Raw genomic sequence first — 70,632 nt, forward strand, 5'->3', positions numbered from 1 at the left:
CTGTTGGTGACACTTCGGTGACTTCCGCCACTGGACCGGGAATCCAAAGGGTGGGCGTACATGGCACCGCGTTCGCTCTTTCCCATAGACGATCGTGTGGGCGAGTCGCTCCCTTGTCAGAGTCTCGCTATCCTTTGGATGGCAACGCCAGGCCTCAATCAACCCAGGACTTCTTAAGCTGCAATGCCACACGTCCGCGGCGGGCAGAATTGGATTCCTGGGCTGTGTGAAAGTGCAGCTTTCTGAATGCATCTTGACTTTGTCTAAAACCTAAATGAACCTTTACCTTGCGTTCAAAGATTTCACCAAATATCGACTGGATGTGATGGCCATGGACTTTCCCCGACAGGCAAACGGGACCAGGACACAAAAATGGGAAAGGATGCTGGAGTCAACCCATTTCTCCAGTTGTACCAGGTCGAGGGAATACGTTCCAAGTCAAGGACTCTCCCAGAGCAGGATGGAAGCATCTGAGCAAGACTTTCCTTGACGGAAGGGATGTGGGGGAGGACAAGCACGTCAGTCAGGATGTGTCCCTGTTCCTTGACTTCCAGAAGACCCTGCAAGGAAGGAGTCTGTCTGTGGCATCATTCCATTTGGGCGTCCCTTTGCATAGTGCGGAAAAAGGTCCACATCCGGAAAAGGCGTGCTGGATGCCAAGCCTATTTCTGACGTCCCGAGGAGGAAACCATTTCCAGATGGCAAGGCTGTCAGAAGCCTTCCATCTTCACAAGAGAAAGGGAGGTTCCCACTTCTGCGGACTGAATCTTGACACATGCCCAAGTGGCACTTGACCTTATCTCTCAGCTGCACTTCCCAATGCTGTTTGCCTGAGGTGAGGGTCTGGTTGCCCCCAATTCAGCCAGAACACAGTCCAATCGATCTTTGTGGTCAGGCAGGCCCTGAGGGACACTTCCGTACTGGACGCTCTTGACATCTGCAGGCAGGATGAGGTGAGCATTGACTGATTCAGGATCAAGAGTTCTATCCCTGTCCAGTCCCCTGCGCTCTTCTTTCTGGCCTGTGATGGGGACGGGGGCCCAGGCAGGGGAAGCCAGCTCTGAGCTCTGGAAGCACTGAGACCTCTCTCCTCTTCAAAGTAGGCGCCATGGCCTGGAGTGTTGGCAAGGGCACCTTGTCCAAATTCTCCTCGACTTCTCCTTTCCTACCATGCTCCAAGACGATTTCCCTCCAGCCACTGCATCCAATTCACGGGAATTCCTCAGTTGACGTCCACACGCGACTCCCTTGGCATTTCTGTCAAAGGATTCCCAGCTCTGCACGCGGGATCAAAGGAAGGCCACAGAAGGGAAATGGCAGGAAAATAGCAGCACGGATTCGTTTCACGAAACCACCTTCCTGAAAACGTCCGCATTCTCTTCCTGCATCTGCAAGGTGTATTCAGTCAGTCCAGGCTTTGGCATTGTGGACTTCTCTAGCACTAGGGTCCTCCACAGAAGTGCCTCACTCAGCAGCATGAAGCAGGACTTCCCTTCAGCAAGAGGACAGAAATTGGGGAGGACCAAACTTGCCACCTGAAACACGTTAGCAGAATTTTTCTTTCGTTAATAGCTTCAAAAGGCTCCCTTTTCTCACCAGGATGGAAGATTAGGAATGCGCTGCATTTGCCATGGAAAGTCAATTCTTCACCTGGGAGGGGAAAATCGTTGAGATTCCGCTACGGGCTGAAGGAAAGTTTCGGGAAAGGAGAAGAGCTTCTGGCAGGGTCAGGCGAAAAGGGATTGTCTCCTGATCCCAGTGGGCGCCAGCGCCGTTAGAGGCAAAGGACCTCGGACTTCTTGGAGCTATTTCTTTCTTTACCCAGTTGTTTGTGTATTTCTTTGTTTATTTGATCTTTGATTAAAATATTTTTTAAATATTTAATTTATTTTTATTTGAGATGATTTACCTTATTATTTTTTTTTTTTGGTAATTTAGTCGATCAAAATGTATTTCTGTCTTCCTTTCCCCTGTAGCCCCCAATTCTCCAGAGGCCAGAATTGCACCTGAGGGCCGAACATCCACACATGCTTTCTTCTTCTCCATTGCCCTCCCAAGGTAATTGATAAGACTCGATGTCAGGGGCAGCGGCAGCAGCCTAGAGGCTGAGGTGTATGGGCAGAGCCCCCAAAGCCTTGGTCCCAGGGAAGTGGCTTGAGTGATCCTCAGTGTGAATCGAAGTCCTGGGAGCCGTCATACTCCAAGTCTTGGAGCGCATCCGAGGAATATCGGTTCCATTTCCTCGGTCTCATGCCACTTCTTTCCTCATCAGGAAAACTACCATATTCGCCATCACACCCCCTGCTGCTCTCTGTGTCCCTGCTTCCTTCTTCCTGCTCAGGGGAGTCGTCACGCCAGCGATTTTCACTGTTTTCATCTTCCTCATCATCCTGATCTTCTTCCATTTCCTGTGCTGGATCATCTGCTTCCGCCTCGCACTTCTCACTCTAGGGCTGTCCCGAGAGTTGGCCTTGAGTCGATCTGGGAACAGCCATGTCCACGTCCTTCAGGGCCTAAACATAGTCTTCTTCTTCATTGTCTAGGTGCTCTGCTACTTTTCCATCCTGGCAGATGGCCTGTGGCTCACGGCTCACCCTTAGTGATTTAGAGATGATCCCCTGTGGTTGAGAATCCTCGGGGCAGGGAGAAGGAATGGGCAGGGTGTGTTTCTGAGCAACCTGGTCCTGCCTGATATCACAGAGTTGGAATTGTTGCGCAGATGATGACGTGCCTCCTGTCTGTGACGTTCGTGTGGCAGCCTGAGAGTCTGGCTCGTCTGTATGAGGCCTGGCGGCAGCGGCCACAGCTGGCAGGGCTGCTTCTCCTTGCGCACAGGCGGCCCGGCGTTTGGAGAGCAGGCCACGGCGGTCCTCGTGCCGTGTCAGCAGCTTTGCCGTGAGGAGGTCGTCACGGATGCTGTGATGGCTTTCCAGAGAAGGAGTCAGGGCTCTGGTGGCCTTCTCTCTGCTCGTGCCTTTTCTGACATGCTTCCGAACAGGCTCATCCCGGGAGCGTCCCGTGGCTGCCAGCTTCAAGACGTTGTGCTGCAGGGAGCCCGTCGCCGCCCCCTGCGCCCCTCCTGGAACGCCGCGATTCCTGTACCTTTCCACGCCCGCATCAGCTCCTCGTCAGTATCCGCGCCACCATTCCATCTCAGCCAAGGCACCTTGGGCGCCACGCCCGCCTTCCTGCTCTTGGCACTCTTCTCTTCCACTTCCAAAGCCATTGGTGGCCCATCATGTGTCTCCTGGGGCAGCTTGGCCTTGCTCTCCTTCAGCCTGACACGATTGGCTCTGGATTCCTCCTTCAGTCTTTGCCAAGAGAGCTGTTCTTCATCCTTTGGGATCTGGAGCATTTCCCCCCATTCAGAAAGAGTGGAGTGCATCCCGGTGTCCTCATCCTCCTGAAGGAGGCTCTCTCTTTCTCTCACTTGGCCCAAAGCCCTTTCCAACTCCTCTCCTTTGGTCGCTAAGGCAGTGCGAGCCTCCTGGAGCTTGGCCTTGCCCTTGCCAGGGGCTGTTTCCAAGGGAAGCACTTGGTGATCCTTGTGTTCTGGGCGTGATAAAGAGGAATCAGTGAGGACCCTCTGGTGTTCCTCACACAACTTCTCTTTCGCCCGTCTTCCCCACAGCTAGTGAGACTCACCATGCTGTGGCGCAAATGACGTCTGAGCACTGGACTGGTGAGGGCGAGATTTGGCAGGTTCCCGTTGGGCCCCAAATCGCAGACTTGGCGAAGCCCTCGGCAGTGCGGACAAGTCACGCTTTCATAGGCCCCCTCCCTGCCCTGGACAAGACACACTGCCCAAAAGCTGTGGACACATTGGACAGTCACTGGGTCAGGGCAGTAGCCCAGGCACATCGAGCAAGTGAGCTCTGCCTTCAGGTTTTCAAGTAGGGCTCTTGAGTCCATCTTCCTAGGATTCTGATTCCTTCCTTCCCAGAGCTCCCACTCAGCACAGAACAGAGAAGGCTAGCCCTTCTGCCAGAGCTCTGCCACCAACTGATACTGCCCCAGAGCTGGGGAGTTCTTGGGAGGAGGCCTGCCCTGCTTAGCCCCGCCCCTGACTCCACCCACCATCGCAGCAGAAGCTCTGCGTGGCCAGGGCCAACCTGGCTCCTCCCTACATCTCATCTCTCCACCCTAACAGGTCATTTGGACTCCTCTCACTGCCTCCTTCCCCTTTCCCCAATACCACAGTCCTTGGAGTTGACTTACTCTCCTTTTGCTCAGCAAAGGCCCCTTCTTGCCGGGTGTCCATCGTTATTGGTCGGGGAAGATGTCAAGCAGATGTACTTTTGGTCACACTTCGGTGACTTCCGCCACTGGACCGGGAATCCAAAGGGTGGGCGTACATGGCACCGCGTTCGCTCTTTCCCATAGACGATCGTGTGGGCGAGTCGCTCCCTTGTCAGAGTCTCGCTATCCTTTGGATGGCAACGCCAGGCCTCAATCAACCCAGGACTTCTTAAGCTGCAATGCCACACGTCCGCGGCGGGCAGAATTGGATTCCTGGGCTGTGTGAAAGTGCAGCTTTCTGAATGCATCTTGACTTTGTCTAAAACCTAAATGAACCTTTACCTTGCGTTCAAAGATTTCACCAAATATCGACTGGATGTGATGACCATGGACTTTCCCCGACAGGCAAACGGGACCAGGACACAAAAATGGGAAAGGATGCTGGAGTCAACCCATTTCTCCAGTTGTACCAGGTCGAGGGAATACGTTCCAAGTCAAGGACTCTCCCAGAGCAGGATGGAAGCATCTGAGCAAGACTTTCCTTGACGGAAGGGATGTGGGGGAGGACAAGCACGTCAGTCAGGATGTGTCCCTGTTCCTTGACTTCCAGAAGACCCTGCAAGGAAGGAGTCTGTCTGTGGCATCATTCCATTTGGGCGTCCCTTTGCATAGTGCGGAAAAAGGTCCACATCCGGAAAAGGCGTGCTGGATGCCAAGCCTATTTCTGACGTCCCGAGGAGGAAACCATTTCCAGATGGCAAGGCTGTCAGAAGCCTTCCATCTTCACAAGAGAAAGGGAGGTTCCCACTTCTGCGGACTGAATCTTGACACATGCCCAAGTGGCACTTGACCTTATCTCTCAGCTGCACTTCCCAATGCTGTTTGCCTGAGGTGAGGGTCTGGTTGCCCCCAATTCAGCCAGAACACAGTCCAATCGATCTTTGTGGTCAGGCAGGCCCTGAGGGACACTTCCGTACTGGACGCTCTTGACATCTGCAGGCAGGATGAGGTGAGCATTGACTGATTCAGGATCAAGAGTTCTATCCCTGTCCAGTCCCCTGCGCTCTTCTTTCTGGCCTGTGATGGGGACGGGGGCCCAGGCAGGGGAAGCCAGCTCTGAACTCTGGAAGCACTAAGACCTCTCTCCTCTTCAAAGTAGGCGCCATGGCCTGGAGTGTTGGCAAGGGCACCTTGTCCAAATTCTCCTCGACTTCTCCTTTCTTTCCGTGTTCCAAGACGATTTCCCTCCAGCCACTGCATCCAATTCACGGGAATTCCTCAGTTGACGTCCACACGCGACTCCCTTGGCATTTCTGTCAAAGGATTCCCAGCTCTGCACGCGGGATCAAAGGAAGGCCACAGAAGGGAAATGGCAGGAGAATAGCAGCACGGATTCGTTGCACGAAACCACCTTCCTGAAAACGTCCGCATTCTCTTCCTGCGTCTACAAGGTGTATTCAGTCAGTCCAGGCTTTGGCATTGTGGACTTCTGTAGCACTAGGGTCCTCCACAGAAGTGCCTCACTCAGCAGCATGAAGCAGGACTTCCCTTCAGCAAGAGGACAGAAATTGGGGAGGACCAAACTTGCCACCTGAAGCACATTAGCAGAATTTTTCTTTCGTTAATAGCTTCAAAAGGCTCCCTTTTCTCACCAGGATGGAAGATTAGGAATGCGCTGCATTTGCCATGGAAAGTCAATTCTTCACCTGGGAGGGGAAAATCGTTGACATTCCACTACGGGCTGAAGGAAAGTTTCGGGAAAGGAGAAGAGCTTCTGGCAGGGTCAGGGGAAAAGGGATTGTCTCCTGATACCAGTGGGCGCCAGCGCCGTTAGAGGCAAAGGACCTCGGACTTCTTGGAGCGATTTCTTTCTTTACCCAGTTGTTCGTGTATTTCTTTGTTTATTTGATCTTTGATTAAAATATTTTTTAAATATTTAATTTATTTTTATTTGTGATGATTTACCTTAATATTTTTTTTTTTTTGGTAATTTAGTCGATCGAAATGTATTTATGTCTTCCTTTCCCCTGTAGCCCCCAATTCTCCAGAGGCCAGAATTGCACCTGAGGGCCGAACATCCACACATGCTTTCTTCTTCTCCATTCCCCTCCCAAGGTAATTGATAAGACTCGATGTCAGGGGCAGCGGCAGCAGCCTAGAGGCTGAGGTGTATGGGCAGAGCCCCCAAAGCCTTGGTCCCAGGGAAGTGGCTTGAGTGATCCTCAGTGTGAATCGAAGTCCTGGGAGCCGTCATACTCCAAGTCTTGGAGCGCATCCGAGGAATATCGGTTCCATTTCCTCGGTCTCATGCCACTTCTTTCCTCATCAGGAAAACTACCATATTCGCCATCACACCCCCTGCTGCTCTCTGTGTCCCTGATTCCTTCTTCCTGCTCAGGGGAGTCGTCACGCCTGCGATTTTCACTGTTTTCATCTTCCTCATCATCCTGATCTTATTCCATTTCGTGTGCTGGATCATCTGCTTCCGCCTCGCACTTCTGACTCTAGGGCTGTCCCGAGAGTTGGCCTTGAGTCGATCTGGGAACAGCCATGTCCAGGTCCTTCAGGGCCTAAACATAGGCTTCTTCTTCATTGTCTAGGTGCTCTGCTACTTTTCCATCCTGGCAGATGGCCTGTGGCTCACGGCTCACCCTTAGTGATTTAGAGATGATCCCCTGTGGTTGAGAATCCTCGGGGCAGGGAGAAGGAATGGGCAGGGTGTGTTTCTGAGCAACCTGGTCCTGCCTGATATCACAGAGTTGGAATTGTTGCGCAGATGATGACGTGCCTCCTGTCTGTGACGTTCGTGTGGCAGCCTGAGAGTCTGGCTCGTGTGTATGAGGCCTGGCGGCAGCGGCCACAGCTGGCAGGGCTGCTTCTCCTTGCGCACAGGCGGCCCGGTGTTTGGAGAGCAGGCCACGGCGGTCCTCGTGCCGTGTCAGCAGCTTTGCCGTGAGGAGGTCGTCACGGATGCTGTGATGGCTTTCCAGAGAAGGAGTCAGGGCTCTGGTGGCCTTCTCTCTGCTCGTGCCTTTTCTGACATGCTTCCGAACAGGCTCATCCCGGGAGCGTCCCGTGGCTGCCAGCTTCAAGACGTTGTGCTGCAGGGAGCCCGTCGCCGCCCCCTGCGCCCCTCCTGGAACGCCCCGATTCCTGTACCTTTCCACGCCCGCATCAGCTCCTCGTCAGTATCCGCGCCACCATTCCATCTCAGCCAAGGCACCTTGGGCGCCACGCCCGCCTTCCTGCTCTTGGCACTCTTCTGTTCCACTTCCAAAGCCATTGGTGGCCCATCATGTGTCTCCTGGGGCAGCTTGGCCTTGCTCTCCTTCAGCCTGATACGATTGGCTCTGGATTCCTCCTTCAGTCTTTGCCAAGAGAGCTGTTCTTCATCCTTTGGGATCTGGAGCATTTCCCCCCATTCAGAAAGAGTGGAGTGCATCCCGGTGTCCTCATCCTCCTGAAGGAGGCTCTCTCTTTCTCTCACTTGGCCCAAAGCCCTTTCCAACTCCTCTCCTTTGGTCGCTAAGGCAGTGCGAGCCTCCTGGAGCTTGGCCTTGCCCTTGCCAGGGGCTGTTTCCAAGGGAAGCACTTGGTGATCCTTGTGTTCTGGGCGTGATAAAGAGGAATCAGTGAGGACCCTCTGGTGTTCCTCACACAACTTCTGTTTCGCCCGTCTTCCCCACAGCTAGTGAGACTCACCATGCTGTGGCGCAAATGACGTCTGAGCACTGGACTGGTGAGGGCGAGATTTGGCAGGTTCCCGTTGGGCCCCAAATCGCAGACTTGGCGAAGCCCTCGGCAGTGCGGACAAGTCACGCTTTCATAGGCCCCCTCCCTGCCCTGGAGAAGACACACTGCCCAAAAGCTGTGGCCACATTGGACAGTCACTGGGTCAGGGCAGTAGCCCAGGCACATCGAGCAAGTGAGCTCTGCCTTCAGGTTTTCAAGTAGGGCTCTTGAGTCCATCTTCCTAGGATTCGGATTCCTTCCTTCCCAGAGCTCCCACTCAGGACAGAACAGAGAAGGCTAGCCCTTCTGCCAGAGCTCTGCCACCAACTGATACTGCCCCAGAGCTGGGGAGTTCTTGGGAGGAGGCCTGCCCTGCTTAGCCCCGCCCCTGACTCCACCCACCATCGCAGCAGAAGCTCTGCGTGGCCAGGGCCAACCTGGCTCCTCCCTACATCTCATCTCTCCACCCTAACAGGTCATTTGGACTCCTCTCACTGCCTCCTTCCCCTTTCCCCAATACCACAGTCCTTGGAGTTGACTTACTCTCCTTTTGCTCAGCAAAGGCCCCTTCTTGCCGGGTGTCCATCGTTATTGGTCGGGTAAGATGTCAAGCAGATGTACTGTTGGTGACACTTCGGTGACTTCCGCCACTGGACCGGGAATCCAAAGGGTGGGCGTACATGGCACCGCGTTCGCTCTTTCCCATAGACGATCGTGTGGGCGAGTCGCTCCCTTGTCAGAGTCTCGCTATCCTTTGGATGGCAACGCCAGGCCTCAATCAACCCAGGACTTCTTAAGCTGCAATGCCACACGTCCGCGGCGGCCAGAATTGGATTCCTGGGCTGTGTGAAAGTGCAGCTTTCTGAATGCATCTTGACTTTGTCTAAAACCTAAATGAACCTTTACCTTGCGTTCAAAGATTTCACCAAATATCGACTGGATGTGATGGCCATGGACTTTCCCCGACAGGCAAACGGGACCAGGACACAAAAATGGGAAAGGATGCTGGAGTCAACCCATTTCTCCAGTTGTACCAGGTCGAGGGAATACGTTCCAAGTCAAGGACTCTCCCAGAGCAGGATGGAAGCATCTGAGCAAGACTTTCCTTGACGGAAGGGATGTGGGGGAGGACAAGCACGTCAGTCAGGATGTGTCCCTGTTCCTTGACTTCCAGAAGACCCTGCAAGGAAGGAGTTTGTCTGTGGCATCATTCCATTTGGGCGTCCCTTTGCATAGTGCGGAAAAAGGTCCACATCCGGAAAAGGCGTGCTGGATGCCAAGCCTATTTCTGACGTCCCGAGGAGGAAACCATTTCCAGATGGCAAGGCTGTCAGAAGCCTTCCATCTTCACAAGAGAAAGGGAGGTTCCCACTTCTGCGGACTGAATCTTGACACATGCCCAAGTGGCACTTGACCTTATCTCTCAGCTGCACTTCCCAATGCTGTTTGCCTGAGGTGAGGGTCTGGTTGCCCCCAATTCAGCCAGAACACAGTCCAATCGATCTTTGTGGTCAGGCAGGCCCTGAGGGACACTTCCGTACTGGACGCTCTTGACATCTGCAGGCAGGATGAGGTGAGCATTGACTGATTCAGGATCAAGAGTTCTATCCCTGTCCAGTCCCCTGCGCTCTTCTTTCTGGCCTGTGATGGGGACGGGGGCCCAGGCAGGGGAAGCCAGCTCTGAGCTCTGGAAGCACTGAGACCTCTCTCCTCTTCAAAGTAGGCGCCATGGCCTGGAGTGTTGGCAAGGGCACCTTGTCCAAATTCTCCTCGACTTCTCCTTTCCTACCATGCTCCAAGACGATTTCCCTCCAGCCACTGCATCCAATTCACGGGAATTCCTCAGTTGACGTCCACACGCGACTCCCTTGGCATTTCTGTCAAAGGATTCCCAGCTCTGCACGCGGGATCAAAGGAAGGCCACAGAAGGGAAATGGCAGGAGAATAGCAGCACGGATTCGTTGCACGAAACCACCTTCCTGAAAACGTCCGCATTCTCTTCCTGCATCTGCAAGGTGTATTCAGTCAGTCCAGGCTTTGGCATTGTGGACTTCTCTAGCACTAGGGTCCTCCACAGAAGTGCCTCACTCAGCAGCATGAAGCAGGACTTCCCTTCAGCAAGAGGACAGAAATTGGGGAGGACCAAACTTGCCACCTGAAACACGTTAGCAGAATTTTTCTTTCGTTAATAGCTTCAAAAGGCTCCCTTTTCTCACCAGGATGGAAGATTAGGAATGCGCTGCATTTGCCATGGAAAGTCAATTCTTCACCTGGGAGGGGAAAATCGTTGAGATTCCGCTACGGGCTGAAGGAAAGTTTCGGGAAAGGAGAAGAGCTTCTGGCAGGGTCAGGCGAAAAGGGATTGTCTCCTGATCCCAGTGGGCGCCAGCGCCGTTAGAGGCAAAGGACCTCGGACTTCTTGGAGCTATTTCTTTCTTTACCCAGTTGTTTGTGTATTTCTTTGTTTATTTGATCTTTGATTAAAATATTTTTTAAATATTTAATTTATTTTTATTTGAGATGATTTACCTTATTATTTTTTTTTTTTTGGTAATTTAGTCGATCAAAATGTATTTCTGTCTTCCTTTCCCCTGTAGCCCCCAATTCTCCAGAGGCCAGAATTGCACCTGAGGGCCGAACATCCACACATGCTTTCTTCTTCTCCATTGCCCTCCCAAGGTAATTGATAAGACTCGATGTCAGGGGCAGCGGCAGCAGCCTAGAGGCTGAGGTGTATGGGCAGAGCCCCCAAAGCCTTGGTCCCAGGGAAGTGGCTTGAGTGATCCTCAGTGTGAATCGAAGTCCTGGGAGCCGTCATACTCCAAGTCTTGGAGCGCATCCGAGGAATATCGGTTCCATTTCCTCGGTCTCATGCCACTTCTTTCCTCATCAGCAAAACTACCATATTCGCCATCACACCCCCTGCTGCTCTCTGTGTCCCTGCTTCCTTCTTCCTGCTCAGGGGAGTCGTCACGCCAGCGATTTTCACTGTTTTCATCTTCCTCATCATCCTGATCTTCTTCCATTTCCTGTGCTGGATCATCTGCTTCCGCCTCGCACTTCTCACTCTAGGGCTGTCCCGAGAGTTGGCCTTGAGTCGATCTGGGAACAGCCATGTCCAGGTCCTTCAGGGCCTAAACATAGTCTTCTTCTTCATTGTCTAGGTGCTCTGCTACTTTTCCATCCTGGCAGATGGCCTGTGGCTCACGGCTCACCCTTAGTGATTTAGAGATGATCCCCTGTGGTTGAGAATCCTCGGGGCAGGGAGAAGGAATGGGCAGGGTGTGTTTCTGAGCAACCTGGTCCTGCCTGATATCACAGAGTTGGAATTGTTGCGCAGATGATGACGTGCCTCCTGTCTGTGACGTTCGTGTGGCAGCCTGAGAGTCTGGCTCGTGTGTATGAGGCCTGGCGGCAGCGGCCACAGCTGGCAGGGCTGCTTCTCCTTGCGCACAGGCGGCCCGGCGTTTGGAGAGCAGGCCACGGCGGTCCTCGTGCCGTGTCAGCAGCTTTGCCGTGAGGAGGTCGTCACGGATGCTGTGATGGCTTTCCAGAGAAGGAGTCAGGGCTCTGGTGGCCTTCTCTCTGCTCGTGCCTTTTCTGACATGCTTCCGAACAGGCTCATCCCGGGAGCGTCCCGTGGCTGCCAGCTTCAAGACGTTGTGCTGCAGGGAGCCCGTCGCCGCCCCCTGCGCCCCTCCTGGAACGCCCCGATTCCTGTACCTTTCCACGCCCGCATCAGCTCCTCGTCAGTATCCGCGCCACCATTTCATCTCAGCCAAGGCACCTTGGGCGCCACGCCCGCCTTCCTGCTCTTGGCACTCTTCTCTTCCACTTCCAAAGCCATTGGTGGCCCATCATGTGTCTCCTGGGGCAGCTTGGCCTTGCTCTCCTTCAGCCTGACACGATTGGCTCTGGATTCCTCCTTCAGTCTTTGCCAAGAGAGCTGTTCTTCATCCTTTGGGATCTGGAGCATTTCCCCCCATTCAGAAAGAGTGGAGTGCATCCCGGTGTCCTCATCCTCCTGAAGGAGGCTCTCTCTTTCTCTCACTTGGCCCAAAGCCCTTTCCAACTCCTCTCCTTTGGTCGCTAAGGCAGTGCGAGCCTCCTGGAGCTTGGCCTTGCCCTTGCCAGGGGCTGTTTCCAAGGGAAGCACTTGGTGATCCTTGTGTTCTGGGCGTGATAAAGAGGAATCAGTGAGGACCCTCTGGTGTTCCTCACACAACTTCTCTTTCGCCCGTCTTCCCCACAGCTAGTGAGACTCACCATGCTGTGGCGCAAATGACGTCTGAGCACTGGACTGGTGAGGGCGAGATTTGGCAGGTTCCCGTTGGGCCCCAAATCGCAGACTTGGCGAAGCCCTCGGCAGTGCGGACAAGTCACGCTTTCATAGGCCCCCTCCCTGCCCTGGACAAGACACACTGCCCAAAAGCTGTGGCCACATTGGACAGTCACTGGGTCAGGGCAGTAGCCCAGGCACATCGAGCAAGTGAGCTCTGCCTTCAGGTTTTCAAGTAGGGCTCTTGAGTCCATCTTCCTAGGATTCTGATTCCTTCCTTCCCAGAGCTCCCACTCAGCACAGAACAGAGAAGGCTAGCCCTTCTGCCAGAGCTCTGCCACCAACTGATACTGCCCCAGAGCTGGGGAGTTCTTGGGAGGAGGCCTGCCCTGCTTAGCCCCGCCCCTGACTCCACCCACCATCGCAGCAGAAGCTCTGCGTGGCCAGGGCCAACCTGGCTCCTCCCTACATCTCATCTCTCCACCCTAACAGGTCATTTGGACTCCTCTCACTGCCTCCTTCCCCTTTCCCCAATACCACAGTCCTTGGAGTTGACTTACTCTCCTTTTGCTCAGCAAAGGCCCCTTCTTGCCGGGTGTTCATCGTTATTGGTCGGGGAAGATGTCAAGCAGATGTACTTTTGGTCACACTTCGGTGACTTCCGCCACTGGACCGGGAATCCAAAGGGTGGGCGTACATGGCACCGCGTTCGCTCTTTCCCATAGACGATCGTGTGGGCGAGTCGCTCCCTTGTCAGAGTCTCGCTATCCTTTGGATGGCAACGCCAGGCCTCAATCAACCCAGGACTTCTTAAGCTGCAATGCCACACGTCCGCGGCGGGCAGAATTGGATTCCTGGGCTGTGTGAAAGTGCAGCTTTCTGAATGCATCTTGACTTTGTCTAAAACCTAAATGAACCTTTACCTTGCGTTCAAAGATTTCACCAAATATCGACTGGATGTGATGGCCATGGACTTTCCCCGACAGGCAAACGGGACCAGGACACAAAAATGGGAAAGGATGCTGGAGTCAACCCATTTCTCCAGTTGTACCAGGTCGAGGGAATACGTTCCAAGTCAAGGACTCTCCCAGAGCAGGATGGAAGCATCTGAGCAAGACTTTCCTTGACGGAAGGGATGTGGGGGAGGACAAGCACGTCAGTCAGGATGTGTCCCTGTTCCTTGACTTCCAGAAGACCCTGCAAGGAAGGAGTCTGTCTGTGGCATCATTCCATTTGGGCGTCCCTTTGCATAGTGCGGAAAAAGGTCCACATCCGGAAAAGGCGTGCTGGATGCCAAGCCTATTTCTGACGTCCCGAGGAGGAAACCATTTCCAGATGGCAAGGCTGTCAGAAGCCTTCCATCTTCACAAGAGAAAGGGAGGTTCCCACTTCTGCTGACTGAATCTTGACACATGCCCAAGTGGCACTTGACCTTATCTCTCAGCTGCACTTCCCAATGCTGTTTGCCTGGGGTGAGGGTCTGGTTGCCCCCAATTCAGCCAGAACACAGTCCAATCGATCTTTGTGGTCAGGCAGGCCCTGAGGGACACTTCCGTACTGGACGCTCTTGACATCTGCAGGCAGGATGAGGTGAGCATTGACTGATTCAGGATCAAGAGTTCTATCCCTGTCCAGTCCCCTGCGCTCTTCTTTCTGGCCTGTGATGGGGACGGGGGCCCAGGCAGGGGAAGCCAGCTCTGAACTCTGGAAGCACTGAGACCTCTCTCCTCTTCAAAGTAGGCGCCATGGCCTGGAGTGTTGGCAAGGGCACCTTGTCCAAATTCTCCTCGACTTCTCCTTTCTTTCCGTGTTCCAAGACGATTTCCCTCCAGCCACTGCATCCAATTCACGGGAATTCCTCAGTTGACGTCCACACGCGACTCCCTTGGCATTTCTGTCAAAGGATTCCCAGCTCTGCACGCGGGATCAAAGGAAGGCCACAGAAGGGAAATGGCAGGAGAATAGCAGCACGGATTCGTTGCACGAAACCACCTTCCTGAAAACGTCCGCATTCTCTTCCTGCGTCTACAAGGTGTATTCAGTCAGTCCAGGCTTTGGCATTGTGGACTTCTGTAGCACTAGGGTCCTCCACAGAAGTGCCTCACTCAGCAGCATGAAGCAGGACTTCCCTTCAGCAAGAGGACAGAAATTGGGGAGGACCCAACTTGCCACCTGAAGCACATTAGCAGAATTTTTCTTTCGTTAATAGCTTCAAAAGGCTCCCTTTTCTCACCAGGATGGAAGATTAGGAATGCGCTGCATTTGCCATGGAAAGTCAATTCTTCACCTGGGAGGGGAAAATCGTTGACATTCCACTACGGGCTGAAGGAAAGTTTCGGGAAAGGAGAAGAGCTTCTGGCAGGGTCAGGGGAAAAGGGATTGTCTCCTGATCCCAGTGGGCGCCAGCGCCGTTAGAGGCAAAGGACCTCGGACTTCTTGGAGCGATTTCTTTCTTTACCCAGTTGTTCGTGTATTTCTTTGTTTATTTGATCTTTGATTAAAATATTTTTTAAATATTTAATTTATTTTTATTTGTGATGATTTACCTTATTATTTTTTTTTTTTTTTGGTAATTTAGTCGATCGAAATGTATTTATGTCTTCCTTTCCCCTGTAGCCCCCAATTCTCCAGAGGCCAGAATTGCACCTGAGGGCCGAACATCCACACATGCTTTCTTCTTCTCCATTCCCCTCCCAAGGTAATTGATAAGACTCGATGTCAGGGGCAGCGGCAGCAGCCTAGAGGCTGAGGTGTATGGGCAGAGCCCCCAAAGCCTTGGTCCCAGGGAAGTGGCTTGAGTGATCCTCAGTGTGAATCGAAGTCCTGGGAGCCGTCATACTCCAAGTCTTGGAGCGCATCCGAGGAATATCGGTTCCATTTCCTCGGTCTCATGCCACTTCTTTCCTCATCAGGAAAACTACCATATTCGCCATCACACCCCCTGCTGCTCTCTGTGTCCCTGATTCCTTCTTCCTGCTCAGGGGAGTCGTCACGCCTGCGATTTTCACTGTTTTCATCTTCCTCATCATCCTGATCTTATTCCATTTCGTGTGCTGGATCATCTGCTTCCGCCTCGCACTTCTGACTCTAGGGCTGTCCCGAGAGTTGGCCTTGAGTCGATCTGGGAACAGCCATGTCCAGGTCCTTCAGGGCCTAAACATAGGCTTCTTCTTCATTGTCTAGGTGCTCTGCTACTTTTCCATCCTGGCAGATGGCCTGTGGCTCACGGCTCACCCTTAGTGATTTAGAGATGATCCCCTGTGGTTGAGAATCCTCGGGGCAGGGAGAAGGAATGGGCAGGGTGTGTTTCTGAGCAACCTGGTCCTGCCTGATATCACAGAGTTGGAATTGTTGCGCAGATGATGACGTGCCTCCTGTCTGTGACGTTCGTGTGGCAGCCTGAGAGTCTGGCTCGTGTGTATGAGGCCTGGCGGCAGCGGCCACAGCTGGCAGGGCTGCTTCTCCTTGCGCACAGGCGGCCCGGTGTTTGGAGAGCAGGCCACGGCGGTCCTCGTGCCGTGTCAGCAGCTTTGCCGTGAGGAGGTCGTCACGGATGCTGTGATGGCTTTCCAGAGAAGGAGTCAGGGCTCTGGTGGCCTTCTCTCTGCTCGTGCCTTTTCTGACATGCTTCCGAACAGGCTCATCCCGGGAGCGTCCCGTGGCTGCCAGCTTCAAGACGTTGTGCTGCAGGGAGCCCGTCGCCGCCCCCTGCGCCCCTCCTGGTACGCCCCGATTCCTGTACCTTTCCACGCCCGCATCAGCTCCTCGTCAGTATCCGCGCCACCATTCCATCTCAGCCAAGGCACCTTGGGCGCCACGCCCGCCTTCCTGCTCTTGGCACTCTTCTGTTCCACTTCCAAAGCCATTGGTGGCCCATCATGTGTCTCCTGGGGCAGCTTGGCCTTGCTCTCCTTCAGCCTGACACGATTGGCTCTGGATTCCTCCTTCAGTCTTTGCCAAGAGAGCTGTTCTTCATCCTTTGGGATCTGGAGCATTTCCCCCCATTCAGAAAGAGTGGAGTGCATCCCGGTGTCCTCATCCTCCTGAAGGAGGCTCTCTCTTTCTCTCACTTGGCCCAAAGCCCTTTCCAACTCCTCTGCTTTGGTCGCTAAGGCAGTGCGAGCCTCCTGGAGCTTGGCCTTGCCCTTGCCAGGGGCTGTTTCCAAGGGAAGCTCTTGGTGATCCTTGTGTTCTGGGCGTGATAAAGAGGAATCAGTGAGGACCCTCTGGTGTTCCTCACACAACTTCTCTTTCGCCCGTCTTCCCCACAGCTAGTGAGACTCACCATGCTGTGGCGCAAATGACGTCTGAGCACTGGACTGGTGAGGGCGAGATTTGGCAGGTTCCCGTTGGGCCCCAAATCGCAGACTTGGCGAAGCCCTCGGCAGTGCGGACAAGTCACGCTTTCATAGGCCCCCTCCCTGCCCTGGACAAGACACACTGCCTAAAAGCTGTGGCCACATTGGACAGTCACTGGGTCAGGGCAGTAGCCCAGGCACATCGAGCAAATGAGCTCTGCCTTCAGGTTTTCAAGTAGGGCTCTTGAGTCCATCTTCCTAGGATTCGGATTCCTTCCTTCCCAGAGCTCCCACTCAGGACAGAACAGAGAAGGCTAGCCCTTCTGCCAGAGCTCTGCCACCAACTGATACTGCCCCAGAGCTGGGGAGTTCTTGGGAGGAGGCCTGCCCTGCTTAGCCCCGCCCCTGACTCCACCCACCATCGCAGCAGAAGCTCTGCGTGGCCAGGGCCAACCTGGCTCCTCCCTACATCTCATCTCTCCACCCTAACAGGTCATTTGGACTCCTCTCACTGCCTCCTTCCCCTTTCCCCAATACCACAGTCCTTGGAGTTGACTTACTCTCCTTTTGCTCAGCAAAGGCCCCTTCTTGCCGGGTATCCATCGTTATTGCTCGAGGAAGATGTCAAGCAGATGTACTGTTGGTCACACTTCGGTGACTTCCGCCACTGGACCGGGAATCCAAAGGGTGGGCGTACATGGCACCGCGTTCGCTCTTTCCCATAGACGATCGTGTGGGCGAGTCGCTCCCTTGTCAGAGCCTCGCTATCCTTTGGATGGCAACGCCAGGCCTCAATCAACCCAGGACTTCTTAAGCTGCAATGCCACACGTCCGCGGCGGCCAGAATTGGATTCCTGGGCTGTGTGAAAGTGCAGCTTTCTGAATGCATCTTGACTTTGTCTAAAACCTCAATGAACCTTTGCCTTACCTTCAAAGATTTCACAAAATATGGACTGGATGTGATGGCCATGGACTTTCCCCGACAGGCAAACGGGACCAGGACACAAAAATGGGAAAGGATGCTGGAGTCAACCCATTTCTCCAGTTGTACCAGGTCGAGGGAATACGTTCCAAGTCAAGGACTCTCCCAGAGCAGGATGGAAGCATCTGAGCAAGACTTTCCTTGACGGAAGGGATGTGGGGGAGGACAAGCACGTCAGTCAGGATGTGTCCCTGTTCCTTGACTTCCAGAAGACCCTGCAGGGAAGGAGTCTGTCTGTGGTATCATTCCATTTGGGCGTCCCTTTGCATAGTGCGGAAAAAGGTCCACATCCGGAAAAGGCGTGCTGGATGCCAAGCCTATTTCTGACGTCCCGAGGAGGAAACCATTTCCAGATGGCAAGGCTGTCAGAAGCCTTCCATCTTCACAAGAGAAAGGGAGGTTCCCACTTCTGCGGACTCAATCTTGACACATGCCCAAGTGGCACTTGACCTTATCTCTCAGCTGCACTTCCCAATGCTGTTTGCCTGAGGTGAGGGTCTGGTTGCCCCCAATTCAACCAGAACACAGTCCAATCGATCTTTGTGGTCAGGCAGGCCCTGAGGGACACTTCCATACTGGACGCTCTTGACATCTGCAGGCAGGATGAGGTGAGCATTGACTGATTCAGGATCAAGAGTTCTATCCCTGGGCAGTCCCCTGCGCTCTTCTTTCTGGCCTGTGATGGGGACGGGGGCCCAGGCAGGGGAAGCCAGCTCTGGGCTCTGGAAGCACTGAGTCCTCTCTCCTCTTCAAAGTAGGCGCCATGGCCTGGAGTGTTGGCAAGGGCACCTTGTCCAAATTCTCCTCGACTTCTCCTTTCTTTCCGTGTTCCAAGACGATTTCCCTCCAGCCACTGCATCCAATTCACGGGAATTCCTCAGTTGACGTCCACACGCGACTCCCTTGGCATTTCTGTCAAAGGATTCCCAGCTCTGCACGCGGGATCAAAGGAAGGCCACAGAAGGGAAATGGCAGGAGAATAGCAGCACGGATTCGTTGCACGAAACCACCTTCCTGAAAACGTCCGCATTCTCTTCCTGCATCTGCAAGGTGTATTCAGTCAGTCCAGGCTTTGGCATTGTGGACTTCTCTAGCACTCGGGTCCTCCACAGAAGTGCCTCACTCAGCAGCATGAAGCAGGACTTCCCTTCAGCAAGAGGACAGAAATTGGGGAGGACCAAACTTGCCACCTGAAACACGTTAGCAGAATTTTTCTTTCGTTAATAGCTTCAAAAGGCTCCCTTTTCTCACCAGGATGGAAGATTAGGAATGCGCTGCATTTGCCATGGAAAGTCAATTCTTCACCTGGGAGGGGAAAATCGTTGAGATTCCGCTACGGGCTGAAGGAAAGTTTCGGGAAAGGAGAAGAGCTTCTGGCAGGGTCAGGGGAAAAGGGATTGTCTCCTGATCCCAGTGGGCGCCAGCGCCGTTAGAGGCAAAGGACCTCGGACTTCTTGGAGCTATTTCTTTCTTTACCCAGTTGTTTGTGTATTTCTTTGTTTATTTGATCTTTGATTAAAATATTTTTTAAATATTTAATTTATTTTTATTTGAGATGATTTACCTTATTATTTTTTTTTTTTGGTAATTTAGTCGATCAAAATGTATTTCTGTCTTCCTTTCCCCTGTAGCCCCCAATTCTCCAGAGGCCAGAATTGCACCTGAGGGCCGAACATCCACACATGCTTTCTTCTTCTCCATTCCCCTCCCAAGGTAATTGATAAGACTCGATGTCAGGGGCAGCGGCAGCAGCCTAGAGGCTGAGGTGTATGGGCAGAGCCCCCAAAGCCTTGGTCCCAGGGAAGTGGCTTGAGTGATCCTCAGTGTGAATCGAAGTCCTGGGAGCCGTCATACTCCAAGTCTTGGAGCGCATCCGAGGAATATCGGTTCCATTTCCTCGGTCTCATGCCACTTCTTTCCTCATCAGGAAAACTACCATATTCGCCATCACACCCCCTGCTGCTCTCTGTGTCCCTGCTTCCTTCTTCCTGCTCAGGGGAGTCGTCACGCCAGCGATTTTCACTGTTTTCATCTTCCTCATCATCCTGATCTTCTTCCATTTCCTGTGCTGGATCATCTGCTTCCGCCTCGCACTTCTCACTCTAGGGCTGTCCCGAGAGTTGGCCTTGAGTCGATCTGGGAACAGCCATGTCCACGTCCTTCAGGGCCTAAACATAGTCTTCTTCTTCATTGTCTAGGTGCTCTGCTACTTTTCCATCCTGGCAGATGGCCTGTGGCTCACGGCTCACCCTTAGTGATTTAGAGATGATCCCCTGTGGTTGAGAATCCTCGGGGCAGGGAGAAGGAATGGGCAGGGTGTGTTTCTGAGCAACCTGGTCCTACCTGATATCACAGAGTTGGAATTGTTGCGCAGATGATGACGTGCCTCCTGTCTGTGATGTTCGTGTGGCAGCCTGAGAGTCTGGCTCGTCTGTATGAGGCCTGGCGGCAGCGGCCACAGCTGGCAGGGCTGCTTCTCCTTGCGCACAGGCGGCCCGGCGTTTGGAGAGCAGGCCACGGCGGTCCTCGTGCCGTGTCAGCAGCTTTGCCGTGAGGAGGTCGTCACGGATGCTGTGATGGCTTTCCAGAGAAGGAGTCAGGGCTCTGGTGGCCTTCTCTTTGCTCGTGCCTTTTCTGACATGCTTCCGAACAGGCTCATCCCGGGAGCGTCCCGTGGCTGCCAGCTTCAAGACGTTGTGCTGCAGGGAGCCCGTCGCCGCCCCCTGCGCCCCTCCTGGAACGCCCCGATTCCTGTACCTTTCCACGCCCGCATCAGCTCCTCGTCAGTATGCGCGCCACCATTCCATCTCAGCCAAGGCACCTTTGGCGCCACGCCCGCCTTCCTGCTCTTGGCACTCTTCTCTTCCACTTCCAAAGCCATTGGTGGCCCATCATGTGTCTCCTGGGGCAGCTTGGCCTTGCTCTCCTTCAGCCTGACACGATTGGCTCTGGATTCCTCCTTCAGTCTTTGCCAAGAGAGCTGTTCTTCATCCTTTGGGATCTGGAGCATTTCCCCCCATTCAGAAAGAGTGGAGTGCATCCCGGTGTCCTCATCCTCCTGAAGGAGGCTCTCTCTTTCTCTCACTTGGCCCAAAGCCCTTTCCAACTCCTCTCCTTTGGTCGCTAAGGCAGTGCGAGCCTCCTGGAGCTTGGCCTTGCCCTTGCCAGGGGCTGTTTCCAAGGGAAGCACTTGGTGATCCTTGTGTTCTGGGCGTGATAAAGAGGAATCAGTGAGGACCCTCTGGTGTTCCTCACACAACTTCTGTTTCGCCCGTCTTCCCCACAGCTAGTGAGACTCACCATGCTGTGGCGCAAATGACGTCTGAGCACTGGACTGGTGAGGGCGAGATTTGGCAGGTTCCCGTTGGGCCCCAAATCGCAGACTTGGCGAAGCCCTCGGCAGTGCGGACAAGTCACGCTTTCATAGGCCCCCTCCCTGCCCTGGACAAGACACACTGCCCAAAAGCTGTGGCCACATTGGACAGTCACTGGGTCAGGGCAGTAGCCCAGGCACATCGAGCAAGTGAGCTCTGCCTTCAGGTTTTCAAGTAGGGCTCTTGAGTCCATCTTCCTAGGATTCGGATTCCTTCCTTCCCAGAGCTCCCACTCAGGACAGAACAGAGAAGGCTAGCCCTTCTGCCAGAGCTCTGCCACCAACTGATACTGCCCCAGAGCTGGGGAGTTCTTGGGAGGAGGCCTGCCCTGCTTAGCCCCGCCCCTGACTCCACCCACCATCGCAGCAGAAGCTCTGCGTGGCCAGGGCCAACCTGGCTCCTCCCTACATCTCATCTCTCCACCCTAACAGGTCATTTGGACTCCTCTCACTGCCTCCTTCCCCTTTCCCCAATACCACAGTCCTTGGAGTTGACTTACTCTCCTTTTGCTCAGCAAAGGCCCCTTCTTGCCGGGTGTCCATCGTTATTGCTCGGGGAAGATGTCAAGCAGATGTACTGTTGGTGACACTTCGGTGACTTCCGCCACTGGACCGGGAATCCAAAGGGTGGGCGTACATGGCACCGCGTTCGCTCTTTCCCATAGACGATCGTGTGGGCGAGTCGCTCCCTTGTCAGAGTCTCGCTATCCTTTGGATGGCAACGCCAGGCCTCAATCAACCCAGGACTTCTTAAGCTGCAATGCCACACGTCCGCGGCGGGCAGAATTGGATTCCTGGGCTGTGTGAAAGTGCAGCTTTCTGAATGCATCTTGACTTTGTCTAAAACCTAAATGAACCTTTACCTTGCGTTCAAAGATTTCACCAAATATCGACTGGATGTGATGGCCATGGACTTTCCCCGACAGGCAAACGGGACCAGGACACAAAAATGGGAAAGGATGCTGGAGTCAACCCATTTCTCCAGTTGTACCAGGTCGAGGGAATACGTTCCAAGTCAAGGACTCTCCCAGAGCAGGATGGAAGCATCTGAGCAAGACTTTCCTTGACGGAAGGGATGTGGGGGAGGACAAGCACGTCAGTCAGGATGTGTCCCTGTTCCTTGACTTCCAGAAGACCCTGCAAGGAAGGAGTCTGTCTGTGGCATCATTCCATTTGGGCGTCCCTTTGCATAGTGCGGAAAAAGGTCCACATCCGGAAAAGGCGTGCTGGATGCCAAGCCTATTTCTGACGTCCCGAGGAGGAAACCATTTCCAGATGGCAAGGCTGTCAGAAGCCTTCCATCTTCACAAGAGAAAGGGAGGTTCCCACTTCTGCTGACTGAATCTTGACACATGCCCAAGTGGCACTTGACCTTATCTCTCAGCTGCACTTCCCAATGCTGTTTGCCTGAGGTGAGGGTCTGGTTGCCCCCAATTCAGCCAGAACACAGTCCAATCGATCTTTGTGGTCAGGCAGGCCCTGAGGGACACTTCCGTACTGGACGCTCTTGACATCTGCAGGCAGGATGAGGTGAGCATTGACTGATTCAGGATCAAGAGTTCTATCCCTGTCCAGTCCCCTGCGCTCTTCTTTCTGGCCTGTGATGGGGACGGGGGCCCAGGCAGGGGAAGCCAGCTCTGAGCTCTGGAAGCACTGAGACCTCTCTCCTCTTCAAAGTAGGCGCCATGGCCTGGAGTGTTGGCAAGGGCACCTTGTCCAAATTCTCCTCGACTTCTCCTTTCCTACCATGCTCCAAGACGATTTCCCTCCAGCCACTGCATCCAATTCACGGGAATTCCTCAGTTGACGTCCACACGCGACTCCCTTGGCATTTCTGTCAAAGGATTCCCAGCTCTGCACGCGGGATCAAAGGAAGGCCACAGAAGGGAAATGGCAGGAGAATAGCAGCACGGATTCGTTTCACGAAACCACCTTCCTGAAAACGTCCGCATTCTCTTCCTGCATCTGCAAGGTGTATTCAGTCAGTCCAGGCTTTGGCATTGTGGACTTCTCTAGCACTAGGGTCCTCCACAGAAGTGCCTCACTCAGCAGCATGAAGCAGGACTTCCCTTCAGCAAGAGGACAGAAATTGGGGAGGACCAAACTTGCCACCTGAAACACGTTAGCAGAATTTTTCTTTCGTTAATAGCTTCAAAAGGCTCCCTTTTCTCACCAGGATGGAAGATTAGGAATGCGCTGCATTTGCCATGGAAAGTCAATTCTTCACCTGGGAGGGGAAAATCGTTGAGATTCCGCTACGGGCTGAAGGAAAGTTTCGGGAAAGGAGAAGAGCTTCTGGCAGGGTCAGGCGAAAAGGGATTGTCTCCTGATCCCAGTGGGCGCCAGCGCCGTTAGAGGCAAAGGACCTCGGACTTCTTGGAGCTATTTCTTTCTTTACCCAGTTGTTTGTGTATTTCTTTGTTTATTTGATCTTTGATTAAAATATTTTTTAAATATTTAATTTATTTTTATTTGAGATGATTTACCTTATTATTTTTTTTTTTTTGGTAATTTAGTCGATCAAAATGTATTTCTGTCTTCCTTTCCCCTGTAGCCCCCAATTCTCCAGAGGCCAGAATTGCACCTGAGGGCCGAACATCCACACATGCTTTCTTCTTCTCCATTGCCCTCCCAAGGTAATTGATAAGACTCGATGTCAGGGGCAGCGGCAGCAGCCTAGAGGCTGAGGTGTATGGGCAGAGCCCCCAAAGCCTTGGTCCCAGGGAAGTGGCTTGAGTGATCCTCAGTGTGAATCGAAGTCCTGGGAGCCGTCATACTCCAAGTCTTGGAGCGCATCCGAGGAATATCGGTTCCATTTCCTCGGTCTCATGCCACTTCTTTCCTCATCAGCAAAACTACCATATTCGCCATCACACCCCCTGCTGCTCTCTGTGTCCCTGCTTCCTTCTTCCTGCTCAGGGGAGTCGTCACGCCAGCGATTTTCACTGTTTTCATCTTCCTCATCATCCTGATCTTCTTCCATTTCGTGTGCTGGATCATCTGCTTCCGCCTCGCACTTCTCACTCTAGGGCTGTCCCGAGAGTTGGCCTTGAGTCGATCTGGGAACAGCCATGTCCAGGTCCTTCAGGGCCTAAACATAGTCTTCTTCTTCATTGTCTAGGTGCTCTGCTACTTTTCCATCCTGGCAGATGGCCTGTGGCTCACGGCTCACCCTTAGTGATTTAGAGATGATCCCCTGTGGTTGAGAATCCTCGGGGCAGGGAGAAGGAATGGGCAGGGTGTGTTTCTGAGCAACCTGGTCCTGCCTGATATCACAGAGTTGGAATTGTTGCGCAGATGATGACGTGCCTCCTGTCTGTGACGTTCGTGTGGCAGCCTGAGAGTCTGGCTCGTCTGTATGAGGCCTGGCGGCAGCGGCCACAGCTGGCAGGGCTGCTTCTCCTTGCGCACAGGCGGCCCGGCGTTTGGAGAGCAGGCCACGGCGGTCCTCGTGCCGTGTCAGCAGCTTTGCCGTGAGGAGGTCGTCACGGATGCTGTGATGGCTTTCCAGAGAAGGAGTCAGGGCTCTGGTGGCCTTCTCTCTGCTCGTGCCTTTTCTGACATGCTTCCGAACAGGCTCATCCCGGGAGCGTCCCGTGGCTGCCAGCTTCAAGACGTTGTGCTGCAGGGAGCCCGTCGCCGCCCCCTGCGCCCCTCCTGGAACGCCCCGATTCCTGTACCTTTCCACGCCCGCATCAGCTCCTCGTCAGTATCCGCGCCACCATTCCATCTCAGCCAAGGCACCTTGGGCGCCACGCCCGCCTTCCTGCTCTTGGCACTCTTCTCTTCCACTTCCAAAGCCATTGGTGGCCCATCATGTGTCTCCTGGGGCAGCTTGGCCTTGCTCTCCTTCAGCCTGACACGATTGGCTCTGGATTCCTCCTTCAGTCTTTGCCAAGAGAGCTGTTCTTCATCCTTTGGGATCTGGAGCATTTCCCCCCATTCAGAAAGAGTGGAGTGCATCCCGGTGTCCTCATCCTCCTGAAGGAGGCTCTCTCTTTCTCTCACTTGGCCCAAAGCCCTTTCCAACTCCTCTCCTTTGGTCGCTAAGGCAGTGCGAGCCTCCTGGAGCTTGGCCTTGCCCTTGCCAGGGGCTGTTTCCAAGGGAAGCACTTGGTGATCCTTGTGTTCTGGGCGTGATAAAGAGGAATCAGTGAGGACCCTCTGGTGTTCCTCACACAACTTCTCTTTCGCCCGTCTTCCCCACAGCTAGTGAGACTCACCATGCTGTGGCGCAAATGACGTCTGAGCACTGGACTGGTGAGGGCGAGATTTGGCAGGTTCCCGTTGGGCCCCAAATCGCAGACTTGGCGAAGCCCTCGGCAGTGCGGACAAGTCACGCTTTCATAGGCCCCCTCCCTGCCCTGGACAAGACACACTGCCCAAAAGCTGTGGCCACATTGGACAGTCACTGGGTCAGGGCAGTAGCCCAGGCACATCGAGCAAGTGAGCTCTGCCTTCAGGTTTTCAAGTAGGGCTCTTGAGTCCATCTTCCTAGGATTCGGATTCCTTCCTTCCCAGAGCTCCCACTCAGCACAGAACAGAGAAGGCTAGCCCTTCTGCCAGAGCTCTGCCACCAACTGATACTGCCCCAGAGCTGGGGAGTTCTTGGGAGGAGGCCTGCCCTGCTTAGCCCCGCCCCTGACTCCACCCACCATCGCAGCAGAAGCTCTGCGTGGCCAGGGCCAACCTGGCTCCTCCCTACATCTCATCTCTCCACCCTAACAGGTCATTTGGACTCCTCTCACTGCCTCCTTCCCCTTTCCCCAATACCACAGTCCTTGGAGTTGACTTACTCTCCTTTTGCTCAGCAAAGGCCCCTTCTTGCCGGGTGTTCATCGTTATTGGTCGGGGAAGATGTCAAGCAGATGTACTGTTGGTGACACTTCGGTGACTTCCGCCACTGGACCGGGAATCCAAAGGGTGGGCGTACATGGCACCGCGTTCGCTCTTTCCCATAGACGATCGTGTGGGCGAGTCGCTCCCTTGTCAGAGTCTCGCTATCCTTTGGATGGCAACGCCAGGCCTCAATCAACCCAGGACTTCTTAAGCTGCAATGCCACACGTCCGCGGCGGGCAGAATTGGATTCCTGGGCTGTGTGAAAGTGCAGCTTTCTGAATGCATCTTGACTTTGTCTAAAACCTAAATGAACCTTTACCTTGCGTTCAAAGATTTCACCAAATATCGACTGGATGTGATGGCCATGGACTTTCCCCGACAGGCAAACGGGACCAGGACACAAAAATGGGAAAGGATGCTGGAGTCAACCCATTTCTCCAGTTGTACCAGGTCGAGGGAATACGTTCCAAGTCAAGGACTCTCCCAGAGCAGGATGGAAGCATCTGAGCAAGACTTTCCTTGACGGAAGGGATGTGGGGGAGGACAAGCACGTCAGTCAGGATGTGTCCCTGTTCCTTGACTTCCAGAAGACCCTGCAAGGAAGGAGTCTGTCTGTGGCATCATTCCATTTGGGCGTCCCTTTGCATAGTGCGGAAAAAGGTCCACATCCGGAAAAGGCGTGCTGGATGCCAAGCCTATTTCTGACGTCCCGAGGAGGAAACCATTTCCAGATGGCAAGGCTGTCAGAAGCCTTCCATCTTCACAAGAGAAAGGGAGGTTCCCACTTCTGCTGACTGAATCTTGACACATGCCCAAGTGGCACTTGACCTTATCTCTCAGCTGCACTTCCCAATGCTGTTTGCCTGAGGTGAGGGTCTGGTTGCCCCCAATTCAGCCAGAACACAGTCCAATCGATCTTTGTGGTCAGGCAGGCCCTGAGGGACACTTCCGTACTGGACGCTCTTGACATCTGCAGGCAGGATGAGGTGAGCATTGACTGATTCAGGATCAAGAGTTCTATCCCTGTCCAGTCCCCTGCGCTCTTCTTTCTGGCCTGTGATGGGGACGGGGGCCCAGGCAGGGGAAGCCAGCTCTGAGCTCTGGAAGCACTGAGACCTCTCTCCTCTTCAAAGTAGGCGCCATGGCCTGGAGTGTTGGCAAGGGCACCTTGTCCAAATTCTCAACGACTTCTCCTTTCCTACCATGCTCCAAGACGATTTCCCTCCAGCCACTGCATCCAATTCACGGGAATTCCTCAGTTGACGTCCACACGCGACTCCCTTGGCATTTCTGTCAAAGGATTCCCAGCTCTGCACGCGGGATCAAAGGAAGGCCACAGAAGGGAAATGGCAGGAGAATAGCAGCACGGATTCGTTTCACGAAACCACCTTCCTGAAAACGTCCGCATTCTCTTCCTGCTTCTACCAGGTGTATTCAGTCAGTCCAGGCTTTGGCATTGTGGACTTCTGTAGCACTAGGGTCCTCCACAGAAGTGCCTCACTCAGCAGCATGAAGCAGGACTTCCCTTCAGCAAGAGGACAGAAATTGGGGAGGACCAAACTTGCCACCTGAAGCACATTAGCAGAATTTTTCTTTCGTTAATAGCTTCAAAAGGCTCCCTTTTCTCACCAGGATGGAAGATTAGGAATGCGCTGCATTTGCCATGGAAAGTCAATTCTTCACCTGGGAGGGGAAAATCGTTGACATTCAACTACGGGCTGAAGGAAAGTTTCGGGAAAGGAGAAGAGCTTCTGGCAGGGTCAGGCGAAAAGGGATTGTCTCCTGATCCCAGTGGGCGCCAGCGCCGTTAGAGGCAAAGGACCTCGGACTTCTTGGAGCTATTTCTTTCTTTACCCAGTTGTTTGTGTATTTCTTTGTTTATTTGATCTTTGATTAAAATATTTTTTAAATGTTTAATTTATTTTTATTTGAGATGATTTACCTTATCATTTTTTTTTTTTTGGTAATTTAGTCGATCAAAATGTATTTCTGTCTTCCTTTCCCCTGTAGACCCCAATTCTCCAGAGGCCAGAATTGCACCTGAGGGCCGAACATCCACACATGCTTTCTTCTTCTCCATTGCCCTCCCAAGGTAATTGATAAGACTCGATGTCAGGGGCAGCGGCAGCAGCCTAGAGGCTGAGGTGTATGGGCAGAGCCCCCAAAGCCTTGGTCCCAGGGAAGTGGCTTGAGTGATCCTCAGTGTGAATCGAAGTCCTGGGAGCCGTCATACTCCAAGTCTTGGAGCGCATCCGAGGAATATCGGTTCCATTTCCTCGGTCTCATGCCACTTCTTTCCTCATCAGGAAAACTACCATATTCGCCATCACACCCCCTGCTGCTCTCTGTGTCCCTGCTTCCTTCTTCCTGCTCAGGGGAGTCGTCACGCCAGCGATTTTCACTGTTTTCATCTTCCTCATCATCCTGATCTTCTTCCATTTCCTGTGTTGGATCATCTGCTTCCGCCTCGCACTTCTGACTCTAGGGCTGTCCCGAGAGTTGGCCTTGAGTCGATCTGGGAACAGCCATGTCCACGTCCTTCAGGGCCTAAACATAGTCTTCTTCTTCATTGTCTAGGTGCTCTGCTACTTTTCCATCCTGGCAGATGGCCTGTGGCTCACGGCTCACCCTTAGTGATTTAGAGATGATCCCCTGTGGTTGAGAATCCTCGGGGCAGGGAGAAGGAATGGGCAGGGTGTGTTTCTGAGCAACCTGGTCCTGCCTGATATCACAGAGTTGGAATTGTTGCGCAGATGATGACGTGCCTCCTGTCTGTGACGTTCGTGTGGCAGCCTGAGAGTCTGGCTCGTGTGTATGAGGCCTGGCGGCAGCGGCCACAGCTGGCAGGGCTGCTTCTCCTTGCGCACAGGCGGCCCGGCGTTTGGAGAGCAGGCCACGGCGGTCCTCGTGCCGTGTCAGCAGCTTTGCCGTGAGGAGGTCGTCACGGATGCTGTGATGGCTTTCCAGAGAAGGAGTCAGGGCTCTGGTGGCCTTCTCTCTGCTCGTGCCTTTTCTGACATGCTTCCGAACAGGCTCATCCCGGGAGCGTCCCGTGGCTGCCAGCTTCAAGACGTTGTCCTGCAGGGAGCCCGTCGCCGCCCCCTGCGCCCCTCCTGGGACGCCCCGATTCCTGTACCTTTCCACGCCCGCATCAGCTCCTCGTCAGTATCCGCACCACCATTCCATCTCAGCCAAGGCACCTTGGGCGCCACGCCCGCCTTCCTGCTCTTGGCACTCTTCTCTTCCACTTCCAAAGCCATTGGTGGCCCATCATGTGTCTCCTGGGGCAGCTTGGCCTTGCTCTCCTTCAGCCTGACACGATTGGCTCTGGATTCCTCCTTCAGTCTTTGCCAAGAGAGCTGTTCTTCATCCTTTGGGATCTGGAGCATTTCCCCCCATTCAGAAAGAGTGGAGTGCATCCCGGTGTCCTCATCCTCCTGAAGGAGGCTCTCTCTTTCTCTCACTTGGCCCAAAGCCCTTTCCAACTCCTCTCCTTTGGTCGCTAAGGCAGTGCGAGCCTCCTGGAGCTTGGCCTTGCCCTTGCCAGGGGCTGTTTCCAAGGGAAGCTCTTGGTGATCCTTGTGTTCTGGGCGTGATAAAGAGGAATCAGTGAGGACCCTCTGGTGTTCCTCACACAACTTCTCTTTCGCCCGTCTTCCCCACAGCTAGTGAGACTCACCATGCTGTGGCGCAAATGACGTCTGAGCACTGGACTGGTGAGGGCGAGACTGGCAGGTTCCCGTTGGGCCCCAAATCGCAGACTTGGCGAAGCCCTCGGCAGTGCGGACAAGTCACGCTTTCATAGGCCCCCTCCCTGCCCTGGACAAGACACACTGCCCAAAAGCTGTGGCCACATTGGACAGTCACTGGGTCAGGGCAGTAGCCCAGGCACATCGAGCAAGTGAGCTCTGCCTTCAGGTTTTCAAGTAGGGCTCTTGAGTCCATCTTCCTAGGATTCGGATTCCTTCCTTCCCAGAGCTCCCACTCAGGACAGAACAGAGAAGGCTAGCCCTTCTGCCAGAGCTCTGCCACCAACTGATACTGCCCCAGAGCTGGGGAGTTCTTGGGAGGAGGCCTGCCCTGCTTAGCCCCGCCCCTGACTCCACCCACCATCGCAGCAGAAGCTCTGCGTGGCCAGGGCCAACCTGGCTCCTCCCTACATCTCATCTCTCCACCCTAACAGGTCATTTGGACTCCTCTCACTGCCTCCTTCCCCTTTCCCCAATACCACAGTCCTTGGAGTTGACTTACTCTCCTTTTGCTCAGCAAAGGCCCCTTCTTGCCGGGTATCCATCGTTATTGCTCGAGGAAGATGTCAAGCAGATGTACTGTTGGTCACACTTCGGTGACTTCCACCACTGGACCGGGAATCCAAAGGGTGGGCGTACATGGCACCGCGTTCGCTCTTTCCCATAGACGATCGTGTGGGCGAGTCGCTCCCTTGTCAGAGCCTCGCTATCCTTTGGATGGCAACGCCAGGCCTCAATCATCCCAGGACTTCTTAAGCTGCAATGCCACACGTCCGGGGCGGCCAGAATTGGATTCCTGGGCTGTGTGAAAGTGCAGCTTTCTGAATGCATCTTGACTTTGTCTAAAACCTCAATGAACCTTTGCCTTGCCTTCAAAGATTTCACAAAATATGGACTGGATGTGATGGCCATGGACTTTCCCCGACAGGCAAACGTGACCAGGACACAAAAATGGGAAAGGATGCTGGAGTCAACCCATTTCTCCAGTTGTGCCAGGTCGAGGGAATACGTTCCAAGTCAAGGACTCTCCCAGAGCAGCATGGAAGCATCTGAGCAAGACTTTCCTTGACGGAAGGGATGTGGGGGAGGACAAGCACGTCAGTCAGGATGTGTCCCTGTTCCTTGACTTCCAGAAGACCCTGCAGGGAAGGAGTCTGTGTGTGGCATCATTCCATTTGGGCGTCCCTTTGCATAGTGCGGAAAAAGGTCCACATCCGGAAAAGGCGTGCTGGATGCCAAGCCTATTTCTGACGTCCCGAGGAGGAAACCATTTCCAGATGGCAAGGCTGTCAGAAGCCTTCCATCTTCAGAAGAGAAAGGGAGGTTCCCACTTCTGCTGACTGAATCTTGACACATGCCCAAGTGGCACTTGACCTTATCTCTCACCTGCACTTCCCAATGCTGTTTGCCTGAGGTGAGGGTCTGGTTGCCCGAAATTCAGCCAGAACACAGTCCAATCGATCTTTGTGGTCAGGCAGGCCCTGAGGGACACTTCCATACTGGACGCTCTTGACATCTGCAGGCAGGATGAGGTGAGCATTGACTGATTCAGGATCAAGAGTTCTATCCCTGGGCAGTCCCCTGCGCTCTTCTTTCTGGCCTGTGATGGGGACGGGGGCCCAGGCAGGGGAAGCCAGCTCTGGGCTCTGGAAGCACTGAGTCCTCTCTCCTCTTCAAAGTAGGCGCCATGGCCTGGAGTGTTGGCAAGGGCACCTTGTCCAAATTCTCCTCGACTTCTCCTTTCTTTCCGTGTTCCAAGACGATTTCCCTCCAGCCACTGCATCCAATTCACGGGAATTCCTCAGTTGACGTCCACACGCGACTCCCTTGGCATTTCTGTCAAAGGATTCCCAGCTCTGCACGCGGGATCAAAGGAAGGCCACAGAAGGGAAATGGCAGGAGAATAGCAGCACGGATTCGTTGCACGAAACCACCTTCCTGAAAACGTCCGCATTCTCTTCCTGCGTCTACAAGGTGTATTCAGTCAGTCCAGGCTTTGGCATTGTGGACTTCTGTAGCACTCGGGTCCTCCACAGAAGTGCCTCACTCAGCAGCATGAAGCAGGACTTCCCTTCAGCAAGAGGACAGAAATTGGGGAGGACCAAACTTGCCACCTGAAGCACATTAGCAGAATTTTTCTTTCGTTAATAGCTTCAAAAGGCTCCCTTTTCTCACCAGGATGGAAGATTAGGAATGCGCTGCATTTGCCATGGAAAGTCAATTCTTCACCTGGGAGGGGAAAATCGTTGACATTCCACTACGGGCTGAAGGAAAGTTTCGGGAAAGGAGAAGAGCTTCTGGCAGGGTCAGGGGAAAAGGGATTGTCTCCTGATCCCAGTGGGCGCCAGCGCCGTTCGAGGCAAAGGACCTCGGACTTCTTGGAGCGATTTCTTTCTTTACCCAGTTGTTCGTGTATTTCTTTGTTTATTTGATCTTTGATTAAAATATTTTTTAAATATTTAATTTATTTTTATTTGTGATGATTTACCTTATTATTTTTTTTTTTTTTGGTAATTTAGTCGATCGAAATGTATTTATGTCTTCCTTTCCCCTGTAGCCCCCAATTCTCCAGAGGCCAGAATTGCACCTGAGGGCCGAACATCCACACATGCTTTCTTCTTCTCCATTCCCCTCCCAAGGTAATTGATAAGACTCGATGTCAGGGGCAGCGGCAGCAGCCTAGAGGCTGAGGTGTATGGGCAGAGCCCCCAAAGCCTTGGTCCCAGGGAAGTGGCTTGAGTGATCCTCAGTGTGAATCGAAGTCCTGGGAGCCGTCATACTCCAAGTCTTGGAGCGCATCCGAGGAATATCGGTTCCATTTCCTCGGTCTCATGCCACTTCTTTCCTCATCAGGAAAACTACCATATTCGCCATCACACCCCCTGCTGCTCTCTGTGTCCCTGATTCCTTCTTCCTGCTCAGGGGAGTCGTCACGCCTGCGATTTTCACTGTTTTCATCTTCCTCATCATCCTGATCTTCTTCCATTTCGTGTGCTGGATCATCTGCTTCCGCCTCGCACTTCTGACTCTAGGGCTGTCCCGAGAGTTGGCCTTGAGTCGATCTGGGAACAGCCATGTCCAGGTCCTTCAGGGCCTAAACATAGGCTTCTTCTTCATTGTCTAGGTGCTCTGCTACTTTTCCATCCTGGCAGATGGCCTGTGGCTCACGGCTCACCCTTAGTGATTTAGAGATGATCCCCTGTGGTTGAGAATCCTCGGGGCAGGGAGAAGGAATGGGCAGGGTGTGTTTCTGAGCAACCTGGTCCTGCCTGATATCACAGAGTTGGAATTGTTGCGCAGATGATGACGTGCCTCCTGTCTGTGACGTTCGTGTGGCAGCCTGAGAGTCTGGCTCGTGTGTATGAGGCCTGGCGGCAGCGGCCACAGCTGGCAGGGCTGCTTCTCCTTGCGCACAGGCGGCCCGGTGTTTGGAGAGCAGGCCACGGCGGTCCTCGTGCCGTGTCAGCAGCTTTGCCGTGAGGAGGTCGTCACGGATGCTGTGATGGCTTTCCAGAGAAGGAGTCAGGGCTCTGGTGGCCTTCTCTCTGCTCGTGCCTTTTCTGACATGCTTCCGAACAGGCTCATCCCGGGAGCGTCCCGTGGCTGCCAGCTTCAAGACGTTGTCCTGCAGGGAGCCCGTCGCCGCCCCCTGCGCCCCTCCTGGTACGCCCCGATTCCTGTACCTTTCCACGCCCGCATCAGCTCCTCGTCAGTATCCGCGCCACCATTCCATCTCAGCCAAGGCACCTTGGGCGCCACGCCCGCCTTCCTGCTCTTGGCACTCTTCTGTTCCACTTCCAAAGCCATTGGTGGCCCATCATGTGTCTCCTGGGGCAGCTTGGCCTTGCTCTCCTTCAGCCTGACACGATTGGCTCTGGATTCCTCCTTCAGTCTTTGCCAAGAGAGCTGTTCTTCATCCTTTGGGATCTGGAGCATTTCCCCCCATTCAGAAAGAGTGGAGTGCATCCCGGTGTCCTCATCCTCCTGAAGGAGGCTCTCTCTTTCTCTCACTTGGCCCAAAGCCCTTTCCAACTCCTCTCCTTTGGTCGCTAAGGCAGTGCGAGCCTCCTGGAGCTTGGCCTTGCCCTTGCCAGGGGCTGTTTCCAAGGGAAGCTCTTGGTGATCCTTGTGTTCTGGGCGTGATAAAGAGGAATCAGTGAGGACCCTCTGGTGTTCCTCACACAACTTCTCTTTCGCCCGTCTTCCCCACAGCTAGTGAGACTCACCATGCTGTGGCGCAAATGACGTCTGAGCACTGGACTGGTGAGGGCGAGATTTGGCAGGTTCCCGTTGGGCCCCAAATCGCAGACTTGGCGAAGCCCTCGGCAGTGCGGACAAGTCACGCTTTCATAGGCCCCCTCCCTGCCCTGGACAAGACACACTGCCCAAAAGCTGTGGCCACATTGGACAGTCACTGGGTCAGGGCAGTAGCCCAGGCACATCGAGCAAATGAGCTCTGCCTTCAGGTTTTCAAGTAGGGCTCTTGAGTCCATCTTCCTAGGATTCGGATTCCTTCCTTCCCAGAGCTCCCACTCAGGACAGAACAGAGAAGGCTAGCCCTTCTGCCAGAGCTCTGCCACCAACTGATACTGCCCCAGAGCTGGGGAGTTCTTGGGAGGAGGCCTGCCCTGCTTAGCCCCGCCCCTGACTCCACCCACCATCGCAGCAGAAGCTCTGCGTGGCCAGGGCCAACCTGGCTCCTCCCTACATCTCATCTCTCCACCCTAACAGGTCATTTGGACTCCTCTCACTGCCTCCTTCCCCTTTCCCCAATACCACAGTCCTTGGAGTTGACTTACTCTCCTTTTGCTCAGCAAAGGCCCCTTCTTGCCGGGTATCCATCGTTATTGCTCGAGGAAGATGTCAAGCAGATGTACTGTTGGTCACACTTCGGTGACTTCCACCACTGGACCGGGAATCCAAAGGGTGGGCGTACATGGCACCGCGTTCGCTCTTTCCCATAGACGATCGTGTGGGCGAGTCGCTCCCTTGTCAGAGCCTCGCTATTCTTTGGATGGCAACGCCAGGCCTCGATCAACCCAGGACTTCTTAAGCTGCAATGCCACACGTCCGCGGCGGCCAGAATTGGATTCCTGGGCTGTGTGAAAGTGCAGCTTTCTGAATGCATCTTGACTTTGTCTAAAACCTCAATGAACCTTTGACTTGCGTTCAAAGATTTCACAAAATATGGACTGGATGTGATGGCCATGGACTTTCCTCGACAGGCAAACGGGACCAGGACACAAAAATGGGAAAGGATGCTGGAGTCAACCCATTTCTCCAGTTGTGCCAGGTCGAGGGAATACGTTCCAAGTCAAGGACTCTCCCAGAGCAGGATGGAAGCATCTGAGCAAGACTTTCCTTGACGGAAGGGATGTGGGGGAGGACAAGCACGTCAGTCAGGATGTGTCCCTGTTCCTTGACTTCCAGAAGACCCTGCAGGGAAGGAGTCTGTCTGTGGTATCATTCCATTTGGGCGTCCCTTTGCATAGTGCGGAAAAAGGTGCACATCCGGAAAAGGCGTGCTGGATGCCAAGCCTATTTCTGACGTCCCGAGGAGGAAACCATTTCCAGATGGCAAGGCTGTCAGAAGCCTTCCATCTTCAGAAGAGAAAGGGAGGTTCCCACTTCTGCTGACTGAATCTTGACACATGCCCAAGTGGCACTTGACCTTATCTCTCAGCTGCACTTCCCAATGCTGTTTGCCTGAGGTGAGGGTCTGGTTGCCCGAAATTCAGCCAGAACACAGTCCAATCGATCTTTGTGGTCAGGCAGGCCCTGAGGGACACTTCCATACTGGACGCTCTTGACATCTGCAGGCAGGATGAGGTGAGCATTGACTGATTCAGGATCAAGAGTTCTATCCCTGGGCAGTCCCCTGCGCTCTTCTTTCTGGCCTGTGATGGGGACGGGGGCCCAGGCAGGGGAAGCCAGCTCTGGGCTCTGGAAGCACTGAGTCCTCTCTCCTCTTCAAAGTAGGCGCCATGGCCTGGAGTGTTGGCAAGGGCACCTTGTCCAAATTCTCCTCGACTTCTCCTTTCTTTCCGTGTTCCAAGACGATTTCCCTCCAGCCACTGCATCCAATTCACGGGAATTCCTCAGTTGACGTCCACACGCGACTCCCTTGGCATTTCTGTCAAAGGATTCCCAGCTCTGCACGCGGGATCAAAGGAAGGCCACAGAAGGGAAATGGCAGGAGAATAGCAGCACGGATTCGTTTCACGAAACCACCTTCCTGAAAACGTCCGCATTCTCTTCCTGCATCTGCAAGGTGTATTCAGTCAGTCCAGGCTTTGGCATTGTGGACTTCTCTAGCACTAGGGTCCTCCACAGAAGTGCCTCACTCAGCAGCATGAAGCAGGACTTCCCTTCAGCAAGAGGACAGAAATTGGGGAGGACCAAACTTGCCACCTGAAACACGTTAGCAGAATTTTTCTTTCGTTAATAGCTTCAAAAGGCTCCCTTTTCTCACCAGGATGGAAGATTAGGAATGCGCTGCATTTGCCATGGAAAGTCAATTCTTCACCTGGGAGGGAAAAATCGTTGACATTCCACTACGGGCTGAAGGAAAGTTTCGGGAAAGGAGAAGAGCTTCTGGCAGGGTCAGGGGAAAAGGGATTGTCTCCTGATCCCAGTGGGCGCCAGCGCCGTTAGAGGCAAAGGACCTCGGACTTCTTGGAGCTATTTCTTTCTTTACCCAGTTTTTTGTGTATTTCTTTGTTTATTTGATCTTTGATTAAAATATTTTTTAAATATTTAATTTATTTTTATTTGAGATGATTTACCTTATTATTTTTTTTTTTGGTAATTTAGTCGATCAAAATGTATTTCTGTCTTCCTTTCCCCTGTAGACCCCAATTCTCCAGAGGCCAGAATTGCACCTGAGGGCCAAACATCCACACATGCTTTCTTCTTCTCCATTGCCCTCCCAAGGTAATTGATAAGACTCGATGTCAGGGGCAGCGGCAGCAGCCTAGAGGCTGAGGTGTATGGGCAGAGCCCCCAAAGCCTTGGTCCCAGGGAAGTGGCTTGAGTGATCCTCAGTGTGAATCGAAGTCCTGGGAGCCGTCATACTCCAAGTCTTGGAGCGCATCCGAGGAATATCGGTTCCATTTCCTCGGTCTCATGCCACTTCTTTCCTCATCAGGAAAACTACCATATTCGCCATCACACCCCCTGCTGCTCTCTGTGTCCCTGCTTCCTTCTTCCTGCTCAGGGGAGTCGTCACGCCAGCGATTTTCACTGTTTTCGTCTTCCTCATCATCCTGATCTTCTTCCATTTCCTGTGCTGGATCATCTGCTTCTGCCTCGCACTTCTGACTCTAGGGCTGTCCCGAGAGTTGGCCTTGAGTCGAACTGGGAACAGCCATGTCCAGGTCCTTCAGGGCCTAAACATAGTCTTCTTCTTCATTGTCTAGGTGCTCTGCTACTTTTCCATCCTGGCAGATGGCCTGTGGCTCACGGCTCACCTTAGTGATTTAGAGATGATCCCCTGTGGTTGAGAATCCTCGGGGCAGGGAGAAGGAATGGGCATGGTGTGTTTCTGAGCAACCTGGTCCTGCCTGATATCACAGAGTTGGAATTGTTGCGCAGATGATGACGTGCCTCCTGTCTGTGACGTTCGTGTGGCAGCCTGAGAGTCTGGCTCGTGTGTATGAGGCCTGGCGGCAGCGGCCACAGCTGGCAGGGCTGCTTCTCCTTGCGCACAGGCGGCCCGGTGTTTGGAGAGCAGGCCACGGCGGTCCTCGTGCCGTGTCAGCAGCTTTGCCGTGAGGAGGTCGTCACGGATGCTGTGATGGCTTTCCAGAGAAGGAGTCAGGGCTCTGGTGGCCTTCTCTCTGCTCGTGCCTTTTCTGACATGCTTCCGAACAGGCTCATCCCGGGAGCGTCCCGTGGCTGCCAGCTTCAAGACGTTGTGCTGCAGGGAGCCCGTCGCCGCCCCCTGCGCCCCTCCTGGGACGCCCCGATTCCTGTACCTTTCCACGCCCGCATCAGCTCCTCGTCAGTATCCGCGCCACCATTCCATCTCAGCCAAGGCACCTTGGGCGCCACGCCCGCCTTCCTGCTCTTGGCACTCTTCTCTTCCACTTCCAAAGCCATTGGTGGCCCATCATGTGTCTCCTGGGGCAGCTTGGCCTTGCTCTCCTTCAGCCTGACACGATTGGCTCTGGATTCCTCCTTCAGTCTTTGCCAAGAGAGCTGTTCTTCATCCTTTGGGATCTGGAGCATTTCCCCCCATTCAGAAAGAGTGGAGTGCATCCCGGTGTCCTCATCCTCCTGAAGGAGGCTCTCTCTTTCTCTCACTTGGCCCAAAGCCCTTTCCAACTCCTCTCCTTTGGTCGCTAAGGCAGTGCGAGCCTCCTGGAGCTTGGCCTTGCCCTTGCCAGGGGCTGTTTCCAAGGGAAGCTCTTGGTGATCCTTGTGTTCTGGGCGTGATAAAGAGGAATCAGTGAGGACCCTCTGGTGTTCCTCACACAACTTCTCTTTCGCCCGTCTTCCCCACAGCTACTGAGACTCACCATGCTGTGGCGCAAATGACGTCTGAGCACTGGACTGGTGAGGGCGAGATTTGGCAGGTTCCCGTTGGGCCCCAAATCGCAGACTTGGCGAAGCCCTCGGCAGTGCGGACAAGTCACGCTTTCATAGGCCCCCTCCCTGCCCTGGACAAGACACACTGCCCAAAAGCTGTGGCCACATTGGACAGTCACTGGGTCAGGGCAGTAGCCCAGGCACATCGAGCAAATGAGCTCTGCCTTCAGGTTTTCAAGTAGGGCTCTTGAGTCCATCTTCCTAGGATTCGGATTCCTTCCTTCCCAGAGCTCCCACTCAGGACAGAACAGAGAAGGCTAGCCCTTCTGCCAGAGCTCTGCCACCAACTGATACTGCCCCAGAGCTGGGGAGTTCTTGGGAGGAGGCCTGCCCTGCTTAGCCCCGCCCCTGACTCCACCCACCATCGCAGCAGAAGCTCTGCGTGGCCAGGGCCAACCTGGCTCCTCCCTACATCTCATCTCTCCACCCTAACAGGTCATTTGGACTCCTCTCACTGCCTCCTTCCCCTTTCCCCAATACCACAGTCCTTGGAGTTGACTTACTCTCCTTTTGCTCAGCAAAGGCCCCTTCTTGCCGGGTATCCATCGTTATTGCTCGAGGAAGATGTCAAGCAGATGTACTGTTGGTCACACTTCGGTGACTTCCACCACTGGACCGGGAATCCAAAGGGTGGGCGTACATGGCACCGCGTTCGCTCTTTCCCATAGACGATCGTGTGGGCGAGTCGCTCCCTTGTCAGAGCCTCGCTATCCTTTGGATGGCAACGCCAGGCCTCAATCAACCCAGGACTTCTTAAGCTGCAATGCCACACGTCCGCGGCGGCCAGAATTGGATTCCTGGGCTGTGTGAAAGTGCAGCTTTCTGAATGCATCTTGACTTTGTCTAAAACCTCAATGAACCTTTGACTTGCGTTCAAAGATTTCACAAAATATGGACTGGATGTGATGGCCATGGACTTTCCTCGACAGGCAAACGGGACCAGGACACAAAAATGGGAAAGGATGCTGGAGTCAACCCATTTCTCCAGTTGTGCCAGGTCGAGGGAATACGTTCCAAGTCAAGGACTCTCCCAGAGCAGGATGGAAGCATCTGAGCAAGACTTTCCTTGACGGAAGGGATGTGGGGGAGGACAAGCACGTCAGTCAGGATGTGTCCCTGTTCCTTGACTTCCAGAAGACCCTGCAAGGAAGGAGTCTGTCTGTGGCATCATTCCATTTGGGCGTCCCTTTGCATAGTGCGGAAAAAGGTCCACATCCGGAAAAGGCGTGCTGGATGCCAAGCCTATTTCTGACGTCCCGAGGAGGAAACCATTTCCAGATGGCAAGGCTGTCAGAAGCCTTCCATCTTCAGAAGAGAAAGGGAGGTTCCCACTTCTGCGGACTCAATCTTGACACATGCCCAAGTGGCACTTGACCTTATCTCTCAGCTGCACTTCCCAATGCTGTTTGCCTGAGGTGAGGGTCTGGTTGCCCGAAATTCAGCCAGAACACAGTCCAATCGATCTTTGTGGTCAGGCAGGCCCTGAGGGACACTTCCATACTGGACGCTCTTGACATCTGCAGGCAGGATGAGGTGAGCATTGACTGATTCAGGATCAAGAGTTCTATCCCTGGGCAATCCCCTGCGCTCTTCTTTCTGGCCTGTGATGGGGACGGGGGCCCAGGCAGGGGAAGCCAGCTCTGGGCTCTGGAAGCACTGAGTCCTCTCTCCTCTTCAAAGTAGGCGCCATGGCCTGGAGTATTGGCAAGGGCACCTTGTCCAAATTCTCCTCGACTTCTCCTTTCTTTCCGTGTTCCAAGAAGATTTCCCTCCAGCCACTGCATCCAATTCACGGGAATTCCTCAGTTGACGTCCACACGCGACTCCCTTGGCATTTCTGTCAAAGGATTCCCAGCTCTGCACGCGGGATCAAAGGAAGGCCACAGAAGGGAAATGGCAGGAGAATAGCAGCACGGATTCGTTGCACGAAACCACCTTCCTGAAAACGTCCGCATTCTCTTCCTGCGTCTACAAGGTGTATTCAGTCAGTCCAGGCTTTGGCATTGTGGACTTCTGTAGCACTAGGGTCCTCCACAGAAGTGCCTCACTCAGCAGCATGAAGCAGGACTTCCCTTCAGCAAGAGGACAGAAATTGGGGAGGACCAAACTTGCCACCTGAAGCACATTAGCAGAATTTTTCTTTCGTTAATAGCTTCAAAAGGCTCCCTTTTCTCACCAGGATGGAAGATTAGGAATGCGCTGCATTTGCCATGGAAAGTCAATTCTTCACCTGGGAGGGGAAAATCGTTGACATTCCACTACGGGCTGAAGGAAAGTTTCGGGAAAGGAGAAGAGCTTCTGGCAGGGTCAGGGGAAAAGGGATTGTCTCCTGATCCCAGTGGGCGCCAGCGCCGTTAGAGGCAAAGGACCTCGGACTTCTTGGAGCGATTTCTTTCTTTACCCAGTTGTTCGTGTATTTCTTTGTTTATTTGATCTTTGATTAAAATATTTTTTAAATATTTAATTTATTTTTATTTGTGATGATTTACCTTATTATTTTTTTTTTTTTTGGTAATTTAGTCGATCGAAATGTATTTATGTCTTCCTTTCCCCTGTAGCCCCCAATTCTCCAGAGGCCAGAATTGCACCTGAGGGCCGAACATCCACACATGCTTTCTTCTTCTCCATTCCCCTCCCAAGGTAATTGATAAGACTCGATGTCAGGGGCAGCGGCAGCAGCCTAGAGGCTGAGGTGTATGGGCAGAGCCCCCAAAGCCTTGGTCCCAGGGAAGTGGCTTGAGTGATCCTCAGTGTGAATCGAAGTCCTGGGAGCCGTCATACTCCAAGTCTTGGAGCGCATCCGAGGAATATCGGTTCCATTTCCTCGGTCTCATGCCACTTCTTTCCTCATCAGGAAAACTACCATATTCGCCATCACACCCCCTGCTGCTCTCTGTGTCCCTGATTCCTTCTTCCTGCTCAGGGGAGTCGTCACGCCTGCGATTTTCACTGTTTTCATCTTCCTCATCATCCTGATCTTCTTCCATTTCGTGTGCTGGATCATCTGCTTCCGCCTCGCACTTCTGACTCTAGGGCTGTCCCGAGAGTTGGCCTTGAGTCGATCTGGGAACAGCCATGTCCAGGTCCTTCAGGGCCTAAACATAGGCTTCTTCTTCATTGTCTAGGTGCTCTGCTACTTTTCCATCCTGGCAGATGGCCTGTGGCTCACGGCTCACCCTTAGTGATTTAGAGATGATCCCCTGTGGTTGAGAATCCTCGGGGCAGGGAGAAGGAATGGGCAGGGTGTGTTTCTGAGCAACCTGGCCCTGCCTGATATCACAGAGTTGGAATTGTTGCGCAGATGATGACGTGCCTCCTGTCTGTGACGTTCGTGTGGCAGCCTGAGAGTCTGGCTCGTGTGTATGAGGCCTGGCGGCAGCGGCCACAGCTGGCAGGGCTGCTTCTCCTTGCGCACAGGCGGCCCGGTGTTTGGAGAGCAGGCCACGGCGGTCCTCGTGCCGTGTCAGCAGCTTTGCCGTGAGGAGGTCGTCACGGATGCTGTGATGGCTTTCCAGAGAAGGAGTCAGGGCTCTGGTGGCCTTCTCTCTGCTCGTGCCTTTTCTGACATGCTTCCGAACAGGCTCATCCCGGGAGCGTCCCGTGGCTGCCAGCTTCAAGACGTTGTCCTGCAGGGAGCCCGTCGCCGCCCCCTGCGCCCCTCCTGGGACGCCCCGATTCCTGTACCTTTCCACGCCCGCATCAGCTCCTCGTCAGTATCCGCGCCACCATTCCATCTCAGCCAAGGCACCTTGGGCGCCACGCCCGCCTTCCTGCTCTTGGCACTCTTCTGTTCCACTTCCAAAGCCATTGGTGGCCCATCATGTGTCTCCTGGGGCAGCTTGGCCTTGCTCTCCTTCAGCCTGACACGATTGGCTCTGGATTCCTCCTTCAGTCTTTGCCAAGAGAGCTGTTCTTCATCCTTTGGGATCTGGAGCATTTCCCCCCATTCAGAAAGAGTGGAGTGCATCCCGGTGTCCTCATCCTCCTGAAGGAGGCTCTCTCTTTCTCTCACTTGGCCCAAAGCCCTTTCCAACTCCTCTCCTTTGGTCGCTAAGGCAGTGCGAGCCTCCTGGAGCTTGGCCTTGCCCTTGCCAGGGGCTGTTTCCAAGGGAAGCTCTTGGTGATCCTTGTGTTCTGGGCGTGATAAAGAGGAATCAGTGAGGACCCTCTGGTGTTCCTCACACAACTTCTCTTTCGCCCGTCTTCCCCACAGCTAGTGAGACTCACCATGCTGTGGCGCAAATGACGTCTGAGCACTGGACTGGTGAGGGCGAGATTTGGCAGGTTCCCGTTGGGCCCCAAATCGCAGACTTGGCGAAGCCCTCGGCAGTGCGGACAAGTCACGCTTTCATAGGCCCCCTCCCTGCCCTGGACAAGACACACTGCCCAAAAGCTGTGGCCACATTGGACAGTCACTGGGTCAGGGCAGTAGCCCAGGCACATCGAGCAAATGAGCTCTGCCTTCAGGTTTTCAAGTAGGGCTCTTGAGTCCATCTTCCTAGGATTCGGATTCCTTCCTTCCCAGAGCTCCCACTCAGGACAGAACAGAGAAGGCTAGCCCTTCTGCCAGAGCTCTGCCACCAACTGATACTGCCCCAGAGCTGGGGAGTTCTTGGGAGGAGGCCTGCCCTGCTTAGCCCCGCCCCTGACTCCACCCACCATCGCAGCAGAAGCTCTGCGTGGCCAGGGCCAACCTGGCTCCTCCCTACATCTCATCTCTCCACCCTAACAGGTCATTTGGACTCCTCTCACTGCCTCCTTCCCCTTTCCCCAATACCACAGTCCTTGGAGTTGACTTACTCTCCTTTTGCTCAGCAAAGGCCCCTTCTTGCCGGGTATCCATCGTTATTGCTCGAGGAAGATGTCAAGCAGATGTACTGTTGGTCACACTTCGGTGACTTCCACCACTGGACCGGGAATCCAAAGGGTGGGCGTACATGGCACCGCGTTCGCTCTTTCCCATAGACGATCGTGTGGGCGAGTCGCTCCCTTGTCAGAGCCTCGCTATCCTTTGGATGGCAACGCCAGGCCTCAATCAACCCAGGACTTCTTAAGCTGCAATGCCACACGTCCGCGGCGGCCAGAATTGGATTCCTGGGCTGTGTGAAAGTGCAGCTTTCTGAATGCATCTTGACTTTGTCTAAAACCTCAATGAACCTTTGACTTGCGTTCAAAGATTTCACAAAATATGGACTGGATGTGATGGCCATGGACTTTCCTCGACAGGCAAACGGGACCAGGACACAAAAATGGGAAAGGATGCTGGAGTCAACCCATTTCTCCAGTTGTGCCAGGTCGAGGGAATACGTTCCAAGTCAAGGACTCTCCCAGAGCAGGATGGAAGCATCTGAGCAAGACTTTCCTTGACGGAAGGGATGTGGGGGAGGACAAGCACGTCAGTCAGGATGTGTCCCTGTTCCTTGACTTCCAGAAGACCCTGCAGGGAAGGAGTCTGTCTGTGGTATCATTCCATTTGGGCGTCCCTTTGCATAGTGCGGAAAAAGGTCCACATCCGGAAAAGGCGTGCTGGATGCCAAGCCTATTTCTGACGTCCCGAGGAGGAAACCATTTCCAGATGGCAAGGCTGTCAGAAGCCTTCCATCTTCAGAAGAGAAAGGGAGGTTCCCACTTCTGCGGACTCAATCTTGACACATGCCCAAGTGGCACTTGACCTTATCTCTCAGCTGCACTTCCCAATGCTGTTTGCCTGAGGTGAGGGTCTGGTTGCCCGAAATTCAGCCAGAACACAGTCCAATCGATCTTTGTGGTCAGGCAGGCCCTGAGGGACACTTCCATACTGGACGCTCTTGACATCTGCAGGCAGGATGAGGTGAGCATTGACTGATTCAGGATCAAGAGTTCTATCCCTGGGCAGTCCCCTGCGCTCTTCTTTCTGGCCTGTGATGGGGACGGGGGCCCAGGCAGGGGAAGCCAGCTCTGGGCTCTGGAAGCACTGAGTCCTCTCTCCTCTTCAAAGTAGGCGCCATGGCCTGGAGTGTTGGCAAGGGCACCTTGTCCAAATTCTCCTCGACTTCTCCTTTCTTTCCGTGTTCCAAGACGATTTCCCTCCAGCCACTGCATCCAATTCACGGGAATTCCTCAGTTGACGTCCACACGCGACTCCCTTGGCATTTCTGTCAAAGGATTCCCAGCTCTGCACGCGGGATCAAAGGAAGGCCACAGAAGGGAAATGGCAGGAGAATAGCAGCACGGATTCGTTTCACGAAACCACCTTCCTGAAAACGTCCGCATTCTCTTCCTGCATCTGCAAGGTGTATTCAGTCAGTCCAGGCTTTGGCATTGTGGACTTCTCTAGCACTAGGGTCCTCCACAGAAGTGCCTCACTCAGCAGCATAAAGCAGGACTTCCCTTCAGCAAGAGGACAGAAATTGGGGAGGACCAAACTTGCCACCTGAAACACGTTAGCAGAATTTTTCTTTCGTTAATAGCTTCAAAAGGCTCCCTTTTCTCACCAGGATGGAAGATTAGGAATGCGCTGCATTTGCCATGGAAAGTCAATTCTTCACCTGGGAGGGAAAAATCGTTGACATTCCACTACGGGCTGAAGGAAAGTTTCGGGAAAGGAGAAGAGCTTCTGGCAGGGTCAGGGGAAAAGGGATTGTCTCCTGATCCCAGTGGGCGCCAGCGCCGTTAGAGGCAAAGGACCTCGGACTTCTTGGAGCTATTTCTTTCTTTACCCAGTTTTTTGTGTATTTCTTTGTTTATTTGATCTTTGATTAAAATATTTTTTAAATATTTAATTTATTTTTATTTGAGATGATTTACCTTATTATTTTTTTTTTTTGGTAATTTCGTCGATCAAAATGTATTTCTGTCTTCCTTTCCCCTGTAGACCCCAATTCTCCAGAGGCCAGAATTGCACCTGAGGGCCAAACATCCACACATGCTTTCTTCTTCTCCATTGCCCTCCCAAGGTAATTGATAAGACTCGATGTCAGGGGCAGCGGCAGCAGCCTAGAGGCTGAGGTGTATGGGCAGAGCCCCCAAAGCCTTGGTCCCAGGGAAGTGGCTTGAGTGATCCTCAGTGTGAATCGAAGTCCTGGGAGCCGTCATACTCCAAGTCTTGGAGCGCATCCGAGGAATATCGGTTCCATTTCCTCGGTCTCATGCCACTTCTTTCCTCATCAGGAAAACTACCATATTCGCCATCACACCCCCTGCTGCTCTCTGTGTCCCTGCTTCCTTCTTCCTGCTCAGGGGAGTCGTCACGCCAGCGATTTTCACTGTTTTCATCTTCCTCATCATCCTGATCTTCTTCCATTTCGTGTGCTGGATCATCTGCTTCCGCCTCGCACTTCTGACTCTAGGGCTGTCCCGAGAGTTGGCCTTGAGTCGATCTGGGAACAGCCATGTCCAGGTCCTTCAGGGCCTAAACATAGGCTTCTTCTTCATTGTCTAGGTGCTCTGCTACTTTTCCATCCTGGCAGATGGCCTGTGGCTCACGGCTCACCCTTAGTGATTTAGAGATGATCCCCTGTGGTTGAGAATCCTCGGGGCAGGGAGAAGGAATGGGCAGGGTGTGTTTCTGAGCAACCTGGTCCTGCCTGATATCACAGAGTTGGAATTGTTGCGCAGATGATGACGTGCCTCCTGTCTGTGACGTTCGTGTGGCAGCCTGAGAGTCTGGCTCGTGTGTATGAGGCCTGGCGGCAGCGGCCACAGCTGGCAGGGCTGCTTCTCCTCGCGCACAGGCGGCCCGGTGTTTGGAGAGCAGGCCACGGCGGTCCTCGTGCCGTGTCAGCAGCTTTGCCGTGAGGAGGTCGTCACGGATGCTGTGATGGCTTTCCAGAGAAGGAGTCAGGGCTCTGGTGGCATTCTCTCTGCTCGTGCCTTTTCTGACATGCTTCCGAACAGGCTCATCCCGGGAGCGTCCCGTGGCTGCCAGCTTCAAGACGTTGTGCTGCAGGGAGCCCGTCGCCGCCCCCTGCGCCCCTCCTGGGACGCCCCGATTCCTGTACCTTTCCACGCCCGCATCAGCTCCTCGTCAGTATCCGCGCCACCATTCCATCTCAGCCAAGGCACCTTGGGCGCCACGCCCGCCTTCCTGCTCTTGGCACTCTTCTGTTCCACTTCCAAAGCCATTGGTGGCCCATCATGTGTCTCCTGGGGCAGCTTGGCCTTGCTCTCCTTCAGCCTGACACGATTGGCTCTGGATTCCTCCTTCAGTCTTTGCCAAGGGAGCTGTTCTTCATCCTTTGGGATCTGGAGCATTTCCCCCCATTCAGAAAGAGTGGAGTGCATCCCGGTGTCCTCATCCTCCTGAAGGAGGCTCTCTCTTTCTCTCACTTGGCCCAAAGCCCTTTCCAACTCCTCTCCTTTGGTCGCTAAGGCAGTGCGAGCCTCCTGGAGCTTGGCCTTGCCCTTGCCAGGGGCTGTTTCCAAGGGAAGCTCTTGGTGATCCTTGTGTTCTGGGCGTGATAAAGAGGAATCAGTGAGGACCCTCTGGTGTTCCTCACACAACTTCTCTTTCGCCCGTCTTCCCCACAGCTAGTGAGACTCACCATGCTGTGGCGCAAATGACGTCTGAGCACTGGACTGGTGAGGGCGAGACTGGCAGGTTCCCGTTGGGCCCCAAATCGCAGACTTGGCGAAGCCCTCGGCAGTGCGGACAAGTCACGCTTTCATAGGCCCCCTCCCTGCCCTGGACAAGACACACTGCCCAAAAGCTGTGGCCACATTGGACAGTCACTGGGTCAGGGCAGTAGCCCAGGCACATCGAGCAAGTGAGCTCTGCCTTCAGGTTTTCAAGTAGGGCTCTTGAGTCCATCTTCCTAGGATTCGGATTCCTTCCTTCCCAGAGCTCCCACTCAGGACAGAACAGAGAAGGCTAGCCCTTCTGCCAGAGCTCTGCCACCAACTGATACTGCCCCAGAGCTGGGGAGTTCTTGGGAGGAGGCCTGCCCTGCTTAGCCCCGCCCCTGACTCCACCCACCATCGCAGCAGAAGCTCTGCGTGGCCAGGGCCAACCTGGCTCCTCCCTACATCTCATCTCTCCACCCTAACAGGTCATTTGGACTCCTCTCACTGCCTCCTTCCCCTTTCCCCAATACCACAGTCCTTGGAGTTGACTTACTCTCCTTTTGCTCAGCAAAGGCCCCTTCTTGCCGGGTATCCATCGTTATTGCTCGAGGAAGATGTCAAGCAGATGTACTGTTGGTCACACTTCGGTGACTTCCACCACTGGACCGGGAATCCAAAGGGTGGGCGTACATGGCACCGCGTTCGCTCTTTCCCATAGACGATCGTGTGGGCGAGTCGCTCCCTTGTCAGAGCCTCGCTATCCTTTGGATGGCAACGCCAGGCCTCAATCAACCCAGGACTTCTTAAGCTGCAATGCCACACGTCCGCGGCGGCCAGAATTGGATTCCTGGGCTGTGTGAAAGTGCAGCTTTCTGAATGCATCTTGACTTTGTCTAAAACCTCAATGAACCTTTGCCTTGCCTTCAAAGATTTCACAAAATATGGACTGGATGTGATGGCCATGGACTTTCCCCGACAGGCAAACGTGACCAGGACACAAAAATGGGAAAGGATGCTGGAGTCAACCCATTTCTCCAGTTGTGCCAGGTCGAGGGAATACGTTCCAAGTCAAGGACTCTCCCAGAGCAGCATGGAAGCATCTGAGCAAGACTTTCCTTGACGGAAGGGATGTGGGGGAGGACAAGCACGTCAGTCAGGATGTGTCCCTGTTCCTTGACTTCCAGAAGACCCTGCAGGGAAGGAGTCTGTGTGTGGCATCATTCCATTTGGGCGTCCCTTTGCATAGTGCGGAAAAAGGTCCACATCCGGAAAAGGCGTGCTGGATGCCAAGCCTATTTCTGACGTCCCGAGGAGGAAACCATTTCCAGATGGCAAGGCTGTCAGAAGCCTTCCATCTTCACAAGAGAAAGGGAGGTTCCCACTTCTGCTGACTGAATCTTGACACATGCCCAAGTGGCACTTGACCTTATCTCTCACCTGCACTTCCCAATGCTGTTTGCCTGAGGTGAGGGTCTGGTTGCCCGAAATTCAGCCAGAACACAGTCCAATCGATCTTTGTGGTGAGGCAGGCCCTGAGGGACACTTCCATACTGGACGCTCTTGACATCTGCAGGCAGGATGAGGTGAGCATTGACTGATTCAGGATCAAGAGTTCTATCCCTGGGCAGTCCCCTGCGCTCTTCTTTCTGGCCTGTGATGGGGACGGGGGCCCAGGCAGGGGAAGCCAGCTCTGGGCTCTGGAAGCACTGAGTCCTCTCTCCTCTTCAAAGTAGGCGCCATGGCCTGGAGTGTTGGCAAGGGCACCTTGTCCAAATTCTCCTCGACTTCTCCTTTCTTTCCGTGTTCCAAGACGATTTCCCTCCAGCCACTGCATCCAATTCACGGGAATTCCTCAGTTGACGTCCACACGCGACTCCCTTGGCATTTCTGTCAAAGGATTCCCAGCTCTGCACGCGGGATCAAAGGAAGGCCACAGAAGGGAAATGGCAGGAGAATAGCAGCACGGATTCGTTGCACGAAACCACCTTCCTGAAAACGTCCGCATTCTCTTCCTGCGTCTACAAGGTGTATTCAGTCAGTCCAGGCTTTGGCATTGTGGACTTCTGTAGCACTAGGGTCCTCCACAGAAGTGCCTCACTCAGCAGCATGAAGCAGGACTTCCCTTCAGCAAGAGGACAGAAATTGGGGAGGACCAAACTTGCCACCTGAAGCACATTAGCAGAATTTTTCTTTCGTTAATAGCTTCAAAAGGCTCCCTTTTCTCACCAGGATGGAAGATTAGGAATGCGCTGCATTTGCCATGGAAAGTCAATTCTTCACCTGGGAGGGGAAAATCGTTGACATTCCACTACGGGCTGAAGGAAAGTTTCGGGAAAGGAGAAGAGCTTCTGGCAGGGTCAGGGGAAAAGGGATTGTCTCCTGATCCCAGTGGGCGCCAGCGCCGTTAGAGGCAAAGGACCTCGGACTTCTTGGAGCGATTTCTTTCTTTACCCAGTTGTTCGTGTATTTCTTTGTTTATTTGATCTTTGATTAAAATATTTTTTAAATATTTAATTTATTTTTATTTGTGATGATTTACCTTATTATTTTTTTTTTTTTTTGGTAATTTAGTCGATCGAAATGTATTTATGTCTTCCTTTCCCCTGTAGCCCCCAATTCTCCAGAGGCCAGAATTGCACCTGAGGGCCGAACATCCACACATGCTTTCTTCTTCTCCATTCCCCTCCCAAGGTAATTGATAAGACTCGATGTCAGGGGCAGCGGCAGCAGCCTAGAGGCTGAGGTGTATGGGCAGAGCCCCCAAAGCCTTGGTCCCAGGGAAGTGGCTTGAGTGATCCTCAGTGTGAATCGAAGTCCTGGGAGCCGTCATACTCCAAGTCTTGGAGCGCATCCGAGGAATATCGGTTCCATTTCCTCGGTCTCATGCCACTTCTTTCCTCATCAGGAAAACTACCATATTCGCCATCACACCCCCTGCTGCTCTCTGTGTCCCTGATTCCTTCTTCCTGCTCAGGGGAGTCGTCACGCCTGCGATTTTCACTGTTTTCATCTTCCTCATCATCCTGATCTTCTTCCATTTCGTGTGCTGGATCATCTGCTTCCGCCTCGCACTTCTGACTCTAGGGCTGTCCCGAGAGTTGGCCTTGAGTCGATCTGGGAACAGCCATGTCCAGGTCCTTCAGGGCCTAAACATAGGCTTCTTCTTCATTGTCTAGGTGCTCTGCTACTTTTCCATCCTGGCAGATGGCCTGTGGCTCACGGCTCACCCTTAGTGATTTAGAGATGATCCCCTGTGGTTGAGAATCCTCGGGGCAGGGAGAAGGAATGGGCAGGGTGTGTTTCTGAGCAACCTGGCCCTGCCTGATATCACAGAGTTGGAATTGTTGCGCAGATGATGACGTGCCTCCTGTCTGTGACGTTCGTGTGGCAGCCTGAGAGTCTGGCTCGTCTGTATGAGGCCTGGCGGCAGCGGCCACAGCTGGCAGGGCTGCTTCTCCTTGCGCACAGGCGGCCCGGTGTTTGGAGAGCAGGCCACGGCGGTCCTCGTGCCGTGTCAGCAGCTTTGCCGTGAGGAGGTCGTCACGGATGCTGTGATGGCTTTCCAGAGAAGGAGTCAGGGCTCTGGTGGCCTTCTCTCTGCTCGTGCCTTTTCTGACATGCTTCCGAACAGGCTCATCCCGGGAGCGTCCCGTGGCTGCCAGCTTCAAGACGTTGTGCTGCAGGGAGCCCGTCGCCGCCCCCTGCGCCCCTCCTGGGACGCCCCGATTCCTGTACCTTTCCACGCCCGCATCAGCTCCTCGTCAGTATGCGCGCCACCATTCCATCTCAGCCAAGGCACCTTGGGCGCCACGCCCGCCTTCCTGCTCTTGGCACTCTTCTCTTCCACTTCCAAAGCCATTGGTGGCCCATCATGTGTCTCCTGGGGCAGCTTGGCCTTGCTCTCCTTCAGCCTGACACGATTGGCTCTGGATTCCTCCTTCAGTCTTTGCCAAGAGAGCTGTTCTTCATCCTTTGGGATCTGGAGCATTTCCCCCCATTCAGAAAGAGTGGAGTGCATCCCGGTGTCCTCATCCTCCTGAAGGAGGCTCTCTCTTTCTCTCACTTGGCCCAAAGCCCTTTCCAACTCCTCTCCTTTGGTCGCTAAGGCAGTGCGAGCCTCCTGGAGCTTGGCCTTGCCCTTGCCAGGGGCTGTTTCCAAGGGAAGCTCTTGGTGATCCTTGTGTTCTGGGCGTGATAAAGAGGAATCAGTGAGGACCCTCTGGTGTTCCTCACACAACTTCTCTTTCGCCCGTCTTCCCCACAGCTAGTGAGACTCACCATGCTGTGGCGCAAATGACGTCTGAGCACTGGACTGGTGAGGGCGAGATTTGGCAGGTTCCCGTTGGGCCCCAAATCGCAGACTTGGCGAAGCCCTCGGCAGTGCGGACAAGTCACGCTTTCATAGGCCCCCTCCCTGCCCTGGACAAGACACACTGCCCAAAAGCTGTGGCCACATTGGACAGTCACTGGGTCAGGGCAGTAGCCCAGGCACATCGAGCAAATGAGCTCTGCCTTCAGGTTTTCAAGTAGGGCTCTTGAGTCCATCTTCCTAGGATTCGGATTCCTTCCTTCCCAGAGCTCCCACTCAGGACAGAACAGAGAAGGCTAGCCCTTCTGCCAGAGCTCTGCCACCAACTGATACTGCCCCAGAGCTGGGGAGTTCTTGGGAGGAGGCCTGCCCTGCTTAGCCCCGCCCCTGACTCCACCCACCATCGCAGCAGAAGCTCTGCGTGGCCAGGGCCAACCTGGCTCCTCCCTACATCTCATCTCTCCACCCTAACAGGTCATTTGGACTCCTCTCACTGCCTCCTTCCCCTTTCCCCAATACCACAGTCCTTGGAGTTGACTTACTCTCCTTTTGCTCAGCAAAGGCCCCTTCTTGCCGGGTATCCATCGTTATTGCTCGAGGAAGATGTCAAGCAGATGTACTGTTGGTCACACTTCGGTGACTTCCACCACTGGACCGGGAATCCAAAGGGTGGGCGTACATGGCACCGCGTTCGCTCTTTCCCATAGACGATCGTGTGGGCGAGTCGCTCCCTTGTCAGAGCCTCGCTATCCTTTGGATGGCAACGCCAGGCCTCAATCAACCCAGGACTTCTTAAGCTGCAATGCCACACGTCCGCGGCGGCCAGAATTGGATTCCTGGGCTGTGTGAAAGTGCAGCTTTCTGAATGCATCTTGACTTTGTCTAAAACCTCAATGAACCTTTGACTTGCGTTCAAAGATTTCACAAAATATGGACTGGATGTGATGGCCATGGACTTTCCTCGACAGGCAAACGGGACCAGGACACAAAAATGGGAAAGGATGCTGGAGTCAACCCATTTCTCCAGTTGTGCCAGGTCGAGGGAATACGTTCCAAGTCAAGGACTCTCCCAGAGCAGGATGGAAGCATCTGAGCAAGACTTTCCTTGACGGAAGGGATGTGGGGGAGGACAAGCACGTCAGTCAGGATGTGTCCCTGTTCCTTGACTTCCAGAAGACCCTGCAGGGAAGGAGTCTGTGTGTGGCATCATTCCATTTGGGCGTCCCTTTGCATAGTGCGGAAAAAGGTCCACATCCGGAAAAGGCGTGCTGGATGCCAAGCCTATTTCTGACGTCCCGAGGAGGAAACCATTTCCAGATGGCAAGGCTGTCAGAAGCCTTCCATCTTCACAAGAGAAAGGGAGGTTCCCACTTCTGCGGACTCAATCTTGACACATGCCCAAGTGGCACTTGACCTTATCTCTCAGCTGCACTTCCCAATGCTGTTTGCCTGAGGTGAGGGTCTGGTTGCCCGAAATTCAGCCAGAACACAGTCCAATCGATCTTTGTGGTCAGGCAGGCCCTGAGGGACACTTCCATACTGGACGCTCTTGACATCTGCAGGCAGGATGAGGTGAGCATTGACTGATTCAGGATCAAGAGTTCTATCCCTGGGCAATCCCCTGCGCTCTTCTTTCTGGCCTGTGATGGGGACGGGGGCCCAGGCAGGGGAAGCCAGCTCTGGGCTCTGGAAGCACTGAGTCCTCTCTCCTCTTCAAAGTAGGCGCCATGGCCTGGAGTATTGGCAAGGGCACCTTGTCCAAATTCTCCTCGACTTCTCCTTTCTTTCCGTGTTCCAAGACGATTTCCCTCCAGCCACTGCATCCAATTCACGGGAATTCCTCAGTTGACGTCCACACGCGACTCCCTTGGCATTTCTGTCAAAGGATTCCCAGCTCTGCACGCGGGATCAAAGGAAGGCCACAGAAGGGAAATGGCAGGAGAATAGCAGCACGGATTCGTTGCACGAAACCACCTTCCTGAAAACGTCCGCATTCTCTTCCTGCGTCTACAAGGTGTATTCAGTCAGTCCAGGCTTTGGCATTGTGGACTTCTGTAGCACTAGGGTCCTCCACAGAAGTGCCTCACTCAGCAGCATGAAGCAGGACTTCCCTTCAGCAAGAGGACAGAAATTGGGGAGGACCAAACTTGCCACCTGAAGCACATTAGCAGAATTTTTCTTTCGTTAATAGCTTCAAAAGGCTCCCTTTTCTCACCAGGATGGAAGATTAGGAATGCGCTGCATTTGCCATGGAAAGTCAATTCTTCACCTGGGAGGGGAAAATCGTTGACATTCCACTACGGGCTGAAGGAAAGTTTCGGGAAAGGAGAAGAGCTTCTGGCAGGGTCAGGGGAAAAGGGATTGTCTCCTGATCCCAGTGGGCGCCAGCGCCGTTAGAGGCAAAGGACCTCGGACTTCTTGGAGCGATTTCTTTCTTTACCCAGTTGTTCGTGTATTTCTTTGTTTATTTGATCTTTGATTAAAATATTTTTTAAATATTTAATTTATTTTTATTTGTGATGATTTACCTTATTATTTTTTTTTTTTTTGGTAATTTAGTCGATCGAAATGTATTTATGTCTTCCTTTCCCCTGTAGCCCCCAATTCTCCAGAGGCCAGAATTGCACCTGAGGGCCGAACATCCACACATGCTTTCTTCTTCTCCATTCCCCTCCCAAGGTAATTGATAAGACTCGATGTCAGGGGCAGCGGCAGCAGCCTAGAGGCTGAGGTGTATGGGCAGAGCCCCCAAAGCCTTGGTCCCAGGGAAGTGGCTTGAGTGATCCTCAGTGTGAATCGAAGTCCTGGGAGCCGTCATACTCCAAGTCTTGGAGCGCATCCGAGGAATATCGGTTCCATTTCCTCGGTCTCATGCCACTTCTTTCCTCATCAGGAAAACTACCATATTCGCCATCACACCCCCTGCTGCTCTCTGTGTCCCTGATTCCTTCTTCCTGCTCAGGGGAGTCGTCACGCCTGCGATTTTCACTGTTTTCATCTTCCTCATCATCCTGATCTTCTTCCATTTCGTGTGCTGGATCATCTGCTTCCGCCTCGCACTTCTGACTCTAGGGCTGTCCCGAGAGTTGGCCTTGAGTCGATCTGGGAACAGCCATGTCCAGGTCCTTCAGGGCCTAAACATAGGCTTCTTCTTCATTGTCTAGGTGCTCTGCTACTTTTCCATCCTGGCAGATGGCCTGTGGCTCACGGCTCACCCTTAGTGATTTAGAGATGATCCCCTGTGGTTGAGAATCCTCGGGGCAGGGAGAAGGAATGGGCAGGGTGTGTTTCTGAGCAACCTGGCCCTGCCTGATATCACAGAGTTGGAATTGTTGCGCAGATGATGACGTGCCTCCTGTCTGTGACGTTCGTGTGGCAGCCTGAGAGTCTGGCTCGTGTGTATGAGGCCTGGCGGCAGCGGCCACAGCTGGCAGGGCTGCTTCTCCTTGCGCACAGGCGGCCCGGTGTTTGGAGAGCAGGCCACGGCGGTCCTCGTGCCGTGTCAGCAGCTTTGCCGTGAGGAGGTCGTCACGGATGCTGTGATGGCTTTCCAGAGAAGGAGTCAGGGCTCTGGTGGCCTTCTCTCTGCTCGTGCCTTTTCTGACATGCTTCCGAACAGGCTCATCCCGGGAGCGTCCCGTGGCTGCCAGCTTCAAGACGTTGTCCTGCAGGGAGCCCGTCGCCGCCCCCTGCGCCCCTCCTGGGACGCCCCGATTCCTCTACCTTTCCACGCCCGCATCAGCTCCTCGTCAGTATCCGCGCCACCATTCCATCTCAGCCAAGGCACCTTGGGCGCCACGCCCGCCTTCCTGCTCTTGGCACTCTTCTCTTCCACTTCCAAAGCCATTGGTGGCCCATCATGTGTCTCCTGGGGCAGCTTGGCCTTGCTCTCCTTCAGCCTGACACGATTGGCTCTGGATTCCTCCTTCAGTCTTTGCCAAGAGAGCTGTTCTTCATCCTTTGGGATCTGGAGCATTTCCCCCCATTCAGAAAGAGTGGAGTGCATCCCGGTGTCCTCATCCTCCTGAAGGAGGCTCTCTCTTTCTCTCACTTGGCCCAAAGCCCTTTCCAACTCCTCTCCTTTGGTCGCTAAGGCAGTGCGAGCCTCCTGGAGCTTGGCCTTGCCCTTGCCAGGGGCTGTTTCCAAGGGAAGCTCTTGGTGATCCTTGTGTTCTGGGCGTGATAAAGAGGAATCAGTGAGGACCCTCTGGTGTTCCTCACACAACTTCTCTTTCGCCCGTCTTCCCCACAGCTAGTGAGACTCACCATGCTGTGGCGCAAATGACGTCTGAGCACTGGACTGGTGAGGGCGAGACTGGCAGGTTCCCGTTGGGCCCCAAATCGCAGACTTGGCGAAGCCCTCGGCAGTGCGGACAAGTCACGCTTTCATAGGCCCCCTCCCTGCCCTGGACAAGACACACTGCCCAAAAGCTGTGGACACATTGGACAGTCACTGGGTCAGGGCAGTAGCCCAGGCACATCGAGCAAGTGAGCTCTGCCTTCAGGTTTTCAAGTAGGGCTCTTGAGTCCATCTTCCTAGGATTCGGATTCCTTCCTTCCCAGAGCTCCCACTCAGGACAGAACAGAGAAGGCTAGCCCTTCTGCCAGAGCTCTGCCACCAACTGATACTGCCCCAGAGCTGGGGAGTTCTTGGGAGGAGGCCTGCCCTGCTTAGCCCCGCCCCTGACTCCACCCACCATCGCAGCACAAGCTCTGCGTGGCCAGGGCCAACCTGGCTCCTCCCTACATCTCATCTCTCCACCCTAACAGGTCATTTGGACTCCTCTCACTGCCTCCTTCCCCTTTCCCCAATACCACAGTCCTTGGAGTTGACTTACTCTCCTTTTGCTCAGCAAAGGCCCCTTCTTGCCGGGTATCCATCGTTATTGCTCGAGGAAGATGTCAAGCAGATGTACTGTTGGTCACACTTCGGTGACTTCCACCACTGGACCGGGAATCCAAAGGGTGGGCGTACATGGCACCGCGTTCGCTCTTTCCCATAGACGATCGTGTGGGCGAGTCGCTCCCTTGTCAGAGCCTCGCTATCCTTTGGATGGCAACGCCAGGCCTCAATCAACCCAGGACTTCTTAAGCTGCAATGCCACACGTCCGCGGCGGCCAGAATTGGATTCCTGGGCTGTGTGAAAGTGCAGCTTTCTGAATGCATCTTGACTTTGTCTAAAACCTCAATGAACCTTTACCTTGCGTTCAAAGATTTCACCAAATATCGACTGGATGTGATGGCCATGGACTTTCCCCGACAGGCAAACGGGACCAGGACACAAAAATGGGAAAGGATGCTGGAGTCAACCCATTTCTCCAGTTGTGCCAGGTCGAGGGAATACGTTCCAAGTCAAGGACTCTCCCAGAGCAGCATGGAAGCATCTGAGCAAGACTTTCCTTGACGGAAGGGATGTGGGGGAGGACAAGCACGTCAGTCAGGATGTGTCCCTGTTCCTTGACTTCCAGAAGACCCTGCAGGGAAGGAGTCTGTGTGTGGCATCATTCCATTTGGGCGTCCCTTTGCATAGTGCGGAAAAAGGTCCACATCCGGAAAAGGCGTGCTGGATGCCAAGCCTATTTCTGACGTCCCGAGGAGGAAACCATTTCCAGATGGCAAGGCTGTCAGAAGCCTTCCATCTTCAGAAGAGAAAGGGAGGTTCCCACTTCTGCTGACTGAATCTTGACACATGCCCAAGTGGCACTTGACCTTATGTCTCAGCTGCACTTCCCAATGCTGTTTGCCTGAGGTGAGGGTCTGGTTGCCCGAAATTCAGCCAGAACCCAGTCCGATCGATCTTTGTGGTCAGGCAGGCCCTGAGGGACACTTCCATACTGGACGCTCTTGACATCTGCAGGCAGGATGAGGTGAGCATTGACTGATTCAGGATCAAGAGTTCTATCCCTGGGCAGTCCCCTGCGCTCTTCTTTCTGGCCTGTGATGGGGACGGGGGCCCAGGCAGGGGAAGCCAGCTCTGGGCTCTGGAAGCACTGAGTCCTCTCTCCTCTTCAAAGTAGGCGCCATGGCCTGGAGTGTTGGCAAGGGCACCTTGTCCAAATTCTCCTCGACTTCTCCTTTCTTTCCGTGTTCCAAGACGATTTCCCTCCAGCCACTGCATCCAATTCACGGGAATTCCTCAGTTGACGTCCACACGCGACTCCCTTGGCATTTCTGTCAAAGGATTCCCAGCTCTGCACGCGGGATCAAAGGAAGGCCACAGAAGGGAAATGGCAGGAGAATAGCAGCACGGATTCGTTGCACGAAACCACCTTCCTGAAAACGTCCGCATTCTCTTCCTGCGTCTACAAGGTGTATTCAGTCAGTCCAGGCTTTGGCATTGTGGACTTCTGTAGCACTAGGGTCCTCCACAGAAGTGCCTCACTCAGCAGCATGAAGCAGGACTTCCCTTCAGCAAGAGGACAGAAATTGGGGAGGACCAAACTTGCCACCTGAAGCACATTAGCAGAATTTTTCTTTCGTTAATAGCTTCAAAAGGCTCCCTTTTCTCACCAGGATGGAAGATTAGGAATGCGCTGCATTTGCCATGGAAAGTCAATTCTTCACCTGGGAGGGGAAAATCGTTGACATTCCACTACGGGCTGAAGGAAAGTTTCGGGAAAGGAGAAGAGCTTCTGGCAGGGTCAGGGGAAAAGGGATTGTCTCCTGATCCCAGTGGGCGCCAGCGCCGTTAGAGGCAAAGGACCTCGGACTTCTTGGAGCGATTTCTTTCTTTACCCAGTTGTTCGTGTATTTCTTTGTTTATTTGATCTTTGATTAAAATATTTTTTAAATATTTAATTTATTTTTATTTGTGATGATTTACCTTATTATTTTTTTTTTTTTTGGTAATTTAGTCGATCGAAATGTATTTATGTCTTCCTTTCCCCTGTAGCCCCCAATTCTCCAGAGGCCAGAATTGCACCTGAGGGCCGAACATCCACACATGCTTTCTTCTTCTCCATTCCCCTCCCAAGGTAATTGATAAGACTCGATGTCAGGGGCAGCGGCAGCAGCCTAGAGGCTGAGGTGTATGGGCAGAGCCCCCAAAGCCTTGGTCCCAGGGAAGTGGCTTGAGTGATCCTCAGTGTGAATCGAAGTCCTGGGAGCCGTCATACTCCAAGTCTTGGAGCGCATCCGAGGAATATCGGTTCCATTTCCTCGGTCTCATGCCACTTCTTTCCTCATCAGGAAAACTACCATATTCGCCATCACACCCCCTGCTGCTCTCTGTGTCCCTGATTCCTTCTTCCTGCTCAGGGGAGTCGTCACGCCTGCGATTTTCACTGTTTTCATCTTCCTCATCATCCTGATCTTCTTCCATTTCGTGTGCTGGATCATCTGCTTCCGCCTCGCACTTCTGACTCTAGGGCTGTCCCGAGAGTTGGCCTTGAGTCGATCTGGGAACAGCCATGTCCAGGTCCTTCAGGGCCTAAACATAGGCTTCTTCTTCATTGTCTAGGTGCTCTGCTACTTTTCCATCCTGGCAGATGGCCTGTGGCTCACGGCTCACCCTTAGTGATTTAGAGATGATCCCCTGTGGTTGAGAATCCTCGGGGCAGGGAGAAGGAATGGGCAGGGTGTGTTTCTGAGCAACCTGGCCCTGCCTGATATCACAGAGTTGGAATTGTTGCGCAGATGATGACGTGCCTCCTGTCTGTGACGTTCGTGTGGCAGCCTGAGAGTCTGGCTCGTGTGTATGAGGCCTGGCGGCAGCGGCCACAGCTGGCAGGGCTGCTTCTCCTTGCGCACAGGCGGCCCGGTGTTTGGAGAGCAGGCCACGGCGGTCCTCGTGCCGTGTCAGCAGCTTTGCCGTGAGGAGGTCGTCACGGATGCTGTGATGGCTTTCCAGAGAAGGAGTCAGGGCTCTGGTGGCCTTCTCTCTGCTCGTGCCTTTTCTGACATGCTTCCGAACAGGCTCATCCCGGGAGCGTCCCGTGGCTGCCAGCTTCAAGACGTTGTGCTGCAGGGAGCCCGTCGCCGCCCCCTGCGCCCCTCCTGGGACGCCCCGATTCCTGTACCTTTCCACGCCCGCATCAGCTCCTCGTCAGTATGCGCGCCACCATTCCATCTCAGCCAAGGCACCTTGGGCGCCACGCCCGCCTTCCTGCTCTTGGCACTCTTCTCTTCCACTTCCAAAGCCATTGGTGGCCCATCATGTGTCTCCTGGGGCAGCTTGGCCTTGCTCTCCTTCAGCCTGACACGATTGGCTCTGGATTCCTCCTTCAGTCTTTGCCAAGAGAGCTGTTCTTCATCCTTTGGGATCTGGAGCATTTCCCCCCATTCAGAAAGAGTGGAGTGCATCCCGGTGTCCTCATCCTCCTGAAGGAGGCTCTCTCTTTCTCTCACTTGGCCCAAAGCCCTTTCCAACTCCTCTCCTTTGGTCGCTAAGGCAGTGCGAGCCTCCTGGAGCTTGGCCTTGCCCTTGCCAGGGGCTGTTTCCAAGGGAAGCTCTTGGTGATCCTTGTGTTCTGGGCGTGATAAAGAGGAATCAGTGAGGACCCTCTGGTGTTCCTCACACAACTTCTCTTTCGCCCGTCTTCCCCACAGCTAGTGAGACTCACCATGCTGTGGCGCAAATGACGTCTGAGCACTGGACTGGTGAGGGCGAGATTTGGCAGGTTCCCGTTGGGCCCCAAATCGCAGACTTGGCGAAGCCCTCGGCAGTGCGGACAAGTCACGCTTTAATAGGCCCCCTCCCTGCCCTGGACAAGACACACTGCCCAAAAGCTGTGGCCACATTGGACAGTCACTGGGTCAGGGCAGTAGCCCAGGCACATCGAGCAAATGAGCTCTGCCTTCAGGTTTTCAAGTAGGGCTCTTGAGTCCATCTTCCTAGGATTCGGATTCCTTCCTTCCCAGAGCTCCCACTCAGGACAGAACAGAGAAGGCTAGCCCTTCTGCCAGAGCTCTGCCACCAACTGATACTGCCCCAGAGCTGGGGAGTTCTTGGGAGGAGGCCTGCCCTGCTTAGCCCCGCCCCTGACTCCACCCACCATCGCAGCAGAAGCTCTGCGTGGCCAGGGCCAACCTGGCTCCTCCCTACATCTCATCTCTCCACCCTAACAGGTCATTTGGACTCCTCTCACTGCCTCCTTCCCCTTTCCCCAATACCACAGTCCTTGGAGTTGACTTACTCTCCTTTTGCTCAGCAAAGGCCCCTTCTTGCCGGGTATCCATCGTTATTGCTCGAGGAAGATGTCAAGCAGATGTACTGTTGGTCACACTTCGGTGACTTCCACCACTGGACCGGGAATCCAAAGGGTGGGCGTACATGGCACCGCGTTCGCTCTTTCCCATAGACGATCGTGTGGGCGAGTCGCTCCCTTGTCAGAGCCTCGCTATCCTTTGGATGGCAACGCCAGGCCTCAATCAACCCAGGACTTCTTAAGCTGCAATGCCACACGTCCGCGGCGGCCAGAATTGGATTCCTGGGCTGTGTGAAAGTGCAGCTTTCTGAATGCATCTTGACTTTGTCTAAAACCTCAATGAACCTTTGACTTGCGTTCAAAGATTTCACAAAATATGGACTGGATGTGATGGCCATGGACTTTCCTCGACAGGCAAACGGGACCAGGACACAAAAATGGGAAAGGATGCTGGAGTCAACCCATTTCTCCAGTTGTGCCAGGTCGAGGGAATACGTTCCAAGTCAAGGACTCTCCCAGAGCAGCATGGAAGCATCTGAGCAAGACTTTCCTTGACGGAAGGGATGTGGGGGAGGACAAGCACGTCAGTCAGGATGTGTCCCTGTTCCTTGACTTCCAGAAGACCCTGCAGGGAAGGAGTCTGTGTGTGGCATCATTCCATTTGGGCGTCCCTTTGCATAGTGCGGAAAAAGGTCCACATCCGGAAAAGGCGTGCTGGATGCCAAGCCTATTTCTGACGTCCCGAGGAGGAAACCATTTCCAGATGGCAAGGCTGTCAGAAGCCTTCCATCTTCACAAGAGAAAGGGAGGTTCCCACTTCTGCGGACTCAATCTTGACACATGCCCAAGTGGCACTTGACCTTATCTCTCAGCTGCACTTCCCAATGCTGTTTGCCTGAGGTGAGGGTCTGGTTGCCCGAAATTCAGCCAGAACACAGTCCAATCGATCTTTGTGGTCAGGCAGGCCCTGAGGGACACTTCCATACTGGACGCTCTTGACATCTGCAGGCAGGATGAGGTGAGCATTGACTGATTCAGGATCAAGAGTTCTATCCCTGGGCAATCCCCTGCGCTCTTCTTTCTGGCCTGTGATGGGGACGGGGGCCCAGGCAGGGGAAGCCAGCTCTGGGCTCTGGAAGCACTGAGTCCTCTCTCCTCTTCAAAGTAGGCGCCATGGCCTGGAGTATTGGCAAGGGCACCTTGTCCAAATTCTCCTCGACTTCTCCTTTCTTTCCGTGTTCCAAGACGATTTCCCTCCAGCCACTGCATCCAATTCACGGGAATTCCTCAGTTGACGTCCACACGCGACTCCCTTGGCATTTCTGTCAAAGGATTCCCAGCTCTGCACGCGGGATCAAAGGAAGGCCACAGAAGGGAAATGGCAGGAGAATAGCAGCACGGATTCGTTGCACGAAACCACCTTCCTGAAAACGTCCGCATTCTCTTCCTGCGTCTACAAGGTGTATTCAGTCAGTCCAGGCTTTGGCATTGTGGACTTCTGTAGCACTAGGGTCCTCCACAGAAGTGCCTCACTCAGCAGCATGAAGCAGGACTTCCCTTCAGCAAGAGGACAGAAATTGGGGAGGACCAAACTTGCCACCTGAAGCACATTAGCAGAATTTTTCTTTCGTTAATAGCTTCAAAAGGCTCCCTTTTCTCACCAGGATGGAAGATTAGGAATGCGCTGCATTTGCCATGGAAAGTCAATTCTTCACCTGGGAGGGGAAAATCGTTGACATTCCACTACGGGCTGAAGGAAAGTTTCGGGAAAGGAGAAGAGCTTCTGGCAGGGTCAGGGGAAAAGGGATTGTCTCCTGATCCCAGTGGGCCCCAGCGCCGTTAGAGGCAAAGGACCTCGGACTTCTTGGAGCGATTTCTTTCTTTACCCAGTTGTTCGTGTATTTCTTTGTTTATTTGATCTTTGATTAAAATATTTTTTAAATATTTAATTTATTTTTATTTGTGATGATTTACCTTATTATTTTTTTTTTTTTGGTAATTTAGTCGATCGAAATGTATTTATGTCTTCCTTTCCCCTGTAGCCCCCAATTCTCCAGAGGCCAGAATTGCACCTGAGGGCCGAACATCCACACATGCTTTCTTCTTCTCCATTGCCCTCCCAAGGTAATTGATAAGACTCGATGTCAGGGGCAGCGGCAGCAGCCTAGAGGCTGAGGTGTATGGGCAGAGCCCCCAAAGCCTTGGTCCCAGGGAAGTGGCTTGAGTGATCCTCAGTGTGAATCGAAGTCCTGGGAGCCGTCATACTCCAAGTCTTGGAGCGCATCCGAGGAATATCGGTTCCATTTCCTCGGTCTCATGCCACTTCTTTCCTCATCAGGAAAACTACCATATTCGCCATCACACCCCCTGCTGCTCTCTGTGTCCCTGATTCCTTCTTCCTGCTCAGGGGAGTCGTCACGCCTGCGATTTTCACTGTTTTCATCTTCCTCATCATCCTGATCTTCTTCCATTTCGTGTGCTGGATCATCTGCTTCCGCCTCGCACTTCTGACTCTAGGGCTGTCCCGAGAGTTGGCCTTGAGTCGATCTGGGAACAGCCATGTCCAGGTCCTTCAGGGCCTAAACATAGGCTTCTTCTTCATTGTCTAGGTGCTCTGCTACTTTTCCATCCTGGCAGATGGCCTGTGGCTCACGGCTCACCCTTAGTGATTTAGAGATGATCCCCTGTGGTTGAGAATCCTCGGGGCAGGGAGAAGGAATGGGCAGGGTGTGTTTCTGAGCAACCTGGCCCTGCCTGATATCACAGAGTTGGAATTGTTGCGCAGATGATGACGTGCCTCCTGTCTGTGACGTTCGTGTGGCAGCCTGAGAGTCTGGCTCGTCTGTATGAGGCCTGGCGGCAGCGGCCACAGCTGGCAGGGCTGCTTCTCCTTGCGCACAGGCGGCCCGGTGTTTGGAGAGCAGGCCACGGCGGTCCTCGTGCCGTGTCAGCAGCTTTGCCGTGAGGAGGTCGTCACGGATGCTGTGATGGCTTTCCAGAGAAGGAGTCAGGGCTCTGGTGGCCTTCTCTCTGCTCGTGCCTTTTCTGACATGCTTCCGAACAGGCTCATCCCGGGAGCGTCCCGTGGCTGCCAGCTTCAAGACGTTGTCCTGCAGGGAGCCCGTCGCCGCCCCCTGCGCCCCTCCTGGGACGCCCCGATTCCTGTACCTTTCCACGCCCGCATCAGCTCCTCGTCAGTATCCGCGCCACCATTCCATCTCAGCCAAGGCACCTTGGGCGCCACGCCCGCCTTCCTGCTCTTGGCACTCTTCTCTTCCACTTCCAAAGCCATTGGTGGCCCATCATGTGTCTCCTGGGGCAGCTTGGCCTTGCTCTCCTTCAGCCTGACACGATTGGCTCTGGATTCCTCCTTCAGTCTTTGCCAAGAGAGCTGTTCTTCATCCTTTGGGATCTGGAGCATTTCCCCCCATTCAGAAAGAGTGGAGTGCATCCCGGTGTCCTCATCCTCCTGAAGGAGGCTCTCTCTTTCTCTCACTTGGCCCAAAGCCCTTTCCAACTCCTCTCCTTTGGTCGCTAAGGCAGTGCGAGCCTCCTGGAGCTTGGCCTTGCCCTTGCCAGGGGCTGTTTCCAAGGGAAGCTCTTGGTGATCCTTGTGTTCTGGGCGTGATAAAGAGGAATCAGTGAGGACCCTCTGGTGTTCCTCACACAACTTCTCTTTCGCCCGTCTTCCCCACAGCTAGTGAGACTCACCATGCTGTGGCGCAAATGACGTCTGAGCACTGGACTGGTGAGGGCGAGACTGGCAGGTTCCCGTTGGGCCCCAAATCGCAGACTTGGCGAAGCCCTCGGCAGTGCGGACAAGTCACGCTTTCATAGGCCCCCTCCCTGCCCTGGACAAGACACACTGCCCAAAAGCTGTGGACACATTGGACAGTCACTGGGTCAGGGCAGTAGCCCAGGCACATCGAGCAAGTGAGCTCTGCCTTCAGGTTTTCAAGTAGGGCTCTTGAGTCCATCTTCCTAGGATTCGGATTCCTTCCTTCCCAGAGCTCCCACTCAGGACAGAACAGAGAAGGCTAGCCCTTCTGCCAGAGCTCTGCCACCAACTGATACTGCCCCAGAGCTGGGGAGTTCTTGGGAGGAGGCCTGCCCTGCTTAGCCCCGCCCCTGACTCCACCCACCATCGCAGCACAAGCTCTGCGTGGCCAGGGCCAACCTGGCTCCTCCCTACATCTCATCTCTCCACCCTAACAGGTCATTTGGACTCCTCTCACTGCCTCCTTCCCCTTTCCCCAATACCACAGTCCTTGGAGTTGACTTACTCTCCTTTTGCTCAGCAAAGGCCCCTTCTTGCCGGGTATCCATCGTTATTGCTCGAGGAAGATGTCAAGCAGATGTACTGTTGGTCACACTTCGGTGACTTCCACCACTGGACCGGGAATCCAAAGGGTGGGCGTACATGGCACCGCGTTCGCTCTTTCCCATAGACGATCGTGTGGGCGAGTCGCTCCCTTGTCAGAGCCTCGCTATCCTTTGGATGGCAACGCCAGGCCTCAATCAACCCAGGACTTCTTAAGCTGCAATGCCACACGTCCGCGGCGGCCAGAATTGGATTCCTGGGCTGTGTGAAAGTGCAGCTTTCTGAATGCATCTTGACTTTGTCTAAAACCTCAATGAACCTTTGCCTTGCCTTCAAAGATTTCACAAAATATGGACTGGATGTGATGGCCATGGACTTTCCCCGACAGGCAAACGGGACCAGGACACAAAAATGGGAAAGGATGCTGGAGTCAACCCATTTCTCCAGTTGTGCCAGGTCGAGGGAATACGTTCCAAGTCAAGGACTCTCCCAGAGCAGCATGGAAGCATCTGAGCAAGACTTTCCTTGACGGAAGGGATGTGGGGGAGGACAAGCACGTCAGTCAGGATGTGTCCCTGTTCCTTGACTTCCAGAAGACCCTGCAGGGAAGGAGTCTGTGTGTGGCATCATTCCATTTGGGTGTCCCTTTGCATAGTGCGGAAAAAGGTCCACATCCGGAAAAGGCGTGCTGGATGCCAAGCCTATTTCTGACGTCCCGAGGAGGAAACCATTTCCAGATGGCAAGGCTGTCAGAAGCCTTCCATCTTCACAAGAGAAAGGGAGGTTCCCACTTCTGCGGACTCAATCTTGACACATGCCCAAGTGGCACTTGACCTTATCTCTCAGCTGCACTTCCCAATGCTGTTTGCCTGAGGTGAGGGTCTGGTTGCCCGAAATTCAGCCAGAACACAGTCCAATCGATCTTTGTGGTCAGGCAGGCCCTGAGGGACACTTCCATACTGGACGCTCTTGACATCTGCAGGCAGGATGAGGTGAGCATTGACTGATTCAGGATCAAGAGTTCTATCCCTGGGCAAAACCTGCGCTCTTCTTTCTGGCCTGTGATGGGGACGGGGGCCCAGGCAGGGGAAGCCAGCTCTGGGCTCTGGAAGCACTGAGTCCTCTCTCCTCTTCAAAGTAGGCGCCATGGCCTGGAGTATTGGCAAGGGCACCTTGTCCAAATTCTCCTCGACTTCTCCTTTCTTTCCGTGTTCCAAGACGATTTCCCTCCAGCCACTGCATCCAATTCACGGGAATTCCTCAGTTGACGTCCACACGCGACTCCCTTGGCATTTCTGTCAAAGGATTCCCAGCTCTGCACGCGGGATCAAAGGAAGGCCACAGAAGGGAAATGGCAGGAGAATAGCAGCACGGATTCGTTGCACGAAACCACCTTCCTGAAAACGTCCGCATTCTCTTCCTGCGTCTACAAGGTGTATTCAGTCAGTCCAGGCTTTGGCATTGTGGACTTCTGTAGCACTAGGGTCCTCCACAGAAGTGCCTCACTCAGCAGCATGAAGCAGGACTTCCCTTCAGCAAGAGGACAGAAATTGGGGAGGACCAAACTTGCCACCTGAAGCACATTAGCAGAATTTTTCTTTCGTTAATAGCTTCAAAAGGCTCCCTTTTCTCACCAGGATGGAAGATTAGGAATGCGCTGCATTTGCCATGGAAAGTCAATTCTTCACCTGGGAGGGGAAAATCGTTGACATTCCACTACGGGCTGAAGGAAAGTTTCGGGAAAGGAGAAGAGCTTCTGGCAGGGTCAGGGGAAAAGGGATTGTCTCCTGATCCCAGTGGGCGCCAGCGCCGTTAGAGGCAAAGGACCTCGGACTTCTTGGAGCGATTTCTTTCTTTACCCAGTTGTTCGTGTATTTCTTTGTTTATTTGATCTTTGATTAAAATATTTTTTAAATATTTAATTTATTTTTATTTGTGATGATTTACCTTATTATTTTTTTTTTTTTTGGTAATTTAGTCGATCGAAATGTATTTATGTCTTCCTTTCCCCTGTAGCCCCCAATTCTCCAGAGGCCAGAATTGCACCTGAGGGCCGAACATCCACACATGCTTTCTTCTTCTCCATTCCCCTCCCAAGGTAATTGATAAGACTCGATGTCAGGGGCAGCGGCAGCAGCCTAGAGGCTGAGGTGTATGGGCAGAGCCCCCAAAGCCTTGGTCCCAGGGAAGTGGCTTGAGTGATCCTCAGTGTGAATCGAAGTCCTGGGAGCCGTCATACTCCAAGTCTTGGAGCGCATCCGAGGAATATCGGTTCCATTTCCTCGGTCTCATGCCACTTCTTTCCTCATCAGGAAAACTACCATATTCGCCATCACACCCCCTGCTGCTCTCTGTGTCCCTGATTCCTTCTTCCTGCTCAGGGGAGTCGTCACGCCTGCGATTTTCACTGTTTTCATCTTCCTCATCATCCTGATCTTCTTCCATTTCGTGTGCTGGATCATCTGCTTCCGCCTCGCACTTCTGACTCTAGGGCTGTCCCGAGAGTTGGCCTTGAGTCGATCTGGGAACAGCCATGTCCAGGTCCTTCAGGGCCTAAACATAGGCTTCTTCTTCATTGTCTAGGTGCTCTGCTACTTTTCCATCCTGGCAGATGGCCTGTGGCTCACGGCTCACCCTTAGTGATTTAGAGATGATCCCCTGTGGTTGAGAATCCTCGGGGCAGGGAGAAGGAATGGGCAGGGTGTGTTTCTGAGCAACCTGGCCCTGCCTGATATCACAGAGTTGGAATTGTTGCGCAGATGATGACGTGCCTCCTGTCTGTGACGTTCGTGTGGCAGCCTGAGAGTCTGGCTCGTCTGTATGAGGCCTGGCGGCAGCGGCCACAGCTGGCAGGGCTGCTTCTCCTTGCGCACAGGCGGCCCGGTGTTTGGAGAGCAGGCCACGGCGGTCCTCGTGCCGTGTCAGCAGCTTTGCCGTGAGGAGGTCGTCACGGATGCTGTGATGGCTTTCCAGAGAAGGAGTCAGGGCTCTGGTGGCCTTCTCTCTGCTCGTGCCTTTTCTGACATGCTTCCGAACAGGCTCATCCCGGGAGCGTCCCGTGGCTGCCAGCTTCAAGACGTTGTGCTGCAGGGAGCCCGTCGCCGCCCCCTGCGCCCCTCCTGGGACGCCCCGATTCCTCTACCTTTCCACGCCCGCATCAGCTCCTCGTCAGTATCCGCGCCACCATTCCATCTCAGCCAAGGCACCTTGGGCGCCACGCCCGCCTTCCTGCTCTTGGCACTCTTCTCTTCCACTTCCAAAGCCATTGGTGGCCCATCATGTGTCTCCTGGGGCAGCTTGGCCTTGCTCTCCTTCAGCCTGACACGATTGGCTCTGGATTCCTCCTTCAGTCTTTGCCAAGAGAGCTGTTCTTCATCCTTTGGGATCTGGAGCATTTCCCCCCATTCAGAAAGAGTGGAGTGCATCCCGGTGTCCTCATCCTCCTGAAGGAGGCTCTCTCTTTCTCTCACTTGGCCCAAAGCCCTTTCCAACTCCTCTCCTTTGGTCGCTAAGGCAGTGCGAGCCTCCTGGAGCTTGGCCTTGCCCTTGCCAGGGGCTGTTTCCAAGGGAAGCTCTTGGTGATCCTTGTGTTCTGGGCGTGATAAAGAGGAATCAGTGAGGACCCTCTGGTGTTCCTCACACAACTTCTCTTTCGCCCGTCTTCCCCACAGCTACTGAGACTCACCATGCTGTGGCGCAAATGACGTCTGAGCACTGGACTGGTGAGGGCGAGATTTGGCAGGTTCCCGTTGGGCCCCAAATCGCAGACTTGGCGAAGCCCTCGGCAGTGCGGACAAGTCACGCTTTCATAGGCCCCCTCCCTGCCCTGGACAAGACACACTGCCCAAAAGCTGTGGCCACATTGGACAGTCACTGGGTCAGGGCAGTAGCCCAGGCACATCGAGCAAATGAGCTCTGCCTTCAGGTTTTCAAGTAGGGCTCTTGAGTCCATCTTCCTAGGATTCGGATTCCTTCCTTCCCAGAGCTCCCACTCAGGACAGAACAGAGAAGGCTAGCCCTTCTGCCAGAGCTCTGCCACCAACTGATACTGCCCCAGAGCTGGGGAGTTCTTGGGAGGAGGCCTGCCCTGCTTAGCCCCGCCCCTGACTCCACCCACCATCGCAGCAGAAGCTCTGCGTGGCCAGGGCCAACCTGGCTCCTCCCTACATCTCATCTCTCCACCCTAACAGGTCATTTGGACTCCTCTCACTGCCTCCTTCCCCTTTCCCCAATACCACAGTCCTTGGAGTTGACTTACTCTCCTTTTGCTCAGCAAAGGCCCCTTCTTGCCGGGTATCCATCGTTATTGCTCGAGGAAGATGTCAAGCAGATGTACTGTTGGTCACACTTCGGTGACTTCCACCACTGGACCGGGAATCCAAAGGGTGGGCGTACATGGCACCGCGTTCGCTCTTTCCCATAGACGATCGTGTGGGCGAGTCGCTCCCTTGTCAGAGCCTCGCTATCCTTTGGATGGCAACGCCAGGCCTCAATCAACCCAGGACTTCTTAAGCTGCAATGCCACACGTCCGCGGCGGCCAGAATTGGATTCCTGGGCTGTGTGAAAGTGCAGCTTTCTGAATGCATCTTGACTTTGTCTAAAACCTCAATGAACCTTTGACTTGCGTTCAAAGATTTCACAAAATATGGACTGGATGTGATGGCCATGGACTTTCCTCGACAGGCAAACGGGACCAGGACACAAAAATGGGAAAGGATGCTGGAGTCAACCCATTTCTCCAGTTGTGCCAGGTCGAGGGAATACGTTCCAAGTCAAGGACTCTCCCAGAGCAGGATGGAAGCATCTGAGCAAGACTTTCCTTGACGGAAGGGATGTGGGGGAGGACAAGCACGTCAGTCAGGATGTGTCCCTGTTCCTTGACTTCCAGAAGACCCTGCAGGGAAGGAGTCTGTGTGTGGCATCATTCCATTTGGGCGTCCCTTTGCATAGTGCGGAAAAAGGTCCACATCCGGAAAAGGCGTGCTGGATGCCAAGCCTATTTCTGACGTCCCGAGGAGGAAACCATTTCCAGATGGCAAGGCTGTCAGAAGCCTTCCATCTTCACAAGAGAAAGGGAGGTTCCCACTTCTGCGGACTCAATCTTGACACATGCCCAAGTGGCACTTGACCTTATCTCTCAGCTGCACTTCCCAATGCTGTTTGCCTGAGGTGAGGGTCTGGTTGCCCGAAATTCAGCCAGAACACAGTCCAATCGATCTTTGTGGTCAGGCAGGCCCTGAGGGACACTTCCATACTGGACGCTCTTGACATCTGCAGGCAGGATGAGGTGAGCATTGACTGATTCAGGATCAAGAGTTCTATCCCTGGGCAATCCCCTGCGCTCTTCTTTCTGGCCTGTGATGGGGACGGGGGCCCAGGCAGGGGAAGCCAGCTCTGGGCTCTGGAAGCACTGAGTCCTCTCTCCTCTTCAAAGTAGGCGCCATGGCCTGGAGTATTGGCAAGGGCACCTTGTCCAAATTCTCCTCGACTTCTCCTTTCTTTCCGTGTTCCAAGACGATTTCCCTCCAGCCACTGCATCCAATTCACGGGAATTCCTCAGTTGACGTCCACACGCGACTCCCTTGGCATTTCTGTCAAAGGATTCCCAGCTCTGCACGCGGGATCAAAGGAAGGCCACAGAAGGGAAATGGCAGGAGAATAGCAGCACGGATTCGTTGCACGAAACCACCTTCCTGAAAACGTCCGCATTCTCTTCCTGCGTCTACAAGGTGTATTCAGTCAGTCCAGGCTTTGGCATTGTGGACTTCTGTAGCACTAGGGTCCTCCACAGAAGTGCCTCACTCAGCAGCATGAAGCAGGACTTCCCTTCAGCAAGAGGACAGAAATTGGGGAGGACCAAACTTGCCACCTGAAGCACATTAGCAGAATTTTTCTTTCGTTAATAGCTTCAAAAGGCTCCCTTTTCTCACCAGGATGGAAGATTAGGAATGCGCTGCATTTGCCATGGAAAGTCAATTCTTCACCTGGGAGGGGAAAATCGTTGACATTCCACTACGGGCTGAAGGAAAGTTTCGGGAAAGGAGAAGAGCTTCTGGCAGGGTCAGGGGAAAAGGGATTGTCTCCTGATCCCAGTGGGCCCCAGCGCCGTTAGAGGCAAAGGACCTCGGACTTCTTGGAGCGATTTCTTTCTTTACCCAGTTGTTCGTGTATTTCTTTGTTTATTTGATCTTTGATTAAAATATTTTTTAAATATTTAATTTATTTTTATTTG

Source organism: Notamacropus eugenii, chromosome Y (genome assembly GCF_028372415.1).
Source record: "Notamacropus eugenii isolate mMacEug1 chromosome Y, mMacEug1.pri_v2, whole genome shotgun sequence".
Classification (NCBI taxonomy): Eukaryota; Metazoa; Chordata; class Mammalia; order Diprotodontia; family Macropodidae; genus Notamacropus; species Notamacropus eugenii.